Source organism: Clarias gariepinus, chromosome 16 (assembly GCF_024256425.1).
Source record: "Clarias gariepinus isolate MV-2021 ecotype Netherlands chromosome 16, CGAR_prim_01v2, whole genome shotgun sequence".
Lineage (NCBI taxonomy): Eukaryota > Metazoa > Chordata > Actinopteri > Siluriformes > Clariidae > Clarias > Clarias gariepinus.
In genome coordinates, this window is record NC_071115.1 from 21617778 (window position 1) to 21689017 (window position 71240).

The 71240-nt window shown below is 37.6% G+C and overlaps 6 protein-coding genes across 8 annotated transcripts in view; 4 read left to right on the forward strand and 2 right to left on the reverse strand.

Moving 5' to 3' along the window:
* dnaja3a (DnaJ heat shock protein family (Hsp40) member A3a) overlaps positions 1-2514 on the forward strand; it is a 9978-nt gene extending 7464 nt beyond the window's left edge. Inside the window, exons 10-11 of the mRNA XM_053515413.1 lie at positions 36-133; positions 1706-2514. Of these exons, the coding sequence (XP_053371388.1) occupies positions 36-133; positions 1706-1728 (121 nt within the window). The 3' untranslated portion in view covers positions 1729-2514. The remainder of the gene's footprint in view (positions 1-35; positions 134-1705) is intronic.
* Positions 2515-4811: 2297 nt separating this feature from the next.
* hmox2b (heme oxygenase 2b) lies at positions 4812-12598 on the reverse strand. 3 transcript variants are annotated; one of them, XM_053515194.1, is made up of 6 exons: positions 12505-12598; positions 10688-10822; positions 9628-9745; positions 7066-7557; positions 6291-6411; positions 4812-6193 (listed from the first exon to the last, which is right to left on the reverse strand). In XM_053515194.1, the coding sequence occupies exons 2-6, from the start codon at positions 10783-10785 to the stop codon at positions 6066-6068; spliced, it is 957 nt and encodes a 318-aa protein (XP_053371169.1). In that variant the 5' UTR covers positions 10786-10822; positions 12505-12598; the 3' UTR covers positions 4812-6065. The 3 variants fall into 3 exon arrangements, with proteins under 3 accessions (XP_053371169.1, XP_053371170.1, XP_053371168.1); XM_053515195.1 differs by having other exon boundaries at positions 12468-12527; XM_053515193.1 differs by lacking the exon at positions 12505-12598 and adding an exon at positions 11691-12118.
* Positions 12599-15254: 2656 nt separating this feature from the next.
* On the reverse strand, positions 15255-36235 carry cfap70 (cilia and flagella associated protein 70). Its single transcript, XM_053514981.1, has 26 exons — positions 36152-36235; positions 35832-36015; positions 34851-34949; positions 34570-34655; positions 33593-33775; positions 32873-33049; positions 32613-32695; positions 31309-31399; positions 31060-31197; positions 30557-30703; positions 27707-27769; positions 27521-27612; positions 27337-27397; positions 26897-27091; positions 25428-25559; positions 24538-24663; positions 24288-24421; positions 23587-23702; positions 22221-22355; positions 21140-21318; positions 19110-19262; positions 18263-18424; positions 17968-18057; positions 16328-16429; positions 16094-16141; positions 15255-15940 (listed from the first exon to the last, which is right to left on the reverse strand). Exons 1-26 carry the CDS (start codon positions 36209-36211, stop codon positions 15863-15865), a joined length of 3114 nt encoding a protein of 1037 aa, XP_053370956.1. The 5' UTR covers positions 36212-36235; the 3' UTR covers positions 15255-15862.
* A 455-nt stretch (positions 36236-36690) lies between these two features.
* LOC128544165 (uncharacterized) lies at positions 36691-48131 on the forward strand. Its single transcript, XM_053514165.1, has 10 exons — positions 36691-37082; positions 37168-37266; positions 37345-37403; positions 40261-40762; positions 40844-40897; positions 41051-41129; positions 42162-42294; positions 42609-42707; positions 43773-43960; positions 45835-48131. Exons 2-10 carry the CDS (start codon positions 37169-37171, stop codon positions 45988-45990), a joined length of 1368 nt encoding a protein of 455 aa, XP_053370140.1. The 5' UTR covers positions 36691-37082; position 37168; the 3' UTR covers positions 45991-48131.
* Positions 48132-52020: 3889 nt separating this feature from the next.
* LOC128544080 (transmembrane protein 100) lies at positions 52021-55892 on the forward strand. The gene has a single exon (XM_053514036.1). The coding sequence runs from the start codon at positions 52222-52224 to the stop codon at positions 52606-52608; it is 387 nt and encodes a 128-aa protein (XP_053370011.1). The 5' UTR covers positions 52021-52221; the 3' UTR covers positions 52609-55892.
* A 10405-nt stretch (positions 55893-66297) lies between these two features.
* ccnf (cyclin F) overlaps positions 66298-71240 on the forward strand; it is a 12581-nt gene continuing 7638 nt past the window's right edge. Inside the window, exons 1-11 of the mRNA XM_053514356.1 lie at positions 66298-66473; positions 67189-67343; positions 67511-67617; positions 67770-67837; positions 67987-68183; positions 68397-68450; positions 68736-68840; positions 68933-69010; positions 70475-70626; positions 70720-70884; positions 71158-71240. The exon at positions 71158-71240 is cut by the window's right edge and continues 41 nt beyond it. Of these exons, the coding sequence (XP_053370331.1) occupies positions 66461-66473; positions 67189-67343; positions 67511-67617; positions 67770-67837; positions 67987-68183; positions 68397-68450; positions 68736-68840; positions 68933-69010; positions 70475-70626; positions 70720-70884; positions 71158-71240 (1177 nt within the window). The 5' untranslated portion in view covers positions 66298-66460. The remainder of the gene's footprint in view (positions 66474-67188; positions 67344-67510; positions 67618-67769; positions 67838-67986; positions 68184-68396; positions 68451-68735; positions 68841-68932; positions 69011-70474; positions 70627-70719; positions 70885-71157) is intronic.

The following is a 71240-nucleotide window of genomic DNA, read 5'->3' on the forward strand; positions in this document are numbered from 1 at the left end:
CTTTTAATGGAGTAACCCTTTGTGCTGGTGTGTAGGACACTAACTGACAGACAGCGTGCCCACATTATGAGCTATGCAGAAGATGAAGTAGATGTGGACGGAACTGTAAATGGAGTCACCACAACCACTACAGGTGAACACCACAACACCCCACATCCCACACACTACACACGCAGGACAGAAAACTTTTAGTGTTTCCCAGTTATGTGGCAAGCTGCATTTTTTTTTTTAACTTCAAAAGAGAGAACTAATGCCCTTCCAGACATGCACTGATTTTCCATAAACCTTAAGTGCAGTTTAAGCAATTGACTTCATGTCTAAAGCCCTATTCGGACGGGACTAGTTTTCCAAACGACGTTTGAGTTTTTTTTTTCAGACAACATCTGTCATTTCATGTACTGTATGCATTCGGGCGGAAATAACATCTCCGTGTTTATTACGGAAGATGTGAGGAGTGTCTGTGCTTTACATGTGAGCGTCGCACAAGATCACATGTCCACATCCATTATTGGTGTGCAAACTTGAATACCGGCGCGCTAGAGATAGTACGGTAGTTCACGTTGACCAAAACACAAAAGAAATTCGCATTCGGACAGGATTAGATTTCTTAGAGGACCTCCGAGTTTGCTGAAAAACAGGAGCTAATTTGCTCTGGAATTTTTACAGGGATTAAAATCACATAGTAAATTTCTCTAACGACCCCCTGTAAAACTAGTCCTGCCGAATCGGGCTATATTCCATAAAACCTTTAACATTCCAAAAATCATACAAGGTCTTAATCACAGATCAGTTTTATATCTGAACTGTATACATTTAAGTTGGAGAAAAAAGTTTTTTTGCAGCGATTGGTCACCACATTGACCAGAAAAGGATGTTTATAATAAAGTTGACCCGGTCGATCAGCCAGTGACCAGAATTGTCTGGTTTTTAGTTAGTTTCGGCCAATCAGCCTCAGATATAAGTGATTTTGTCGTGAGTGCAAAAGCTTCTGAGTGGTGCAACAGAAGCGCATGTTAAAACACTGCTAACACTAATTAGTCTTAAATCATGTGCATTTAAAGCCCTGCGTGCCTGAGTTTTGTGACTTTGGAGGCATTTGAGAAGGTAAAATGTCACTGTTTCTTTATAACCCTACAGGAGGTACACTGAACTATTTAACCATTTTTTTTAATGAAAATTTTGTATTAATTATTTTGAGTCTGTTCAAAAATAATAATTATGGCTGGTGACAGAGATACGTAAGAAAACTAATGTTATAAGGAATAAGCTACATTTTAATTACTTTAATAACTTTAACACTTTGAAAATGTAACAAAATCAGTGGGAAATGTAATAATGAATTGGGATATTTATAAAATCGTGATACTTGATAAGAAATCTGCATCTAGGTATTGTGATATTATCCTATTGGGAGCTTACTGGTGATTCCCATCCCTAGTCTGCATGAATAAATATGGATAGACACACAAAATTTCCATCCACTGATGATTTGATTTGAATTATGAATTCATTCATTATCAGTTGAACCAATGTCTAAAAAGGGCTAAAGAGGAACAGACAGAATTCTGTTGAGGTAATGTCTATTTAAAACTACTATAAAATAAGTATAGGAGGTTGCAGAGGTTGTGCAACAGGAAATAAAGTGTATAGATCTAAACCCTTGTTTTTATTGCACTGTTCTTTATACTGCTCTTTACTTCCTCAGGTAAAAGATCTACAGGAAACTGAGAGAGCAGAGTCAGTGACGACACAGAGCAGGTGCTATGACAAGACTGCTGGACACAGAAGGAGGAGAAAGAGTGAGAGACCTCACACTTTACAATCAGACAGCTATGGCACAACATGTCTGCATGCACCAGCTCCTTGGAGCCTTATGGAACATGATCATTTCTACAAGGACTCTTCTGATTCACACTGAAGATGATCTCGCTAGTTTTATGTGCAGCGCCATCCAGTCTGGGGAACGAATTCAGAGAGAGCATGAAATGACTTGCTTCAGAATCAATACATTTTATGTTTTGGGTCAACAATTGTGTGCGTTATTCCTAATTCATGTAGAATTACCTCACCGTCCATAAAATGTGCTTATAGAATCCTGTGTGGAAGTTAGTTGTGGGTTTTTCAGACTTCAGGTTCTGATCTCTTTCTTTGCACAGAGAGAGGCGAGTGTCTGGCCATGTTCACTTTAGAACCCTGTAATCTCTGCTCTGCCTCATGAGCTCTTCCTGTTTCATTTTTACCTTTAATTTAATGGACAACGAACATAAAACATCACAATACTTATTTAAACAGTGACATTTCACTGACAGGAACATAGCAGATCAAATGCGTGGATTAAGAGTTTTAGTCTAACAGTTGGTAGCTAATAAGAACACATTTCTGACATACACACTTATCAGCAAAATGTTACTAATCCTAAGATAATTGTACTGTTAAGCTGCTCTGCTGTAGTACAATCCTCATTTAAAGGTATATTATGTAAAAATGCAAAATAAATCAGAATATGGACTCTCATTTTGATACTACACTGTGTATATTACATCTTTACCCATTAACCCATGATTTCAAAAGTTTGGTCCGCCTGGCAGTGGAATCTATTATAATGAGCATCAGCCTTTATGTAGTATTTTTGTGTATTTCTCAAACACCAACTGGACATTGAAAAGCCACAATCTTAAGGGGATGGCAGACATGACCACTGTTACATGTCACTGTTAGTTTGCATACTGTTTAATCTTTGACTTAAACCCAAATTACAACATAGAGCTTTAAATCATATGAAAATTATCATGACCAGCTGTTCCTTGCAATTAAACAAGCTACTGTGCATATATAAATGCAAAATAAAAAAATGTGTTTAAACTTTGACGTTAACATTGATGGTTACATAGAGTCTGAAATAAAACTGCTTTGTACAAATATACTGTTCAACTAAAGCTTGACCCTGATGTTCAATTTAACCTACAGTCGTGTCCAAAAGTTTTGAGAATGACACAAATATTAGTTTTCACAAAGTATGCTGCTAAACTGCTTTTAGATCTTTGTTTCAGTTGTTTCTGTGATGTACTGAAATATAATTAAAAGCACTTCATACGTTTCAAAGGCTTTTATCGACAATTGCATGACATTTATGCAAAGGGTCAGTATTTGCAGTGTTGACCCTTCTTTTTCAGGGCCAAATCCTGACTGATAGCAACTCATTCTTACATAATCACTTCTTGGAGTTTGTCCACCTGCCTCTTGAGGATTGACCACAAGTTCTCAAAGGGATTAAGATCTAGAGAGTTTCCAGGCCATAAATTTCAACGTTTTGGTCCCAGAGCCACTTAGTTATTACTTTTGCCTTATGGCACGGTGCTCCATCGTGTTGGAAAATGCATTGTTCACCAAACTGTTGTTGGATTGTTGGAAGAAGTTGCTGTTGGAGGGTGTTTTGGTACCATTCTTTATTCATGGCTGTGTTTTTGGGCAAAATTGTGAGTGAGCCCACTCCCTTGGATGAGAAGCAACCCCACACATGAATGGTCTCATGATGCAGGACTGATGGTGGTGCTCACCTTTTCTTCTCTGGACAAGCCTTTTTCCAGATGCCCCAAACAATCGGAAAGAGGCTTGATCGGAGAATATGAACTTGCCCCAGTCCTCAGCAGTTCATTCACCATACTTTCTGCAGAAGATCAAACTGTCCCTGATGTTTTTTTGGGAGAGAAGTGGCTTCTTTTCTGCCCTTATTGACTCCAAGAAGTCTTCGCCTCACTGTGCGTGCAGATGCGCTCACACCTGCCTGCTGCCATTCCTGAGCAAGCTCTGCACTGGTGGAACTCCGATCCCGCAGCTGAATCCTCTTTAGGAGACAATCCTGGTGCTTGCTGGACTTTCTTGGACGCCCTGAAGCCTTCTTAACAAGAATTGAACCTCTTTCCTTAAAGTTCTTAATGATCCTATAATTGTTGACTTAGGTGTAATCTTAGTAGCCACAATATCCTTGCCTGTGAAGCCATTTTTATGCAACGCAATGATGGCTGCACACGTTTCTTTGCAGGTCACCATGGTTAACAATAGAAGAACAATGATTTCAAACATCACCCTCCTTTTAACATTTCAAGTCTGCCATTCTAATCCAATCAGCTGACATAATGATCTCCAGCCTTGTGCTCGTCAACATTCTCACCTGAGTTAACAAGACGACTACTGAAATGATCTCAGCAGGTCATTTAATGACAGCAATAAAATGCAGTGGAAAGGTTTTTTGGGATTAAGTTCATTTTCATGGCAAAGAAGGACTATGCAATTCATCTGATCACTCTTCATAACATTCTGGAGTATATGCAAATTGCTATTATAAAAACTTAAGCAGCAACTTTTTCAATTTCCAATATTTATGTAAGTCTCAAAACTTTTGGCCACGACTGTACATAAGATTCCTATGCCTAACACCATCAAAGATCCCAAGTATGTGTCAAATAAAATTTGAATTTAAGATCCAGACTTGCACATTCTCACAAACATTGAAATGAGCTTTTTAGTGTCTTTTACTTAAATTATCCACTACTGAGCATCTGAACAGTATGTCGCATCAACTTTAAAATTAGAGAAAGCCTCAGGTCAAACTTGAAATGCTTAGCACTAATTCTGAATCAGAACATTAAGGGAACTGTAAATGAGTATTACATTTGTATGTATGTAACTTGTGCCATGATTAATCACATCATCAGTTGATAAACACTATAAAACCATCACCCTGTCCGTAACACATTTAAATAGCTATTGCATGGTGTTTTACCCAATACTTGAAAACCAGGACAAATGAGTACTTATAAACACATGATCTGCTGTGATTTATTATTTCAAGAAGAAAAAGCCTTTTGCAAATATACATTTACTTACTCAACAAAGCTCTTATTTTTCTTGTCAAAAGCTATAACCATCATAAAAATGCTTAGAGTATGAGATGTTGAAAAAAATCAGGTAACAATAGCATACATCAAAGTGCTCAAAAAAAAAAAAACGCCTACTGCATCAAGAACTGATTTGGTAGTAAATGCCCCACTATACTTTGGTCACATAAGACACTGTGTGTACACTGAGCAACAAATCATACACTGCAACACCAATCTTGTCATTAAACAGTATGAAATAGTTGCCAATAAGCACATGCTAGTTATCTGCCGTGCATGTATATTATCTGTTTCATGCATAATTTTCTTTTTAGTTAAAAGCAGGTTTGTGTGATGAAGCATGAACTAAGACTCGAACATTAATATTAAAATGTTCAATATTCAGTTTATTCAGCAAAAGAAGGCCCCATCCAAAATGGTGCCCTAATCCCTGTGGTCCCCCTTCAAGTGTACTGTGGTTGTTCAGGGGTGCAAAAAGAAAAATAAATAAAATATATCCTCTGTGATCACGCTGACGAATTCAAATGTGCAAACCCGATTTGGTGAATTGGCTGTCTGCATGCAGGAGCTCTGTATAAAATAATTTTTATGTAGGATTTAGATCAGATCAACAATCTTATCCACCAAAGAGCCATGACTGCGGGATTCAATTTCAACCAAGCAGGAGCCACTGATTTCACTTGTTAAATCAGTTTATCATAGTCTTCATTTGGTTATCATGTGTACCTTAATTTTCCCTGGAATAAAATCCTGGAGGCATTTATGGATAAGACTGGAGACCCTTGCTACAGAACAATCTAAATATATAAATTATATAGGTTATATTATATATTAGAATAGTATTACATTTAACAGTTTTCTATATGCAACATGTTATACAGCACAAATCTGCCATGTGAAAATATTAGTCTTTACTTTCTCTCAAAAAGTGAAAATGTTAGCGGGACACGTTTCTTCCCAGGTAAAAGAATGTAAAGAATACGTGTTTGCCCGTTAGACCCAAACCGTCATCCATCTCTCCAGAGGTTGATGGTGGAAGGCCCTCGTTCATGCTCATCCGCAGACTGCAATTGCATTTCTCTTAAGATTAACATACTGGTATGGGTAAGGTGCTACTACATCAGCATAAACACTGCACTTCTACAATAGTATGGACACATAATTGGATCATATGTGGTACCAGGCAACCAATCCAGCAAGAGCAGCAATCCATGCAGCTAAAATCACTTGGGCAGTGGGGTTTCTGAGGACCGCCGCCGCCATTTGATAAATATATGCTGATCCTCCACTCGCAGCTAGAATGTAATAAGATAAAGAGCACAATGTATTCAGCATGTCATTTAGGGGTTTCTTTTCAAACGTGTTTAAGACTGACTTTTGCCTCAGGCTTACCCATTTTGGCAGCATAGTAAGGACATTTGCTGATGTCTCCTTGCATGTGACCATGGATGGGACCTCCATCCAGAACTTCTTCCTGAATCGTCTTCCCCATTTCCTCCAGCTCTTTGAAAACCTGAATGGACAGGAAATTTTAGATACTAATGGAATAAAACATAATGTTATGACAATTTTAGTTCAGCAATTATATAATCTCATACCTAATAGAGTATGTTGTCAATGTTCATAGGTTTTCATGCAAAATCATGCATTTCAGATTGACATCATGAAAGCCAAAAAAAATTTGATGTGTAGTTCAATTAGTTTTCTAACATTTCTCTGCTAACAATTCTCTGCTAACATTTATTTAAAAAACGATAAATTAGGAAGTCAATATGTCTGGGGGAAAAAAGGAAATCTCTCGAGACACTAAATAGGAGGGGGGAAAAAAATCCTAAAAAGCCTAAAACAAGTCTGCCTGCCATAGACAGACATTTCTTTTTTTCTCAGTTTTTTTTTTTCTTTTTTTTTGTAATGGATACACCACTTACAGATTAACAGAGGCTGGGTTTTGTGAGGGTCAAACACAGGTTTCCCCAAATAGTATTTCTTGCCATTTATCACTTAAATCAATACATATGTCCCAATTTGATATTTATCCATATTCATATAAATTTATCTAAATACATAATCACTAACATAACAAAAACCAGCTGATATTTGGGGGCAAAAACTTAACAGACCTGATTTCTGGCATGTGGTTAAAAAAATCTTCTTTGCTGCATCCTACCTCCATGTTGAACTGAAAAGCCCGCACAGCCTCCTGAACAATCCTGTCCTTGGTACTGGTGTCGAGCTCCAGCTCGTTCATTCGGCTGCGGTACAGCTGCTTAAACCCCTTGTTACTGTGAATGCTGTCAAACTGGTAGAAAAACACTCCCTCTCCTGTAGGGGGCAGCTTGAGGGCACGTTGGGCTACCTTCTTCAACACCTGACCCCCTGAGAGATCACCCATGTAGCGTGTATATGCATGAGCCACCAGTAATGCGGGGTCTTCACGACCGACTTCATGAAGTCGCTCCACGTAGCGCTGAGTAGCTGGAGAGCAGCTGATCTGATCCTGCCAGTCCTCGCCATAGAAGTACTTGAGATCCTGAGCCAAGGCCTCGTGCCGGTGAAGCTCGTTGGGGAAGTAAAGAGGTGCAAATTGCGGGTGATCCTTGTTTCTCTCAATCTCTTCCTCCATTGCTGTATAGGTGTAGTAGAGCGCAACAGCTCCAAGCTACAAGCAAGTAGACATTCAAAACAGAGTTAGTTCTGGTCTAAAGAATGTCTGCTTCAGCAGAAACCGGCACAAATCAAGAGTGAGACAGAGAGATGTGTTTTCTTGATCTTTTTTTCTTCATTGTAAACAAATGCTGAAAGCATCTAAAATATGCAATAATTTAAACAATAACTTAACAGTTGATATTGAGATGTGTCTATTATATCCAGTATTGTTCTAGAATATAGAAAATAAATTCAAACTTTAGACTAGTACTGTGTATGCATCTTGAAAAATTAGATCGTGAAAAAGTTAATTTGCTTTCAGAATTCAATTTTAAAAAGTGAAAAACTCCTATTTTAGATTTATTACATGTAAAAATTGATATTTCTTTTTTTTTTAAATAGTCTTTTTTTATTTCAATGATTACTAGTGATGCTCTGATTGATCACCACCGATCATGATCGGTCTATATTGGCTAAAAATGGCTTAATCGGCGAACCCCAAAAGTGCAGATCAAATAAGCCGATCACTTAAAGGAAATTACTTGCGTTGATCTGATGTGTGTTCGTCTGCCTGACCCCTCTTTGTTTGGAATAATTTTAAGTTACTCTGCCTTATTTGGGAAAGATGGTCTACAGTAGTCTTAAGTTCTCATTTTCTAAAATAAACACTCTGTGGTTCTTTAAGATCTTGGTTGTAGCCTATTTCTACAGGTTTTTTTTCTTCTTTCTTGTGTTTCTGCTGTTCCCTTTCAGGGGTCGCCACAGCGAATCATCTGCCTCCATCTAATTCTATCCTCTGCATCCTCTTCTCTCACACCAACTAACTTCATGTCCACTCTCACTTCTACAGTTTTTTTTTTCCAATATGGTTAATTTAGAGTTGGTTTCATTTCTACAAATGGTGCAAACTCTGCTAGATTATAGATAAAAGATTCCCATTCCCCTGCCATTCTGTGATCGGCAGTGATCAGCAATAGGCAGATCATGATCTTGGTGATCGGTAATCAGCCCAAAAAATGCTGATCAGAGCATCTCTAATGATTACCAGGGGAAGACTGGTAACTCTTCAATAATCATCTTTCAGACAGCTGTCAACATCGACATCCTACACAAGGCCACAGAAGGTAATCACTGAAAGGGCTGGGTGTTCGCAGAGTGCTTGCTGTATTGAAGTATATTCATGCAAAATTGACTGGACGGGAACAGTATGGTAGGAAAAAGTGCACAAGCAAAAGACATGACTTAAATGCTTGAAGTACCGTGTGAAGTTTCCATGGTGATGAGGATTTGGGGTACCATGTTGTCTGCTGGTTTTGGTCCACTTTATTTTATGCCAAAAGTCAATGCAGCCGTCTGTCTGCACACAAGCTTCATGACTACCCAAGATGTTTCATGGAGATGCTGATTTCCTCTTCCAGAAGGATTAAGCACCTTCCCACAATGCCAAAACTACCATTAACTGGCTTCCTGACCAAGACATTACAGTGATTGCTGGGCCAAATCACTGTTTCAAGAAGATGAGAAACACCTGATCCAACAACACAGATGAGATCTCAGCAGTGGCATAGGCAGTGTTCACTAACCTTCTGAAAGAGGCCAGTGGGATTAGGTTACACAGTGGCCATGAAGAGGTGTACAGGTAGCAACAAGGTTTAAGTCGGTGGTACCTGTCAAATCATCATCATCCATTCTCATGCCCGAAGCAATGAAGACCGAAGGTTTTCCAGCATAACATTGCCCATGGCATCACATTACCCCGGCTGACTTGTCTTCTACCCATAATGCACCCTGGTGCCATTGGCACACACAAGTTGATTTATGTTGCAAGCTGTGATGTAGTGTGTTTTAATATTGGGGCTGATTGGTGCAGATTTTTACAGATTTGACTGCTACTAAATATGTCAAATACCAAGAGGTGTTTGGGATGGGAGACATTAGAGCTTTTAAACTGCTTGGTTTTAAGAGTTAGACATGCCAAATCCAGAAACCACAGAGAGACACCCTCTATTAATTCACTGCTAACCTGATATCCAGTGCTATAAAGGCAGTAATTTATATAACTGGATTTTAAATAAGGTCTAACCTTAAAGAGCTCTTTGCGTATGCGTCCAAGAAGGAAATCTTTGACAAACTGTGTGTTTTCAGCTTGCTCATGAACTTCTTTGGTTCCGGCAGCCAGTAGCTCAGAGAGATCATCAGGTCTGTAAGGTAAGGAGCATAAAAAAGCTAATTTGCCTACACATATACAAAAAAAAAAAAAAAAAAAAAAAAAAAAAAAAAAAAAAATCGACATCACATACAATACACATACACTGTACAGCATGCAGGAAAATGCCTGTTATCTCTGACCAGAAAAAGAAAAAAATTATGTACACTAAAATTACAAAAGGAAAAATAGAAATAAGGATAATTGTCTGGGTTCATATGTTCATGTTCATGGGAACTATCCATACTCTCCACTGGATCACTGTTGAAGCTCTTCTCCCACATTATGCTGAATCCACAATCAACTCCTTTGTTTTAATGACATTCAAGAAGAGGTTTCTACTCTGGTACCAGTTTTTTAACTAGGATTTTAATCTCCTCCAGGTAGGCTTTGTCAGTGTTATCAGAGATTAGGCCCAGCACAACAGTGTCATCAATGATCTTGATGATGAAGGAAGAGCTAGTAGTTAAAATGGCATCATAGGTGCGCAGTGAGTATGGCGAAATCCCATGTCCTCTGACTGGATGATGAGCAAAGAAGAAAATCTACTTTTTTTGTAGTACTATGTAAAACATAGTCAATATAGAGCATTTAACGTTGTTATTTTTTTCTGGAGTCCAGGTGGCTTACGGCTGTGTACACATCAGAGAAGGTGGCCCACTAATGCATGGCTTATGTTTTCCTGACTCACTTTATGTTGAGGGCGCAAATATAAACCATCAGGACAGGATATGGACTACAGTTACATAAAGCCTCTCCATACTAATGCATATTATTAGCTCACACTGTTAGGTTAGGTAATTGGACCAGATCATGCTGAGTTACCCCCCACCCCCGATTAATGCCAGATTCCCTTGGTATAGTATAGCATGATCTTTTATGTAAGTTATTGAAGATATTTATTATGGTGCTAACTGTCAAAAGGCCATAACACTACCTGACATTGTCACTGTCCTCTTTATTCTCATATACGGGTCCTGCACCATTCACCACACTCCCTCCATCGGCTGAAGCTTCTGTCTTTACTGCAGACATGTTTCAGTCTCTATCTTTGCTGAAGAGCTGCTTTTCACTACAAGAAAAATGAAAGTGGTTAAGGCACATGCTTTCAGAATACTTTTACAATGTTTGTTATTTAATACTGAGAAACCTGTAAGAGGACAAGTTTTAAATCTGAGGGAAAAAAGGCGCACTGCAGTATTCAACCTCCTGATCTATGATTAATGGCATCAATCTACAGATTATGTGGGGAAAGTCAATCTAGACTTATTTAAGGTGGAAAGCTAATGCAAGGGTAATTAAAGTCATATAAAGAAGTTATTTGTCACATACAGATTACTGAACAGTAAAAATCTTTCATCTTTACATATCCCAGCTTTGTTATGAGGCTAGGTCAAAGAGCAGGGTCAGGCCAACAGGGCTCAATAGCGGCAACTCGGTGGAGCTGGGGCTTGATCCGCCAAACAAGTTTCTGCATGGGTTATCATCTACTTATGTTTGGTCTCGCTCGGCTACCAGCCTACAGTCCCAAAACTTATGATGAAGGATACTATCTCCATTGTGGGATCAATAAAGTATCCGTCTATCTGTTTGTTGATGCTCCCTAAATTTTCAGCAGGGAGAACCAGTGCTACTAATGGAAAATATAAGTCAGGAGCCCTGACCTAGTCTGATAAAGTATTTATTAATTTAAATTAAATATGTAATCATAAAATTAAATATATAATCATAAAAAAATCATTACAAAGACCTAGGACGTATCAAAATAAAAGCAGAGCTCTGGAAATGTAGCGTTCGTTTCATTCCAAAGATTGGAGAGAGAAAGAAGGAAAAAAAAAACTGTTACTCTGCCCAGAGCAGGCCTACCACTGAAAGATGGTGACCAGATACGGAGCTCATTAGACAGAGAAGCAACAAAGAAGCCAAGATTAACACTTAACTGATTCCACCACTATGCTTCCAGGACTGATGCAAGACTGTGCTGTGTTAAACTTCTGCTCATACTCGTGTGTGCGCAATATTTGTATGTCTGCCATCAATACTGTAATAAAATAGCTAGAAAATAAAGATATCAGGGCCAGAGCACAGACGATAACAAATTATTAAGACAAATTAATAGTGCAACAATTTGAACCAGCTAAATTTTAACAAATAACTAGAAAATCCAGGGGAAGCACCATACTGTGTCAGCTGATCAAGAAAGTAAACAACAGCACAGAAGACAAGGTCATGACTGTGTGTTAGAAAGGACTTTCTGGTGTTTACCAACGAGCTCAAAGTGTAGAATGGGGAAAGATACTGATATTTACACATACACATCTGTTTGGTTTTATAAATGTCCATACTGCAGGGTTAGAGTTTAGCAGAAACGCTACGGGTTTAAACCAAGCTTCGGACAGCTAGCAATAACAAACCCGCGTCCGCTGAACTCAACTCAACAGTAATCCTAGCAGTTAAGCACACTTTAAAGCATCTGGGACAAAGCCGGGTGTTTTAGGCTAAAAGCCACATAGTATCTCAATGTTTATCTACAGCTTGACCAGGTTTCTGAATAAGTGTTCAGGTCTGTCAGTGTAATCTCTCAGCTATGTCCAGTCAGTTAGCCTTTATCCTCTAGCTAGCTCAGCTACAAACAGCAGCTACCTTCACTATTGTTTAAAGTTCACAATATTTGTCCTCAAACTCTTCATATAAACCCTTAATCAAAGAACACTAACCTGTGTAAAACACGTCTGATTAGCGAAACGCACTTACCCGTGTATACTCCGTACTTCCGGTCAGAAAAGAGAAGCGCTTATATGGCACGTGCTTGTCAAGCTCCTAGGAAACGAGGGCTCGTGAGACGCGCGTGAACGTCACAGAGTTCGTGTTGCTGATGGTCGCTTTGCTAAAAAAAAAAAAAAAAAAAACGTCATAGAGCATATTTATGCTGATATTTATGTGACGTATTTCTTGTATTAAGTCATGTGTTTAAAACTAACAAGTAAGCTATATCTAAATAACCTCAGCTGACTGCTGAACTGAGAGAACTGATTTGTTAAGATCTGATGTTAGCTTTAGCTTCATTTCCCTAAGAAAATTCAAGTGTGATAGTGCTTAACAAACACCAGCAGAGGACGCTGTAGTTACTTTCTTCTTTGTGTCCACTAACTCACTCATCGCCTACACAGCTTTATCCTTATACAGGGTTATGGAAGGATACACACATACACAAACTACAGGCAATTTGGGAACACCAATTAACCTAATCTGCATGTCTTGGGACTAGTGATGGGAAGTTTGAATCATTTTAGTGACACGATTTTTTGAAATGTCGTTCATCGAAATGAACAAATTTTTAGTCATTTAGGTCATTTCGTTCTTTTGATCAGAAAAAAATGTTGCATTTTCAATAAAAAAAGACCCCCAATACATCTAAATGCACAAATTCTGGCGATAGTTCCAGTAATGAAAAAATTACAATGCAGATATATGAGGATTACAATTACAATGAAGATATATTATGAATGAGTAGCTCACCTCTTATATCTTCCAGTCTGAGTCGTTTGTTCATTTGAATCTATTGCACCGCATAGCGGCTATGGGAGTCACAAAGGAACAAACGACTCTGAGTAGAAGAGGCATTGAGGAAGAATCGCTCAATTCTGTTTCCTGTGTACTGCACTGTACAGCGTCTATGGGAGTCACGTAACAAAAGAACGAACGACTTGGAGTAGAAGAGTCATTGAGAAAGAATCGCTCAATTTTATTTCCTGTACATAACCTACGGAGGTTTTGCAATGATTTGCGCATGCGCAGTAGAAAATGAAAGAATCACTCTCTGAGACTACTCGTTCTTCTAAGTCACATTATTTCATTTAAAAAGAACGAATCATTTATGAATGATCCATAACTATTTGGGACTGTGGGAGGAAGCCCACCAAGCATGGGGAGAACATGCAAACTCCATGCACACAGATCCCAGGTGAGAATCTGATCCAGACCCTTAAAGTGCATTGCAACAGTGCAAACCACTAACCCATCATGTTGCCGAATGCCCACAGGGTGACCTTGTAAGTGGAGATTGTACAAGTCACAAATCACAGCTGGGTCACCTGTTTAGAAGGCTACCATGCTATTCACCGAATCACGCAATTCTTCTTAAATTTAATTTATTCACTGGTTATCAGATATTTCCTCAAACCTTTACTGAATTATTGATTATACAGCATGAAGTAGTTTGCTGTCATTATGCTGGCAGCACAAAATAACTTGTGTGATCAGCATAGAGCCTTGACTTTAATATATTTATCTCATGGTGCATGTCAGGCCCACAACCATGAAATGAATGAATACCAAATTATTTGGTTAATTATGTACAATTTTACAGGTTTCGTTATTTTATGGTGCACAGTCAGAACCAGAAACCATTAAATAAATTAATGCCAAAGTTATTACTAATTAAGTTTACCTATCAGTTAATCTATTTTTAAATATTTACAGTTGGCGGTCTTTTAGCTGCACACGCCAAGGGGTCACCACAACAGACTACCTGATCTACATGTTCTCTTCTTTTCCTCACATTTTATCCGGGTTTTGAACCCCAGCTCTACATTCAGGGACTGGGGTTTGGGCTTTGGCTAGAAATTGAACCCAGGCAGCTGAGAGACCTACCTCTGAGCCACTAATGCCCCCATACTGTCAAATATTTATAGTGTTGGCCAAAATTATTGAGACAAAAGTGAAATTCAATGTTTAAATAACATTCTTAAAATGGACCCGGCTGGTCACAGAGTCAAAAAGACATCTGCAGTACTCTGTTGTCACTTGTTGAATCCATGCCTGCTTGCTTCCTGATGATCGTGTACAGCAATTCACTTGAGAATTCCATAGTTTTAGCCATTTTTGTGCAGAAGTGGACACCTCAGCTTCAGAAAGTTAAAATAATAAAACTGCTCTGCTTTAAGTTTCCGTCTCGTCTGAAAAAGTGTAAATTAATGTTAATAATAGTAGGTGTTTTGCCTGCCATGCGGAAGGCCCGGGTTCGATTCCCATCCATATTGTAACATTACAATCTCCTTCCAGTGCACTGTTTTTGCAAGTCCTATGGAAAAAGGAACCGCTCACTTTTACAATTCACTTTTCCTGATTAAGGAGGCTAGATAGACGGCAAAGAATAAATTTTACTCTTTGCCCCATGACTGGATACTAAAATGACTAAACTATCACCAATTCTTATCCAGTCCCTAACACACATATGAATGGCACACTTAAGGCAGATCAGCATGAATAGTGGCATATTTCAAGGCTTTGGATTCTTAATAAGACATAATTAAACTTTTCTCTCCTCTTCTTTTACAAAATTGTGGGAGATATGGTTGTCTATTTGACTCAGAAAGACAGGAATTTTGGGCAGCCATCAGCCTGATTCTTTAAAAAAGGTAATAGTGGCAAAGGTAATCTACTACTACTACTACTACTACTACTACTAATAATAATAATAATAATAAACACTCAATACTAAGTATGAAATGAATATTCTTTTATTACTTCTTTACAAGTAGACAAAATACAAAAACATATGTGCTTAAAAGGTGTGTATACTGTACGTGTACAGTGTAAAGGTGCTAGGGATGGAAATCACCAGTCACCACCCGAGCTGATATTATCATAATAGCTAGGTGCTGATTTGATATTGCAAACACATGGTGTTTGGAGACTGGTGTAAGCAAGTGTAGTGAGTGGGTTTTGAGACGAATTCACATGCAGAGTTTGGAGAAAAAGGCCAATCGGAAGCTTTTAAGGTTCGCAACTTTTGATAACGTAACAACATAAAAATAAAAATGTTTTTCTTGCACCACTCAGAGGCTTTTGTATTTGGCACAGAATTACTTACGTCCAAGGTTGATCAGTCATGCTTATCAAGCTGAAAACGAGCTAATTCTGGACACTTGATGATCGACTGATGCATCTCTACTTGAAATGTAATAAATCTAAATAATACATTTATTTCTAAATAAATAAATTTAAAAATCGATTTTGAAGTAAATGTTGCAATACATGAATCGGCACTCAAAAGAATCATGATTCATAAACAAATGTTTTTTTTTTTTCCCATTTCTAACAGGACCTATCAAAAGGATGGATTTCCAAATCCAACTTGTATCTGCACATCTGTAATCTCCTGCCTCAATTCTTCTGATATGTTGAACTGTGGAGTAAAAGATCATTAATGGTAACTAACTCATTTACATTTATACAAAATAATTTGTTGTGTTCATACATGGGCCTATGTATTATGTTGCAAAGTATAAAATTTTTGCTCTAATAACCATATGAAAAACTTCCACCAGAGAAGACCAACCTTTATAGCATACTTGTACGACTGCTCTGCTTCTAGTTTTCGTCCCATCTGAAAACGCATTAATTAATGTTAACCAAGTTTAAAAAATAAAACATGGCTCCGCATGCTGTTGCATGAAATAATTAATGGCAGAATAAAAGGCTGGGGGCTGACATGAAGGTGATTATTTTTAGCATTCTCGCAGTATAAACCACTCTATCAGATGTTATTTAAAAGAATGGTTTTATCATTTACCTGTAAACAAATCAGTGACAGGTAGCCCCAGACTTCAGGGTTCCTGTTATTGAGGGCATTAGCTTCAGTCAGAGCATCCTCAGCCTCAGTCAGCTCCCCCTTCTAAATCCACAGAAAAACCATACAAAATAAAAACAGTAAAAAAGAGCAGTGTATTCATCAGGTTTAGAAACATGCAGGAACATAATATAACGAGACATACTATTAAATGAGACACTAGACTTCATCATTGAATTTTCCATCGTCACATTTTACTGCAGAATATAATAAGCGTGTGTGAATATGTGCATCTGGTAAGCATTTTTTTTTCTTTTATTTAAATCCAGCAGACTTTATTTTTTCAGTGCATATATTTGAAACAATTGAAAATGTTGTCTGTGTGGAATCAACAATCATCCTATTCTGAGGTTTTATGTGAACCTTAACTGCAGGATTTGATGCACTACATTGTTGCCTCATGACTGACTGATTGGAGAAATAAATGAATGTGTACTTTTGTAAACTTTGCAAATAAAGTGGAAGTGAATATATGCTATAGCAGTTACAAAAAGTTGTGTGCTATCCAGTTTCTATTTTCTATCCATATTGAAGGTAATAAAAGAAAAGACACCTCATCAGCATACAAAAACCTGAGAAATATGATTTTCCAATGAAAAAATCTGTTTGCCCATTGCCCAAAGTAGAGTTGTGATCTGTTTGTCACAAACAAGTTGATACAACTGACTGACAGACATAAAGACTGACTTCTCTTAGAGACCCAGTTGTACATCTTGGGCGGGGGGAATAGGTAGACCTATACCCTCTTTTTCCCCTATGTGTTTCCATAACAACGAGAGTCTGCAGAGCCCAGTAGCTGTGGCCATGGGACACGCTGTGGTATGCAGGAGTTAAATCATCTATAGAAATTTAATCCTTCTCAGTTAAATAAACTTGACCATAAATATGTCAACTTTTGTGTTGTATAGTTGTAGCATGAGCACCCCATGTTTGGCTTAAATATATATTTAGCAAATTTTAAACCAGCTATTGTTAAAAAATTTAACTTTTGACCATTTTTTCCTTCAGCTCACCTTTTATTTCTACAGTTTATATTGTTACATGAGCAAGGACATATAATTAAAATTATTTTTTGTCAAATTAGTCAAAGTAACTAAAGCCTAGAAGTCAATAAAATATCGCAACTAAAGCGAATTATGTTTATGAATGCAAATCCAGTAGCTTGGTATAACACTGCAGTGGACCAGTGTGCATTTATTGTCACTGGCAACCACTTGTGTGATAGTTATACAATATACAGTAGATGTATCAAATATACCTGAACCAAATAAGCCGTATAAAAACAGGCTCTTTACGTGTCCTGAGAAATGTAATGGAGATAGTTTTCCGGGATAGATACTGTAGTTACACAAAAAATATCAGCTCTGGAAAAATTCAGACAGATGGCAACTCTTTACTCAAGACTTTTAGATTAATGTTAAATATTCTATAAATAATTATGTGAAATAATTCGACAATTGTATTGTTTAAATTTGGTCATTATAGAGTCCAGGATGTTCTGGTCACCAAGCAAGTGTTTATAGTTTTGTTATAAATGTCACGTTGTCTTTCTACACTGGATATATAAGCAATCATGAACTCACCCTGTAGCAGGCAATCCCAAGCCCAAGCCAAGTGAGACAGGATGGAAACCTTCTGCAGGCATTCATGTACGTAGATTTTGCTTCATCATACTGTAGTAAATTGTAATCAAATAGAAAATGTTCTTCAGTCATCCTCATCACTGAATTGTTTAACAGCAGTAAGTAAAGACAACATTATTCTACAAATCCAGTCCCCTTGATTTACTATGCAGTACATCAGATCTAACATAAAAAAAGCCTCATATAATGTGTAATATAGGTTACACTTAATTTTTTGAAGCAGGTGTTATCTTACCTGTTCTTTCTTCAAGTATATGGAGCCCAGACGCAGATAAACAGTATGTGTGTCTGAAGCATCTGTCACAAAGCCCAGTGTTCTCTCATAAGACTCTTGAGCTTGCTTGTAATCCTTCATCATGTAGTAGATGTGACCATAGAGAGCCCACAAATCAGGGTTCTGAACAACAATAACAACAAAAAATAAAGGATCACATTTATCATTTAAAGGGAAAAAGACACTGATTCTTAGTTCACATTACCAGCAGAAAATGCTATAAACAATGCTTCAAGTAGAATTAAATAAGAAATAAATTAAAAACAGATTAGGAATTAGCTGTACAAATGTTTAGCAGTTTTGTTAATATCTTAATTTAAAATTTTGCTGCTCACATTTAGGGTTGAATTCGAAAGTTAAATATGAGGCAATACATTCTGTAATATTAACATGATGATACAACTAGATGTGTTAGTGTTTACAACTTACATTATGGCACCTTCGGTGGTAGATCACCAATTGTTTAGTTGAGCAAAAGTGTTTAAAGAAAATTAACATTTGGATAATATCTCTTTACTTGAGATAAATGCATCAAGCCGGTGAGTTACTGTCATCACCAAACTGGTGCATTCTGTTTTAAGGTTTTAAGGTTTAAGCCAAATATTTGCACTAAGATTAATCTTAAAGTAAATCACTGTAAGAGTATGTGTTTCATGTGAAAGGCCATTTTCAGGCCGGAGACTGTGAATGCATAATGTGCAATCTTGAAGACAATGTTCCAAATTCCTTCACAGATCTCTTTCTACTTGAATAGTAAAAGTGTGTTGTGCAGCTTTAGGTTTAATGATCCAGGAGACCCACCACATACCTGAAAGTTATCACTAAAGGTCTGCTGCAGACTCGCCTCAGCAGCACTGTACTCTCCTCTCAGCAGCTGTAGTTGGGCCAGAGCCATATGGTAAGAGCTGCTTGGCCCACCATCTGGACACAACAACTCCTGAGCCAAAGCCCTCTGAGCCATCTTGATTGCACACACATACACACACAGATATGTCTCTTAATATACAAATATAATTATGCACTCAGCGTATAATTGCATAATACACTATTGTAAGGAATAAATCCTATTGGGGAATACTGTTACAGGAAAAGAATTAACAACATGTGCCTGAGGCAGGTTATTCCTCCTATACCACAACAGTTTGCCAACGAGAACAATTTGCTAAAAAAAAGACACAGCAAATGTGTTTGTTGATTTAGAACATCTGCAAAACAAGGTAGTTTCTCTCAATTACATTACGTTAACTATAAACAGGCCTTCCCTCAACAGCAAGTCGTTATTTTTTCTTTTAAAGGTGAAAAGTCTTCTGTTCTGAAGAGTCTGCCATGGCACAAAGCATACTGAATTTTTTGCAATTTTTAACACTGGAGCACCTTTTCATTAATGTCTGAATAAACATGTCCTTACAGAAAGCTTCATCATATTAAGGGGTATTTTTCTTTTCTATATATAGATATACAGGCAGGCAAAAAAATGTATACACTCACTCACTCACTCATCGTCTATACCACTTTTTCCTGTATTCAGGGCTCAGGGGGCATGGAGCCTATTCCAGGAGGCTTAGGGCACAAGGTGGGTACAGCATGGACAGGGTGCCAATCCTGGATGCTGGAGATGCAAGGCGTCTGTGCTAACCACTACACCACTGGGCCCAAAAATGTATAAATACTTCAGTAAAAGAAATATACAGTTAAACCTTGGATTGCGAGCATAATTCATTCTGGAAGCATGCTTGTATATCAATGCACTTGTAACAAGGAACCTCTCTAATGACATTTTCTTTTCCTCCTTCTGAGGATTTTGCAGAAATGTGAAATGTGCACTGTCGTTAAACAGATTGATTTCCTGCACTGCTACACTCTTTTTAACCTTTTCCTTCCACTGTTGCAGTCCATTTACTAAAGAACACTTGGCCAAAAAAATAAAAAATAATAAATCTTTAAAGCACGCACACGTGGTCACTATACAAGTGACGCACATGCACTGAGACTGAGCATGGGAGACAATTAACCATAACCCCGGAGCGCCAGAGAGAAAAGAACCATTGGCTCTGTTGTGATCATGTGATGCTTGGCAGACAAAGTGCATCTTTACTTCTCGTATGTCAAGAACTGACTTGTTTATCAAGTTAAAATTTAGTAATTTAAAAATTTGGTTGTTTTGCAAAAACGCTTGCAGACCAAATTATCCAAGGTTAATTATAGTAGTATGTTGTGTATTATATTAATATTATAATTATAATACTTGTAAATGAGACGTTATAAATGTATTTATATTTATGTGGGAGGAGTTGTTGCCTCCAGTGGGTGCTCACTGGATTAAAGAGGTCATGTATCTATAAATCTAGAAAGGATTCACTATTCCACAAGGGGATCCAGGAATTTTAAAAATGTCTGGCAACCATTATTGAGCCATGTTGAAAATATAGATGTAGATGAGTTAGATCTGTAATGAAAGATTTCTTATAATTTTTTTTAAATTCTTTTTTATTATTCTCTTGTTTGATTTTTATTTATTTATATATATATATATTCTCCTATTTCTTTTTCTACTGACTAGCTGTTGTTTTTTAATGGGGTTCGGAGACGGGAATGGGTGAAAAAAATAGTGTACCATGATATGTGTCTTGTTTGAATAAAAAAAAAGCACTTTGATAATAATATATATATATATACATATATATATATATATATATATATATATATATATATATATATATATATATTTTTTTTTAATTTATTTATTTTTTTTTTTATTTTAAATAGGCTGCTGAGTAAATATTGAGAGTGGTCCTGGAAACCAGTGTGTTTTTTGCTGCTGATTTTGCTGTTGATCACCTGTAATGCGTAACTCTGGAGAAGAAACTTCACCGACTCCATGTAAATTGTGGTGCCATCTCTAATGGGAGACAGATGGTCTCGTAGGAAGGTTTGTACAGAATCAGCTCTTGCTTTGTCCCCCTGGCTCTTTTCAGCTTTTGTCTGTCTTTCTATCTTACCCTCAGTTTGTACTACATCTGCAAAATTTAAAGTGTTATTTTGAAATCAGCTACAGTATATTCTGTAAGAAGGTCCACACAACCACATTAACAACATTTCTGTCATCATTATCCTGCATATAAATTTTATACAATAAATAAACATGTGGTCTTTATCAAAATCTACTAAAGGTATAAAGTATATGATATGTTAACAATATGTAAAGTATGTGAACACACAACCATTACTTTGCTATGTGGGCCTTCCACACAGTTGAAAGCAAAGAATTATATAGGTTGTCTATATGTGCTGTTTCATTACTTCTCATGCCTGGAACCCAGGCAGGACATCCCCACCCCATACACAAAATCTACAAAGACATAGCGTATCAATATCAGTGTGAAAGAGCTCAAGTGGCCTGTAAAGCCCTGACCTCAACCCCACTAGACATGTTTAGGATGAACTGGAATGCTGACTGCACACTACTGCTCTTGTGGCAAATTCCCAGAGCCACGCTACAAACTCTAGTGGAAAGCCTTTCCAAAAGGTTGGAACTAAGGGAAGGGACTAAATCTGGAATGAAATATTTAACAAGCATGTATGGTTAGGGGTCGTCAAACCTTTGGCCAAATAGTTTATTACCTTTTGGTGTGGGAGGTAAAAAAAAAAAGCTGAAAAACTATGTGCCTTGAGTTTTATTTTCTAAGTGAGGCTGTGGAGCTGACTGTTAAATGGGAATTGATCACAACATAATTAATTACAATGACATTGAATCAAAACCAGACTGTGTGGTCAGATAGAATGGTTGTATAAGGAGTAAAAATCTACAATAAATGGAGAACTGAAATCTAGGACAATATTGATTATGCCAAACCTAGTAGATTAATGTTTTATAAAGCTGAAAATTTACTAACAGATCCAAGATGTAAAGAAAATTTACCTGGTTTGTCCACTGCCTCAGTATCCTCTGAATGAGTGTGAGTGTCAGACACAGGTTTTGCTTTCAGCTGCTTAGTTGCTTCCATGAACGCCATTTCGGCTTTGATGAAGTTTTCCTGGGCCAAGTAAAACAAGCCTGTGCACACACAACACGTCTATTTTGGAGATAAATGTATCTTTTAAGGAAGTACACTACCGTTCAAAAGCTTGGGGTCACTTTCTAACTCCATGATCGTTCCTGATTTTTATTTCTTTCTACATTGTGAAGGAATGCTAAAGGCGTCCAAAAAATGCATTAATCTCCTTTGAACAGTTAATGGTAAGATGTTTCTGCTACTTATGCTCTGTAAAGACTTCATAACGCCTCTAATCTGAGGTGCTGTTATTTGATCATCTTTTAGGCTGATAACTCCAAATGAACTTCTCGTCTGCAGCAGAGGTAGGTTTTGGTCTCGTCCTCCTGGGATGGCCTTCATGAGAGCCAGTTTCATTATGGTGCTTGACGGATTTTACAAATGCATTTGACAATACTATTCTTGCAAGAACTATTAGAGAAAGGCTGACCTCTGTGTCTTAAAATAACAACTTACTGTTGTTTTTCTTGTTGTTATATATTTACCTAAGCCCATATGTGTTATTTTATAGTTTTGAAATCCCCAGTATTGTTGTAGAATGTAGAAAATAAATCATTAAACAAAAACAAAGAAATTTGCAAGTGACTCCAAACTTTTGAATGGTAGTGTATATTTACGCTTACATAAATCCAGGCATGATAGAGAAATATAATTTTGGATAGGTACCCCTAACCTATTTTTATATACTATTTAGGCAAATAAACAATTAGAAATTATTAGTAATACAGTTTGTCTATTTGCAGAAAAAGGAGGACATTTAGGCACAATATCTATATTTTACCATTCATGAGCAATGCTGGCTACTACATGCATAATATAGAGACATTATATCAATATCGTTATAGTAATCCTGCCTTTAAAGTCAAATTTGATACAACAAATGACACAAAGCATTTTTTTTACATAATACTGAAAAAATAAAGTTTTTTTTCATATGGTTTGCCCTACAGTGGGGTGGATTGTGATTCTGTTATAATCCATCAACATTCATGGAGCCAACAGGGCAAACTTGGCCATGCCCTATCTGTCAGTGAAATAGTGTGTGTGGAAAAGCGTTTTCCTTCAAGTGTGTTATGCTACTCTGTGCAGCTCATGAGCAGATTGAAAAGATGTGGTTAGATTTGATGGTTGTTAGCTGATGAAAAGAGCTCATTGGTGGATGGATATTTACAGGTGACCAAACTGCAAAAAGAATATTACAAATCAATTATAAAAATTTCACACTGTTTTTACCAAACAAGGTCCAGGGGATTACAGAGCTTGACTTGATAGATGTGGCCCTCTCGAAAAAGGTCTCTGCTTCCTCACAATGACCATTAATTTCTGACACAATCCCACACATAAGTAAGCTAGTGAAAAAAAACAAGCATTTTAACAACTGTTTTTTACATAGTTATACACTACATAGCCGAAAGTTTGTGGACAACTGACCATAACACACCTACTGTATGTGCTTTTTAAACATTTTATTCCAGATCTAGTCTTCTTTTCTAATAACCTCCATTTATCTGGGAAGGCTTTCCTCTCAACTGTATATCATGACTATGGGTCAGCTACAAGAGCATTAATGAGGTCAGAGACTGATGTTAGGTGAGGAGGCCGGGTGTACAGGTGGTGTTCCAGATCTTTAGTGGAGTTGAGGGCAGGGCTTTGTGCAGGACACGCACATTCTTCCATTTCAATCTTGGTCCACCTTGTCTTTACGGACTTTGTTCTGTATATAAGGGCATTATCATGAGCCCAGTACTTTCAGTGAAGGAGCATTATAATGATACAGGATATAAATGAATCCTATACACATGTGTGTTTTCACCTTTGTGGCAACAGTTACAGTAGGAAGTCAGGTGCCCACATACCTTTGGTCATATCATTTATGTTGAATAATGAAAGCTGCTCCCAGTGTCATTCAGAGCACAGTGTATTCCCCCTCGTACCTGGGTATGTGTTCTTGGTCAACGGACACGGCTAGTTGGAAACACTCCTCAGCCTTTAAATACTCAGCAATGAACATATAAAGCACGCCATATTCAAACCAGTGGGATGGGTTGCCTCGATCTTGGGCCAGCAGCTACAAAGACATAAATGGATTTTAACTAAGAATAGGTTTGATTTTTAGTCTATCCCAAATATACATCTGTTGCTAAGATTTGCTAAGAGTTGCTAAGAGGAACAAGTGAGATGCACCTCTTGGTAATACTGGGCAGCAAGCTGATAATCCTCATTCATCTGGGCCTCTTTGGCAAAGTGCCTGAGCTGACTGCAGTCTAGCAAGGGCTGAGCCTGAAACTCTCGATCTTTGGCTGATAAGGTCTGCAGGACAATCAGGGAAAAAGCTATTTGACATTTTAATTTTAAAATGTCACCCATAATATCAAGTTTGGTATTAAATATATCCACATAGGTTAGTTTTGTGCTATGGCTGATAGTGAGCACAAGATAATATGTCTTTCAATTTTGGCAAAAATTGGTTGATAAACATATTATGTTCCTGTTCCTTAAACTAAAACAAGATTTTAATCCTAAATATTGTTTTAAAGCACTTTAATAAACACTATGCCATACTAACAAAGATATTTTAGAGGTAGCTCAGGAGTTACAGCATTGGACTACTGACTGGAAGATCATAGGTTCAAACCCCAGCACCACTGAGTTGCCACTGTGGGGTCCTTGAGCAAGGCCCTTAACTGCTCAGATGTGTAACGAGATAAAATGTAAGTCGCTGTAGATAATCAATCCAAATGCTGCAAATAAGGCTCTTTCCTACTACACCACAGAATCCCCAAGTAAATATTTTAAAAATAGAATTTCAATGTTTTTTCTGAGGATAACTCATTAAGCTTAAAGTTGAGCTTATTGAGCCAGAAATATTAAAACAGAAAACTGTTTTAAATATCACTTAAAATTATAATTCAAATCACCCAAAATGCAACTTAATACGTACCTGATATGTTGTGATGGGTCACAAATAATCTTTACAAGCTAGTGCTACAAGTGTTTTATGCCACCAAGCTTGCATTACCTGAAATTCGTATGCCATACAATAAACACAGCACAAGAATGTTATATTTCTACACCTTATTAAGTGCAACATGCATCTCGTCCACCAGGAAGATATAGAGTTGACTCAGGAAAGCCTGCAGCTGCTCTGGGCTGGTAAAAGCTTCTGTCCTCAGCATCTTCTCACGCACAATCCGTACTACAGAGTACTTGTCAAAGAAAGAACAAACAAACAAACTGGTCATTCTACGCATACAGTAAAATCTACTAGACAAGTTGATAACAATATTAAACATTATATTATTTTTGAGAAAACATTAACACAGCTTATTGACTTAAAAGATATAGGCTTAATTTTAACGCTAATTGGTGGTTTTGTTTGCTGCTAGAACATTATCATTATGTTGTTTCATAGACATTCAACAATATTAAATATAACTATAAAAGGTTGCTGTCATAAATGTTGGACTGATTTGGCTGCATTTGTGGTTGAAGCAGTTTTTAAAGTTTTTAAACAGCATAAAAAATTATTAAGTAAACAATTAAATCTATCCATCTATCTAGGAACCTCTGAGGTCCAACTAGGGACCATGGAGGCCAATGGTGGCCATTGTATTTATTCCTATTTCTACAACTGTTGTAAGACCTTCGGTTAAGATTCACACACTACGGGCAATTTTGAAACACCAATTAGCCTAATCTGCATTTTTTGGACCATGGAAGACAACCAGAGAACCCAGAGAAAACCCACCAAGCACAGGAAGAACACGCAAACTCCATGCACACCGACCTAAACCCAGGACCTAGGGGTGCAAGGCGACAGTTTAGCCGCTAAGTCACCATGCCACCAAATTAATTGGATTTGATTAAAATTTGAATTAATTAAAATTAGGATTAAGTTGCCCTACAATGCATTGGCACTCCTATCCGTCCAGGGTGTCCCCAGCCTTATGCCCCAAGTCTCCTGGGATAAGCTCCAGGCCACCTGTGATTTTGTGTACAGGATAAAGTGGTATAGACGATAGGTGAGAGTGAGTAAATAATGGAGTCAGACAGACCCAAAATAGTGTACTCATGACTGATAAAATGTCATGCAAACTGCAGTCATCAAAAGCAAACATTTAATGCGCAGCTATAGTTGAGTTCAGGTGTGTGCATAATTAGTACTCATGTGATCGAGCACGTTTGTGATGGGGATTGTAGTTCTAGACAGCTATGTTTGTGGTGGCTGATGAGAAATGGAGTCAGGTGCCATTTTTTTAACTAAATAAAACTAAACTTGTTTGCTTGAGGGGTGCTGTATCATGGCTGATCCCAGCTTTCTAACAAGATGGACTATGCAAAGAAAGAATTTAACAGTGCTGTAAAATACATGTGAAATATAAGGGTTTTTTTTCTATATGATAACAATATTTCTACTTCTACATGTTGCATGACATCATGCCACTCTTTAATTTTAAACTCTTCAATTTCCTGTAATAGCATAGCACATTGTGCTTTATTCCTTAATTTAATGTTATCAATTCACACCAACTCATTAACTCACTTTCATTTGTTCTTTAAAGGCAAAGTATTTCCCAGAGCAGTTCAGCTCTCCGAATAGCTGGGTTTTGCGCTGCTCTTGGGTGACAGGATCCAGAGGCTCAGCACCAGGAACAAATGCAGCTCCAAACATCTGCTCATACTGCTGCAACACCTGTGTCACTACGCTCATTATCTGTGTCTGGTAATCCTGCACGGCCTGCACCAAATAACCACACAGCTTAATCATTTAATTTCCAATTCTAATCATTTCATTGCAAGCGACAGAAACAATAAAACACATTGTTGATTTAAAGAGAGCCAAAGTAATACAAGATACTTATTCAAATGCATTACAGGAAATGGCTTGAAATCAAAATATGAGTGTTGTGAGGAGGTGTGTGTGTGTGTGTGTGTGTGTGTGTGTGTGTGTGTGTGTGCACATGTGCGCTGCTTCTCTCTCACTCTGTCTGCTCCTGCTGAATGCCTGGGTCGTTGAGGCCTGGGAGGAATCAGCTCGCTCACTCTACGGGTTCACAAAACCACTCAGTAAGTGTATAAAATCTCTCTATGCCATTATGACACAAAATATGACATCCGATATACAATGTTGAATATTTTTTAACCAATTTAAGAAATTTCCTGTTACCGTCTGGCTAGTTCCTCTGGCTGTCTTTTTGGAACAAGTGGTTTTTCCAAGGCAATTTCAATAATAATGTAAGATCTTGAATCTGCATACATCTATCAAGGCATTTCCCATTAGCTTCACACAAATGTCAGGAATACCCAAAGATTAAAGATTTATATCGGTTCATTTTTCAGCAAATAGACCAACCTGAGCTTCAGTATTCACTTGCACTTCAATGTCCATCGTGCTTTCTGTCTGAGCTGGTTTTCCCTACAAACACAAGCATTCAATTTCAACCTAGTAAAGTAATCAGGTTTTGCTTTAAATCTAAATTAGAATCAATAAGTGTTGTGTAATGTAAGGTTTATGGTATGATCTGAAAGCTGTACTAATGGTCCATAGCACAGGAGAGAACACAGACAGACGATCTAATACCGGGTAAGCTCACCCCCTAAGCAGCCAGAAAGAGGTCAGACTCAGAAAACATCGGACTAGCCCTGACCTCAACTAGGTAAAAAAAAAGGATCTGTGACCAGGGACTTGACAACATGTGTTTGTAATAACACATACAATAACTAAAGAAATGGGTGTGCTATAGATACAAAGCACAGCTGAAACACACTTGGGAGTAATGGGGGCAACAGGTGGTTAATAATTAGAGAGTGTTCAGTTTGACAGGGTCCAGCCTTGTAACCTAGCACAATTAAGCCCCTTTCAGACAGCCATGCATTCCTGTAAAGAAATCTGTGATCTGTGTTGTCAGATTGAGCAGTTTTTCTGCAATCGAAATGTGCTCTTTTGAATAGTGAATGTTAAAATTATGGATCAGTTAAATGATTGCAAAGAGAAAAAAAGCACAAAACCTGCTCTTTTCTCCAGTGTTTAAGCCTTTGCTATAGGCATTATAATAAAAACAGAAAAAAATCCATCCAGGATGACCAAAGATGATGTTATAGCTTTGTAGGTGGCATGTCACTTATCCTTTATTGCTGTTGACAACATGACATTGACGAGATGATTGCATTTAAAAAACACAAATACATGTCTCAGTTTAATGGTTGCCACCAAGTAATTTTATACTCCAAAATCTTGGTAAACAAATTACAGTCATCCTCTTGATCTGTGGGAGTTAGGCAGAATTTCAGCTGAGCTCAAGGCTTGCATTTATTCACTCTGGAGTTTTCAGCACACCATCAAAAACTCAACAAAATTAAAACAACTGTGTGTGTGTGTGTGTGTGTGTGTGTGTGTGTGTGTTTGAGTTTAGCAAAACAACATACTTGTGAGTGTAATATTGCTAAATTACAAGCTCTAAGTGCATAAAATTAAAATTAAATAACTGACATTTCAGACACAATATCACTAAACGTTTTGTTTAATTTTTGTCTATCAGTGAAAACCCCCCTAAGGAAGCCACACATTGAAGAAACATTGGATGCTGCCATGCAACGCACAGAGTGGATGACAGCCTGGGGGAAATTTCTGGTAGCAATTGTTTTACTGCAACAAAATTTTGACTAGAACTGGAAGTGAAGTGTCTCAATGCAGTTATACTAAATACAATCACCCTTGGAACGCTGCGTATTCAATCAAATTAGTGGATTAGAGCTGACTGTGGTTGTGTAATGTGATTTCTTTAATCTCAATACCATTATGTGGTGTTTTCTCAGAAATTAGATCATCGTTTCCAGAAGAAAGGGGAATGGTTTAATCAATCACAGCCATGGATAAATGCTTCATATTCTTATCCCCAAATTCTCAGAATTTAACCCGAACAAGGAGCAGAGTGCAGTACTGCTTTTAGGTACTGTAAGAAACATGATATTAATAGTGACAAGAAGATTGAAGTATCTGCAGTGAGGTCACCAATCTAATGCTTTTATAACTTATTTGATTTGGACACATTTTCATTTTATTATTATTTTTTTTTTTTACAGTTTTGGATCCAAACAAAATGTTTTCATGTTTTCAGAAAGCTTGCTTAAGAGAAAACAAGGAGCATCTGCATCTCTACACAGCTTAATGAAGCACATTGGTTTCTTATTTATTAAACATTACATTTTCGTTGATTTCAACGCACCCTTGAAAGCAACCAAACCCCTTTACAATTTCTTCCTTTTGCTCAAAGAGAGACTGATCCTGGATACACTATGTCTCCTAGTGTAGTCTTCTCTGGACCCTTAATACACCTGCACCATCGAACCTACTCCCATCCTGACAAACCTGGGACCACTATAAGGATGTTGATTTCTCCAGTGCCTTCAACAACATTAGACCAGCAGTACTGGGGTAGAAACTATGCACAGAAAAAAGCATGCACATAGACACTCCCTTGGTTTTCTTGTATCATAACCTTTTTTCCCTTCCAAGTGTAATATCTGTAAATTCAATCATGACTCATGTGCTGCCCCTTCTTTTAGTGCAATACGGAATTTACGTTTTTTTTTTTTTTTAATCCCATTTGTCTAATTTATTACTCTTTTCTTCTCGGAAATAAATAACGGTAAGCAACTATAGCCAAGACAAAGCAATTTCCCTCTGGGATTAATAAAGTTCTTTGAGTCTTGAAATGATACAGATTCAAAATAGTATTACACTAAAACTTAACTGTGTAACACACCTTCGCTCCAGTTGAAATATATGGTAATAAAACTTAATTTATGTTGTATTAAAAAGGTCACTCATTATTTAATAAAATTTTTAAAGGTCACTATTAGGGCTACCAGTACACACCTTGTTTATGGTAAGCAGCCACCATACTTGGATAGTAAGCTGGGTTGCCTGAAGACACATTTTATTTATCCTACATCTGGTGCATTAACACTCTTAAATCACATGATTAAATAGATATCCATCCCTTTATGAGGGATTCAGCTGTGTTAAACTAGAAATCAAATAAAACATATGGATATTATGAATTTTCTCTGCAACCATAAGCCTTGTGCAACCTAAATGTTTTCTTACAGAAATTTCATAATGTCCATTTAAGGTCTTTTACCTACATCATTTAGGGGTCCCTGCTCTTTACAATTGTAATAAATGTTATACAAAGAATACCTTTTTAATCTCTTCTTTGCTATCTTTGCCTCCCACAGCCTTGCTAGGTGCTGCCTTGGAGGAAGATAAAGAAGACGTTGGACGAGGACGAGCATCTGCTAACAACGCTTTCATGCTCTCGTTCACCACACTCGCATTCCTCTTGGTCTTTAACATAAGAACAGTTAAACCCATAAAATTAGTACAATGGGAGGACGGTAGATCCAATCATTTGGGAAAAGGGAAAAAAGATTTTAGCATAATAGTTTAGATTAGAAATCAATCCAATCCAGTACAAATCCAGTCCTGGAGGGCCAATCTCCATCACAGATTGGTAACTCACCTACAAAACCAACAAATCTGGCAATTGACACATTAGACAAACATTTTTTAAATCTGAAAAATCTCCAGCAATGGATTTGTTGTTTTGGATTTTGTGGCTATTATAATATATTATAGAGTTCAATATAATTAAAGGAACAGTCTTGCTTGGGATGACATTTTTTTGGTTCCACCCACCCTACCTTCGAGAGGAGATCAGAGTCTGAGAACGGGTGGATTCTGTACGCTCCACGGATGTGTCTAACCCCAGGGTACAGCAAACGTGCCAAGTCAACATAGGCCACTCCATGGAAAGAAATCTGAATGTCATCCTCCAGCTGCTGTTCACAAATACAAAGAAATGTTTAATTCATATTGCTATAAAAATAAAATGGACAATATCATACTTATATATATATATATATATAATTTTGTACTTTTTCTTTGCTTACTTTTCCTCCTGCTGCTTTAGAAGGTCCAAACTGAGTACATCTCATAATTTCCACTGGCCACAGCCTGCATTCAACAATTCTGCGGGACAGACTGAGACATAACAGGGAGCAGTGTCACTAGTAAAACAAGCTCAAAATTGTTATAATACAAAGAAAAAGTACTGGATAAACATCAGATAATAAGTTTAGCAAGTACATCCAAACCAGTTCTTGGAAAACCATGCATTGTTGCAGTGTATCCAAGACTTTGGATTAGGACATTTGAAGTGGTCATTTAAAACATTATTCCCACTTGGACATGATCCATATTGTCCAAGTGGGAATAATGTAAATATAGACATTGATAATACATGTTAAATTCAAAAACACTGATAATATCTTTTCATGAACACTTGTTGGAACAACAATTTTACTTTTCATTTGAAATTACAAATGATATTTTTGTCTTTTTGTGTGTGTGTGTGTGTGTGTGTGTGTGTGTGTGTGTGTGTGAATGAGAGGGAGGAACGGTAAGGATACAGGGAGCAGAGATAAAAAAAAAGGTGCAGGACTTTAAGTACTTGGGGTAAATGGTCCAGAGCAACGGAGAGTGTGGAAAGAAGGTGAAGAGGCGGGTACAGGCAGGTTGGAATGGGTGGAGAAAAGTTTCAGGTGTGTTGTGCGATAAAAGAGTATCAGCGAGAATGAAAGGAAAGGTGTACAGAACAGTGGTGAGACCAGCGATGCTCTACGGCTTAGAGACAGTGGCACTGAAGAAAAGACAGGAGGCAGAGTTGGAGGTAGCAGAGCTGAAGATGTTGTGGTTCTCTTTGGGAGTGACAAGGATGGATAGGATCAAGGATGAGTTCATCAGAGGGACAACTCATGTTAGATGTTTTGGAGATAAAGTCAGAGAGGTCAGATTGAGGTGGTTTGGACATGTTCAGAGGAGAGATTGTGAATATATCGGTAGAAGGATGCTGAGGTTTGAACTGCCAGACAGGAGGTCTAGAGGAAGACCAAAGAGGAGATTTATGTATGCAGTGAAAGACGACATGAAGTTAGTTAGGAGGATGAAAAGAGGATGCAGAGGATAGGGTTATAGGGAGGCAGATGATTCGCTGTGGCGACCCCTGAAAGGGAACAGCCGAAAGACAAAGAAGATTATTGTCTTTTTTTCATACACAACACCCTTCAAACTGGGCTGTTTTTTCATTCTGAGCAGCATGGAACCTGATTCAGCAGGAGCATGAGCTCTTTAGGAGTTGGGATGAAAAACAATAACTATAATAGATGATAACGAAGAACAAAAGTAGTCTTCTGACCATGAAGCTCCTCCTGCATCCATAAAACAACGGCGTGCTGTGTCCCAGATCACTCTTTTACTCTCAGCGTCAGCTCTGGATACCTGTTACAGAAACATGTTAACGAACTGTCACTGTATGCACATCTATTTTGTACACTGTAAGGTCTCATTAGATCATATTGCCTCTGGGGCATACAGACATACCTTAATAGTTATGTCTAAAACTATTAAATAAAATAATACTACTATTAAATATAATACTATTAATAAATTATATACCCTAATACGGTCACCATGCTCCAGATTAACAGGATCGTTGACAATAGAGAGACCTGGGATGAACTGGGCGTCCGGGGCGAGGAATGAACCAAAGGGCCATTTTTTGCCTCTGGGCACTGATTCTTTTTCTCCTGCCATTTTTAATGTGCCGTTGGAGAACAACAATATCTGCTCCTTCTGACAAAGAGAATATTAATTATTTGGCTGATGCTTTGAATAGAAGTGATGGTGAATGCAATACTGTACAAGCATACAGCTTGTAATGAAGAGAAAAGTCTGCAAAATTACATCTTTACCAAATGACTAAAATGAATCACTGTAGGAAGAACAAAGAGAGATATAATTAAACATTAGGGTTAGAACAAGCGCTGCTAGGCTGTACAAAACCTAGTCATAATGCTGTCACATTGTTCAATGGAGTCTAAATAACTTAGGGAGCAATTACAGGCTTAATTGCTGTTTTAGAAAAAAATATATAAAATTTTAATCTCAAAAATGTCAATATCTAGAGCCCAATTTTCTAATCATGTTCTTGAAATATGCTCTTTCCTACACATATTATTGTCCTTACTGATACTTACTTGCAGCTACTTAGCTTAATAACAGCAAGTTTGATTTGGAAGTAGATTTATTAGAGAAGAAAACACTAAACTGCGCAAGACTGGTACTATAATTCAAATCCAGTCATGGTACACGTAATACAGTGGTATTGTCTTATACCTTCTGTGATGTAAGGGGGACTTGCAGAGCAGCTACATAACTATGTTGAGGCCCAGGGACAGTGTTCCAAACCTCAGGGATGGAGTAGGCTGTCTCCACTGTGACTGTGATCAGATTAGACTCAGAGAGCTGTGCGTCTGAGAGCAGCGGCTCTGGTACACTGACTGTCACTTCCAGTGTTGGCTGGGGAAAGAGCATTCCATGGTCCATTAAAAAGGTATATACAGAGGAGTACTTTTTCACCATCAGACTCTCAACTGATTACATATTTAATTATCATGGTGGCAACAGATTTAAAAGATTAGCCCAGACACCTCTATTTCTGGCCACAGATTCCAGCTCTTCCTGGGAAATCCTCCAAATATTCCCACGTTAGCAATGAGATATAGTCTATCCAACAACTAATGTCTAAGTCTGGATCCACTGGATCCAGTGGGACATGCCTAATAAAACTTTAGCAAGAGGTGACTGGGTGCTTTGGACAAGCAGAGGCTCTACAACATCAATGTACCTGTAACCACAATCTTATTCCTCCAGTCACTACACATAGCTAATGATCATAAGAGAAAATAGGTTTAATAGAAGATAGATTTACCAGTAAATAGAAATGTTCAAGTTTGCTAAAGTACAGTAACGTCCTTTTGCAAACTATCGTTTTCTATTTTCTTGTTGTTTCTTGTTCCTGTAATCTTGTATTTCCTTGCATGTGCTATTGTAAATGGCAATTAATTATTTTTTTTCTTATATAAACTATAATAATGCTTAGCAAACTCTACCAATCACACATTATACCTTATACTGTATATAAAATATTATATAAAGCTATACTTCTATTTATGTAGTATTAACATGTATCAGTGCAGAATGCACACAGAGAAATAATGAGTAAAAGAGTGTACTATAAGATTATTGTAGGTTTTTCTGCAAATAAACCAACTGTATGCTTTAGGCAATAGCATGTGTTTCTGTGCCCTTACCTTAATTCCTTTGTTTTGTGAGGCAGTCTCAGTTGGCGATCCATGATTAGGGTGAAGCACCACAGTGGATGAAAAGCTACACTGGCCTAAAGTTTAAAAAAGGTCAGAAACTTCATATTGAAAACCCTTTTAAATTGTTTTACCCCAAACAGTGTCAGTGGTTATTATCTTCTGCATTAATTGGCTACATGCTTTAATTTTTAGCCTAAACTTTTGGGCGAAATATTATATTAATGCATACTTCTTATTTGGAATGGAATGAGCAAATGCTGAGGTCTCACCATGCAGCAGAGGGAGCAGGTCCACAACAGTCTGGCCCAAAACAGACGTCTTCTCATCTTTTTGTTTTTGTTCTTTCGGGAAAACCTCAATCAGTGTTACTAATAAGTCACAAAAACAGACAAATGTCAGTTAGCCTTTCCTCCAAGCAGAGTGAATTCAATTATTCCTGCACACACAAACAAAACATGAGACTGTGCTATGTGCAAAAGTATGCAGGCCTATTTCTGGCAACAAATAGGAATTTTCACAATTGAAAGATACAAGATGGTTTTACATGCTATTTTTGTTATTTGACATCAGTCAGGCAACACCAAGAATTTTTGACAAAACTAAAAGAAATCATTTTAAGAATGCCTGTAATTTTTGACTGTAATTTTTTTTTTTTAGCATTATGCTATCAAAAACATCAGGGCATATCACACTGATATGTTAATGTTAGTTACGCTCCATTGACTTCAAGTATCTTATTGATCTTATTTTTCAATTCTTTTATTAACATTTAAAGCTTTACATAATATTGCTCCAGTGTACTTTCTCATCTGCCTCAGCTGCCCTTATATTAGTATCAGACTTTAACTCACTGGGTGCAAGAGCATTCTTTAGGGTGGCACCAAGGCTCTGGAAAGGCTCTGACTTAGTACTAGTGTGGCTTTGTTGATTCAGTGCAATTGGCAGGAATAGCTTTTTATGCCCCTGTGTGAGACTTGATTGATCCATCCCATCCATCACTGGCATTCTGTCCAGGATGAATAGATGCATATTCATTTACTGCAGATGTATGAATAATAAATGTATAAATATAATAACTTTAATAATAGTGGATTGTGATTTCATGCAAGAAACCACAGGCCTCAGTGGCTCCGTGGCTAATGAATAACTGCCTGCATGTTATTGACTGACAGATATAAAAGATGTAAATGATAAAAATTATAAAAGTCAGAAAGCCTTTACTCCTCTCACACACAGATCCATCTACTCACATATGACAGGCTTGTGTGCCAGATCATCCAGGGTGTGTGTCACTTCAGAACAGTGAAAGCCACAGGTGAAATTGTAGTTCACAGCCTCATCCACAGGCACCTGCAGCTTCTGAGAGTCTCCCAATGCCATGCTGTTAAATTCAGCATGCACAAAGCTGAGAAATGCCTGCTTTTTGCTACCTTTCTGAAATCACAGAAAAGCAGCATTGTATCTGGTTTAATATTTATGTGTGCATCGTTATAGAAAATGCATCGTTATAGAAAATGTGCTTGGGATGATTTAGTGAATCATTAGTCGAAATACACAGAATTTAGTTTACCAGGTTTTCTCCTCGTGATACAGTTATCTGCACTGGTACACCGGTCGCTCCTTGGTCCATGTTGAAAGATCAGCTGAAACAAACTCCGAAATGGTCTTATTCCTTACTCTCGAAGCGTCTTAGTGTTGCCATAGTAACGCTATTCGCTCTCGCGAGACCCACTTGCGTTTCCATGGAGAGTCTGTTTGTTGCGTCATATTTAGTCCGCGCTATGACACCAACAATGTCATGAAATGCTCTTACATTTAGGGTTTTTAATAGAAATGTATTAATAATACACCAATTTACGATCATTTCATGACATCGTTTTTAGTGTTATGGTTTAACAGTGTGAGTCTGATTTGGAATCAGTCTGGTTATTCGTTTAATATATATACTCTCTCACTGCATGTCACAGAAAACTGATCCTGGATCTGTGGTAAATGAGCCAATCCACGTCCAGACAGCCGCTGTCGCCTCGTAGCTAGTCAGTGTTGCGCAGAGCAGCCCATAGGTATAATGCAGCATAATAACTAATGCTTAAAATCAGTCGTTTCAATAGTTGAGATCTATTACAGTTAGCTTGGTAGAGAAATGTAACTGTTGCAAACTCGGTTCTGTTTTTTTTTTTTGGTGCAGTTAAACTTTCAATGTACGTAGAGGTTCCGTGAAATATGATCATCCTGGTGTATCTGTACTACCTGGCAACACTGACGCGCACTACCCTCACATACAGACCGCATACTCTGTAGAACTGTAGAGTGTCCACAGTACAGGACTCGTATTGGACAGCTTTTGATAGCTGTAATAAAATATAGATAATTATGAATACAGTGAACAAAGCTTATGTCTTTGTTTTTATAATTATGTAACTTTTTTTTTTTTTTTTTTTTACCGGATACGAGGCCACTTCCACTTCCTGGCGGGTGACTTGACTCTGACATTTTCCAAGGTACAATGGTTATACAGACATGTTGCCTTTACATTATGATACATTGTTTTAAACGTTCATTTTCCGGGATGTTTTTTCCTTGCAGCATGTCTGCGCTTGTGGGTGAAGCGATCAAACAGTGCAGAGCAGAGGAGCTAAAACTCACCGAAACTATCCGGCAGTATGGAGAGATTTTACGCTCCATGTAAGTCATGTTATTTCTGTTTATTAGCATAGTCGTGTTAATGCGTTTGCTTTGGTAATAAGGTGTAACTTTTGGCAGGAAAACGCGTGTGAAACACAGCACTGAAGCGGAACCCACGACCAGCGTGAAGGATCATGGTAAGAAAATCAACATGGATAGAAAAGTCCAATAATTCACACAAAGTAAGATAACAGCCCCTGTAGAGATAAATCTCGCTCAGGAAATGTATATTAGCATTCGGTCATTTACGTCCTCGATGTATTTCGCGCATAACATGTTTAGACTTTGTTTTATGTGTAGCGAAATAAGCCAGTTTTACTACACGATAGTATGGTACTGTTGTATTAAGGTGGGCGGGGCTATTTTTGTAGTGGTTACGTCACATCTACCGAAGTACCGATCAGAAATAAGCTTGTACTTACGTCAGCTTTACCTCAGAAAACCAAACTCAGAGACTAATGTTGCGTTCACATTGCTAGCCTGAATGCTCCATAGACATATGAGTGCGCATACATGACGTTTCCGAGGACAGACGCGTTCACATTGGAGTCACTTAGAATGACATGAAAATACAACATAAAGTGTATGCGTGGTTTTTATGACCATTAAACCTTTGTTTTTGTAAAGGTAAATGCGCATTTTCAGAGTCAGTTTAAAGCATTCTTTATTGCTGTTTTTATTATACAATATACTTCAAAGGAAGATTAAGCAATTCTAATCCCATACACTTTTTGTATAATTCAGCAAATATCTCCTCACAGTCTGCGAGCTCTCTGTTTTGTGTGTGGGCTAAAATCTGGTGTGTACACACAGCTTAGGCTCTGTAAAAGGTAAACAAACAAAGTGGTGCAGACCATGGCACAAAACACTATTCCAGGCAATCAGAAACAGGGAGTGTGTTTGTGCTCATGCAAGGCACAGGGGGAAGGGCAGAGTGAGTAAGAGCAGCAATGGTTCTGGCTGCATTGTCAAGAAGAAGAGATGACAGAAATGCATATACATACAATAGTGATAAGTTGCTATAAAGCCAAACAACATAGACAATAATAGTAGTGCTTCGCTTCGCAAGCACCACTAATTAAAGAAGATTCTGAACGCTGTACTATATCACACAGGCTAAGGCAGGGGATTTGTCTTTTTCACAATAAATAATAACAAGTCGCTAACTGTCAGTCGCCGACTCTGCCAGTCACTGAAGAATATGTGTTGTCAGAGCAAAATAATGGATTACATAAACAAATCGAAATCTTGGATTTGAATGGTTTGTTTAACTGTTGTATACAAGCAATATCACACATAAGGTTGTGCTGGATATCATGACGGCTGTGATTTTTGATATTTGTTTATATTAATTTTGGTCACCTAGTTATACTGTCATTATGTTTCCATTAGTTGGGAATGGAGCTTCTGAAGGGGCAGTAAAGTTAAATAAATCAACAATCTTTTTTCCAGAATTTATCACTCCCCCCTTTAACAGTCCAACAACAGAATGAATTCATAGAGTACAAGTCTACCATTTTCTTGTAAAAGCAATGTCATCATCATTGAGTATCCATAGAAAAATGCATTGGGATTTGTTGATATATAAAGCAATTTTGGGTTGTTTACCAATTTATCTCTGCTGTCTTATACAAAGGACTTAGTTTAGGAGTTACTCACTACGTTCTCAATCAAATTACAATCTTTGTGTGCCTTTTGTTAGGACTGAACTTGGTAAAACTTCTTTTAAATATGCTGCTACTTCAGATTGGAATCTTCTTCAAAAGGAGATAAAGTTACAGAACTTAGTGTCACTTACAAATTTTAAGTCCTTATTGTGTAAAATTTGAAATCAAATTGTGTGTGGTTGTTTTTAATATGTAAACTGTCTTCTTTGTAATGTCTGTTGTTATTTGGCTGCCTATCTTGGCCAGGACACTCCTGGAAAAGAGATGTTAATCTTAGTGAGTTTTCTTCCTGGTTAAATAAAGGTAAATGAATGAAATTAATCACTAAACAGATAAAATAAAATAAAATAAAAATCTGTAAAAGCCTGTGAAAAATCTCACTTTTCCTAATAAGTGTCTTTAACCCCATGTGTTGTCTTTGTCCTACTTAGCTACATTTAGCTAAATGTTTGACAGAAATGCTTGGTATTATTGGATAAGCATCTACTACAGATTGCATACTAGTGCATGTGTAGAAATCTGGAATCCCTGAACTACTGCCTGTTTTGTCATACAGTTAATGTTCTGCTACATTTAATTTAGTTTGGTTTTCTAATATATGCATTAGGACAGGGTTTATAAGGCTTTGTCCCAAATGATGCCCTGCAGCTTGTACTGTAAGTGCAAAAAAATTATGAGGTTTTTTTTTTTTTTATGTTGTGTATGGTTTTTGTCTTAAGTTGTTTTTTAAATATTAGTAACAGACCCAAGGCGGGTAGCTATTGTGTATTGTGTTTGGTCATTCAGCACTGTTCAAAATCTAAAGTATATTAAAAAAGCAGATATTAGGTCACACATTTTTTTACATTTATAATGGAGATGCATTGATCGATCAGCCAGTGAATTGACTGTTTTTCAGCTTGACTGGCCATGACCAGCACACAAGCTTCAAGCACGCAAGCTTCAGAGTGAGCCAACAGAAACCTATTTTTATGATGTTATGTTATGATGATCAAAAGTCACATGCATCAAAAAGCATACGATCAGACAAGTCTCAAAACACTGCTTGTGTTTGAAACTGTGCATGCCCGCACGACTAAAACTGCTCTATATGTGCTCATTGTCAAGTTGATGTTTGAGTCTTTTGAGGCGGCTAAACTGTTCACACATGACGTGTGGTATAAGTGAATTAATTGTTAAGTTTGTTTAGCTGACAAGCACTGAGTAGGACTTAACTTTAGTGTGATCAGGTTTCTCCATGTTGGTGCTTTTAGCCAAACTCTCCTTTATTATATTCCTCTTACCACCAACAACTGTGTCTGACAATCATCTTTTATATATTTTTTAGACATTCCTTTGAAAGAGAGACAAGAAGTTGAGCTCCTAGAACAAGTCCTGGAAAAGGCTTTGAAAGTCCGTAGCAGCTCTGTAGTTGGCTCAAAATACCAAGAAAAGCCCTTTTCAAAAGGCAGCGCTAGTAAAGCTATTGCTGTTAAAGATCGTGATAAAAGAAACCCACAAAAATTGTCCTCTGAGGTTAAAGAAAGTCGTCAGGGCGCAGGACAATTAAAAAACACTGATGGCCATGGGGGTGGTGCTACACGCCGGGTTTCGGGCAAGACAGGACCATCATCTCAGCCCACCGTCAAAGTAAAGCAGTTGGGTACAAATTTGACCCAAAAAACTACTGGAACATATGTTCAAAGAAAGCCCTTCCAGATCAACAGTTGTTCCCTAGAATCAGACAGAGTTATGAAGCACATCGGATTATCTTCTTCAGAAAAGGGGACATCCCATTTGGATCAGGAACGAAAAATCCAATGTGAAGCATCAGCTCCTGAGGAGCAATGGTGAGATTAACCTCTGATGTTTAGCATTAGCCATAGCACTTTTTTGAATTTACTTAACATTACATGTTTTCTGTTTTGTAGGGTACCTTCACCTTTGTTATCGTTATGGCTTGCACAACGGACCAAAAAGAACAAGTTAGTTTTTGTGTGCGAGTGAGTGTGTGTGAGTTTGAGAGTGTGTGATCTGAAACAAGATTATCTTAGTACCTTATCTGGTCTCATAGAGCTCGTCGCAATATTGTACAAGTTATAAAAAAAAAGTTGTAAAAAATGTGTCTCCGTCAACAGATTGTGGACTAAAGTCTTGACCAGACATTCTAAGCCTGTACCGGAGAGAGACCACTTTAAGAAGAGACTTATCAGTACTGTATCCTTTCTGTGTTGGCTAGATTTTCAACACAAATTTTTAAAAGGAAGGTTTTGTCAAGCCAGGCCTAACATTTAGTTCAGTAGCTAACACAGAAGTCCTGTGTGCTTGAACATAAGTTTTAGCCATTTTGTGTAGAGGTAGACACCCCGGCTTACAAAAAAAAAAAGTAAAAGTCCTTATTAGGTACATATTTGTTCTGTCCATTATGTAAACCAGTTTTTTCTAATTAGCACAACTCTTTAGATAGATAGACTTGAATTGATGAGTAACATCACCTGTTTATTTGTGTAATTAGATAATTCTGGGCTTGGTATCTTTTTCTTTTTTCTTTCTTTCTCATCTGTTATATTGTGAATTCTTATCCTCATATTGTATTTTTGTTGTTTGGTTTTGTCCTTTACTGTCAAAACTACTCAACATGCTTTGGCAATACTGACGGTGCCAACCGTATTCTAACTAAACTGAACAGAACCCTAACCCGACCATCAAGTCAGTCTTCCTTAATTTTTCTTCTTTTAATAGCCCAGATGCTAGTTTGGCTTTTATAATCAAAGCATTTCTTGACATATGCACATGTGTCGTCCAGCTTTGCATTTGGCACTTAATTACTTCCCTTCCCTCCCTTTTACACTGAATGCATGTAAAGCTCCGCTCTGTAACTCTCTGTCAGTGACATACCTTGCTGTAAAGCACCTCCACTTCCAGGTAAAAATGTTCAGGGTTAGGCTTACAATTTTCATTCCTAAAGCCCTGAATAATCTGACCTAACGATGCCACTGGGACCTGCACATGAAAAAACAGGGGACTTATAACATTTGCAGTTAAGTTCAGACATAAAATATTAACATAATGAATTGTTGTCTACTTTAAGCATTTCATATTATGCAAATTATTTTGCTAATTAGTTTTTAATGATAAGTGTTATAACACAAATTTCTTTTTACATATTCAGTTCAACCGTGGGTCATGCATGTCACTCTGGTTATTTTAAACTGTACATAATGGCTCCTTGACCTCTAAATGTACCAGTTTCCCACAGAATGGGCTTCTGTCCACATGGCAGCCATGGAAGAACAACTAGGTGTCCTAATGCAACTAGGGGTGGACCTGACTCACTGTTATAATGCTGAGCTCCAACGCCACCAACTGGGATTTAGTCCAGGTAGGAGATTATTAAAGGAACAGATTTGAAGAGAGCGCACGAGAGAGAGCGCTCTTCAGGGAGTCTGCAGGAGATTGTAGCAGAAGGGTGTAGGAGGAGAGACTGAGAGATGAGCCATAAGATCAGAGGGAGTAATGTGGAATTAGAGTTTTTCAGGCAGCTCACTCAGGAGAGAATTGATCTAATGCTCCCATTTACTTAAACATCAAGTCAAGTGTTGTCTCAGTGGAAACTGTGGAAACGGCGCTGCCCCAGTCAAGCTGTGTGTAAAAATATCTTGTACTCTTTGTGTGTGTGTGTGTGTGTGTGTACAGAACCATCGACAAAGAAGGACTATGAATCGCTGCTTATGTTGGCAGGCCTGGAAAAAATGATGGTTCAGGTCATTAATGAAGCTGGTCATCTCAAAAAAGGTACTTTATAAAGCCTGTCTTATGAGGGACACAAACAGAACGTAGAGCTTTTCTGCTGGCATGGATCAGTAACTAAACCAATCTGCATGTGTGCTCAATTCATAAGCTTTGAATGAAATTAAAAGGTATATAACATGAAGATTATTTTAATGAAATCAAATTGTATACATGAAGCATAGAAACACTTACTGTGGTCAGAGTTAATTCATTTAGATTTGAAAAAAAAATCTTTGGATGTAAACATTGCATATAGTTATACACAAGTTTTATTCTGTAACTTTATATCTATAAGCTAGGTGTGACAATAAGTCTCCAAAGTAATCCATTTCATAGATGGTTCAATATTTAAAGAGACTCATGGTCTATTCAAAAACAGTATTAATATGAAATGTGTTTATGGAAGGTTTAACTGATGCAGTGATAAATGAGGTACACTATAAATAAACTGGATTAAACCGACAACATATTGTAATAAAAAAAAATAATAATAATAATAAATAAAAAAAATATATATTTTTTTTCCTAATTTAGTCCTGGCCCACATTAAGGCTACTACCTCCACTCAGTCGGGAGGGCCGAAGATATCACGTGTTTCCTCCGAACCACGTGACGCTAGCCGACTGCATTTTTTCGAACTGCTCGCTCACACACCGTTAGGCGCGGCGTAACAGACTCAACATAACAGGAGGATAACGCTATCCACTCCTTCCACTTGCGTTAGCTCACAGACGCACCTGATTGGCTGTAGAGCCGTGATTAATGTGGGAGCACTACCACCCTCATCCCTCCCCTGTGAAAGAGCTCGACCAATCAGCTCTCTCTAGACCTCCGGTTGCAAGAGGTTACAGCATCACCCGTGGATCGAGCAGGCGATCTCCGGATGATAGGGCGAGCACCGTGCCACTGCGCCACTCGGAGGCCTTACATATTGTAATTTTAATCTCACAATCAAATTAAAAACTGGAACTGGTGAAGTAAAAAATAAGCTGTGAGAAAAGGCTCGGCTGCTAGAATGGTATTATCATTTTTAACTTTGCTTTTTTTTGTTTATAATTGTTTCCTCAGATTGGGAGAAGAAGATGGCACAGTGGCGTGGGTCACTGTGTCCGTTGCGCAGCAGGATTGATTGGCATTGCTCGGAGCAACCCTTCCTGCCCCCCACAATAGCCTACAGCAGCAGTGGCGAGCTAGAAGACCTTTACAGTCTGAGACTACAAGTAGCTCAGCTGAAGCTGGAGATCCACATGCACCAGGTCGGTTTCTCTCACCTGAACCACAGCTTTCTAAACCTGCTTACTTGTCTATTGATTAGGTGATCTTTAAGGTAAGCAAATTAATGGACATTAATGGAGTTATTGGTACATTACTTAAAAGTATTATGTCTTTTGAATACATAAATGTTTCACCTTAGAAAGTTGAAACAGTTTATGCAAATTTCTTTAAGCTACAGGGGTCGCAGTAGTATTAGTATGGTGTATAGCCTCCTTTTGCAGCCAATACAGCATCAATTCGTCTTGGAAATGGCAGATACAAGTTCTGCACAGTGGCCCGAGGGATTTCGAGTCATTCTTCTTGGAGAATAGTGGCCAGGTCACTTTGTGATGCTGGTGGAGAAAAATATTCACTTTCATGTTCACTTTCATGTTCATCAATCCACTCTGTCACCAGTCTTGCTGTATGTATTGGTGCATTATCATCCTGATACAGGGCACCATCTTTAGGAAACAATGTTTGAACCATAGGGTGCACATGGTCCCCCAGAATGGTTCGGTAGTCCTTGGCAGTGACGCGCCAATCTGTCCGAAGTATTGGGCCTAGGAAATGCCATGATATTGCAGCTTAAAACATCACTGATCCACCCCCATGCTTCACTCTGGGCATGCAACAGTCTGGGTGGTACGCTTCTTTGAGGCTTCTCCACAGCGTGACTCATCAGAGAACAATACATGTTTTACATTGTCCACAGCCCAAGATTTTCGCTGCTGGCACCATTGAAACCTCCAACATTAAATTGGCCTGTTTTTCAGTTTTATTGTCCAAACTCTGTATATAATACATAGGAATAAGAGTATAATGAGAAAATAGAGAAAAAATTATATAGAACATGTAATTTTATAATTATTTTATCTATTACTCTATACAGAACATTTAGGTCATGTTTTTATATATCAGTGCTGACCTGTCTATTGGTAATTTTGTTAAAAATTTGTTTTTAATGAAGGGCAAAAGACCAACAGTAATATAATTATACTCTGATCAGCCATAATATTACGACACAAATCACTGTGTTCATATTGTGTAGATTCCTCTTGTGCCATCTAGGCAGCTCTGTCCCCTCTGGTATTGAGTCCACACGACCTCTGTGCTGTTGTATCTGGCAGTAAGACATTGGCAGCAGATCCTTTGAGTGCTGTGGGACGCGGGTGGGTCACACATCCCATGGGTGCTTGATCACATAGGGATGTGTGGAGTTTAAAGCCTGGGTCATCGAGCTTGGGCCCTTTGTCTGCTGGCCCCTGTGCACAGTGTACTACTGCATGCACAATATGCTGGTGCACAATATTAGAGGTGTTGCACTGAAGATATTTTTAAGTAAATTTGTTGTGGAAATGTTTCTTTTAAATAATTATTTGGATAATTAAGGATGTTTTTTAAAAACCTCTAATGCAAAGATGGCGAGATGTAAATATCATTTTTATCCTTGTCCAATAAACCTTTGTCTTTTGCTTGTCCTTGTGCAAACGACAAAGTTTTATTGGACAAGGATGAAATTAACAATGATGAAGAACTTTATCCACGAAGTCCCTCAGACTCCTCACAGTAACTGCTGATGAAACAATCCAGGCCACTTCTGGAAGAAGTACAGCTAGCTCTGTGCAGTTAGTATTTGTATATTCAGCACTTGTAATAGCAGGTAGGCAAATGTTAGTGGGTTTGTACCATTAGTGTTTTCTTCATTGTGTTTTTAATGCCATACCTGATAGGTTGCATGCACACAAGCCATAAAGCCTCTGTGGTTCTTGTTCACCTTTTTACATTTATTCACTTTATGTCTATGCTTCTCCCTGTGTTTAATTCCATTACTCTAAGCCTTACAGCTGTTTGCATTTTTTTTTTTTTACCACAGTGCATGTGTGATATACTCTCAGATCTGATCTCCTGTGAGTCCTCCTCATCTGGACGGCCCAGTGCTACTCTACTACGTGGTGTGTATTCACTCCTGGGTGAGGGAGGTACTCAATTTCCCAGCCTGGTTTTGGACATTGATTTAACTCAAACATGAAGAACAATGAAACCGGACTGATTTAGACTGGGAATCTGTTCAAATCCTGTCCTCCTAAAGTGGATATGAACTTTTTTTTTTGGTTGTATTTGATTGACAGAAGTTAGCTCAAAAGCCTCCTATCAACTGGGTTAAATATTGGCAGGAAAGATGCTGCAGCTGCTCGGATGTTTCGAGAATAAAGCTGCCAGCTGCTGTTAACAGCTGCCTTTCTTCTAGTTCCCACCATTTTAAATCGCTGCACTGCAAGTGTTAATATGGAGATTCATCAGCATCTTTTACATTTCAAACATTTATACTACAAAGATTGGTTGTCAAGAGTCAAGTTTTGCTAAGTTTTACCAGTAGAGAGCACCATGTTATTAGATTGAGTATTGGCTTAAGCCATGCCTGTACTCTTGATTTGCCCCTTTTCCCATGACATAGCTTATACAAACAAATGAGTAAATAGCAGAGAAGTTGTGTGCATTGAGAACAGCAAAGCTGCAAACATGACTCAACAGTAGCGTGAACACCTGGATTGGGGTCTAATGCATCAAATGGTTGTGTCTGTTTAGGTAAGTTTGTGTCTATGGTTGTTAGTCTCGTAATTAATTGGTTTTATTTGACTTAAGCATTTTAAATTGGTAAAGGACAGTCATTTTACTTTAATCTATTGTAGAAACACACTTAGGTGATATACCCCTTTTTTACAATTTGCCTAAAAATAATTTCATTTAAGTCTCAAATATGACAGCAATGTTTCTACTGTAGTCTTAAGGCTTGATTTATAGGGTACTTACAGTATTAATCAAATGTCCTTTTTGGTAATTTTGAGACATTTAGATGGGTCTCCATCGTGTGTGCATTTAAAGAAAAGTCAAAAAAAAAAAGAACTTTGCCTGTTTTTTGTCCTAGCAAACCCCTAGCTTGTTGCTTAGCTCTGCCCAGAGGTGCAAGCAGGGAGCAAGGCTGGCCCATGTAGTCCCATCCGATAAGAGAACTACTGTATCTCAAGTTGATAAAAAAGTTAATGCTGGGCTGTTTTGGTGGCAAAAGTAGGAGCTACTCAATATTAGACAGGTGGTCAAAATGTTATGGCTGATTGTATATACAAGTGTGTAGCTAGCTAACAAAGTAAAATATTTTTGTTTTGTGGGAGTCCCAGCAGTTGAGTCACTCTTAAAGATCACTCTTAAAAAGAAGTGAAGGGTTTTTTATTTTTTTTGCTAATTTAATCCTGCATTTAGACTGCCACAGAGGGTCTGTGTTCAAATGAATCACGTATGTGTAGGCTACACTGGCCCAAACCTTTCTTTAGTTACAAAGGAAATGTGATTGACACATTATTTTTATGCACTGTTTTATGTCTACTACATAGGTTTTATGCACAGAGTAGTTTTAACATGCTGCCCTCTCAACCATGTGATTCATCCCACACTTTTCAATACAATAAAAGTCTGATTTGTCATCATTGTCAAGAATACGCAGTGCGATCAGTGCTGTCCACTGCTTATAAGAGGACTTTGAGTGCAAGTCTTTATTTATGCCAAGACTCCTGTAGGTGAAAGTGAGATCCTGGCCATGTAGGCTGATCCAGACGGGGGGACAGGTGGTGCTGGTGGGTGCCTCCTCCAACCCCCCACACACTCCAACTTTCACAGTGACTCAGCACGAAGAGGGGAAACCAAAAACAGAGCAACATGAACTGGATATAAAAGCCAAAACACCCACCCCACAGGCATAAGCTCACTCAATTTTAAACCACCATGCCCATCTATATCATTTAGCCATCGATCTGATTTAAAATCAAGGACACACAGGATAGGTATCTTGCCTGTGTTGCCTGTAATGCAATCATGAAACAAGATGTTGGTGATCGTGTTTAGCGATGAAATTTCAAGGGAAATTCTATAACGCCCCCAGCCAAGATCTGTAATGTGTCTCAAAGGCATAAACGTGTGTTTGTCTGACACATAGTGTTCTCACGGATAGTGATGGTTGTTTCTTGGCACATATAGTCTGGAACAACAGATTTCCCTACCATTTATATTTGTCACTGTAATTCTTTTTATTTATTTCCCATACATTGCTATAGAATATGGTACATTGTTTCATTTCCTTTGTAAATTTATGTGAAGATCATTGATTTTTTTTTTTTTTTAATAAATACATAAAAAAACTGGTCAATTAAATTATTTGCTCATTATCCTTTGTAAATTTATGTGAAGATCATTGATTTTTACAAAAAAAATTGTAAAAATTTACAAAAATAGGTATATTTTTTGCTTTCACCTGTGTGTATACACATGTACTCTAAAGAATCCCCATATGAAACACTTTTGTACATACTCCTTCAAATTTTTAAACCTTTAAAAAAAAAAGTCACCTTTAGCTTTGATTACAGCACAAACTGTGACAGTTCATGTGTTAAAATGATTCTCCTTAAGCTATTATGCCTATGCCATCAGTGGGAAAAAATCCATTGATACTATAGCCTGGTCTTTCAGTACAATCAGGTCATAAGCTGACTTCATTCTATTGCCGCATAACATTGCTGAGTCTATACCTGAACAACACTGCATTATCACAGATTAGAACACTGCCTCCAGAGGCTTGTGCAGTGAGCACTATGCATGAATAGGGCATGACCTCTGGAATAGGGTCGATTTGAATTCATCAGACCACATGGTCTTTTTCCATTGCCCTAAAGTCTAATCTTTACACTGTTTAGCAAATTTAAGCCTTTTTCTGATTTTTCTTACTAACGTTATGGCCCCACAGCTGTTTAGTATGAGACCTGTGAGTTCTTATTAAGTTGTGTGTGTGTATGGTGTAATGCTCTTACTTTTACTATTAAACATAACTACTTTTTTACTGCTGATTTTTTTACTATGCAACTTCACATATTTAAATGACCTCCATTCAGGTCTGATTTTTTTCAAAGCCAAATTTATTCCACAAATTTGACGGCACCAGATCTCAACTCCCTCTAACTTCTTACATTCAACCTAATTCTGTATAAATAGTTTTTTTTGTTAAGATTTAACTTAGGGGATCTATGCACTTGGGTTATAAGGGCTTTTTTATTTTTATTTTTTAAGGGCTTGCTCTAGCAGATCAGGTAAACATTGCTATTGCTTATCCTTAGTAGTGTAATCATGTGATAAATCATGGTGAATAGACAGAGGAAGTTCCCTCTTTGGAAGGAAGCACAATAGGAATCTTTTATAAATAAACCAGAACTTTGAAAGACTTGGGGGCAGGATAACATGGTGGAAGTCGATGATATGAAACTTTGAAAGCTTTAGTGCAAAAAGATCCCCAATACTGCAGCACCTTGGAGGGATGAGCTATAGGTGCTCCTGGACAACATGCAAGGGACAGGATGGAAAGAATGTCCTCCAAAATGGCCCATGTCCTTTTTTCCTTTCCTGCCACCAGTAATGGCTGCTCTGAACTGTTTCTTGAGTTGCTTAGAATATCCTTTGTGATGGTGCTTCCCAGCAGAGCACAGCATGACGAGGAGGACTGTGAGGACTTTACTTTGGCTTTTTCCTCTCAAATCTGAATTGTCTGCCCTGTCCAATGTGTTGTTTAGGATGACTCCCTCTAATCTGATGCACTGCATTATCACAGCCGGACAGCGATTAGTTTAAAACTGTTTTCCAACAGGGTGAATGTCCACCACCGTCTTATTTATCTTTTTATTAAGTTGCAGGTTTAATTGTTTCCCTGCATTATATGATGATGTCACTCTTAAAATCCTGTGCTGTGTCCATCTTTGTTTTAAAAGCACACTACAAAGATAAAGTCATCAGACTTTAGAACTGGTGTTCTACTTTCGCGTGGAAAGCAAAAAGAAATAGGGACAGTATTGTTCCCTGGGAACTGATTCCCACCACCTTTGACCCAGACACAGAAACTGCTACTGCTTGTTGGACAGCGCATAAGAAGAAATGCAGGAAAAAGAAAGAAGGAACCCCCTTTACCAATGAACAGTGTCCCCTGTGAGAAGAGACCAGATGGATGACGACGTTTTTAATTGACAGGAAGTTGCCACCTTGCCTTTTGTTTAGCATTTCTTTCTGCAAACTTTGTTGATGTGTTCACTCAGGTAGCAACAGCGTGAACATGCAAATAGGACAATATGTTCAGGACACCCCCAGAGAGCAATGGAACCAACTAGAAAAATATGAGGGTTCACATTCATGGTTTACTGCCACTGAGCAAGTGTCTAGTGTCAAAACAACTCCAGAGCCACATGCACATTTAAGACACTTTACGCTTGGGCAGTAACACCAAGCCACTGCTGAAGTCCGTGCTGCCGTCAACACAGCTGTCAGTCCCCTGCATTCCTGTCCTTGGGGGCGAATGGTTCCCTAAGGCTAGCGAAGAAATGATCCAGAAACTTAAGGAATCAAAGAACAGGACAGGTTGTCTGTAAGCCTTGTGGAACAAAGCATCTCCAGAGATCTGTGTAACTGGGAGGGCAAATGTACTGGGCTTTATGGTTAAGGATTTTGAGACTGTTTAAGGACCAGCCTTTTAAACGTATCCATAATGTGACACATGCTGTCACAGGGTACATGGGGCACTAGGTGGGGTACTCCCTGGACATGGTGCCAATCTGCTGCAGGGCTCACAAGCACACACTCCTCACAGACTCATTCACACAATGGGCAATTTGGAAATATCAATTGGCCTAACCTGCATGTCTTAGGACTGTGGGAGGAAACCCATGAAGCACAGGGCAAACATGCTAACTCCATACGCAGACCTGAGGCCAGAATCAAACCCTGACCCTGGAGGTGTAAGGCCACAGTGCTAACCACTACGTCACTGTGCTGGATAGGCTTACCATCATATTTAATTTCCTGAAATTAAAAACACCACTTCTTGGTCTCATTTTTGTTCTGACTGTGGTGTTTACATGGTGCATTTTCATTCTAGCCTACGTTTTAAGGGACTATTTTTATTCCATGTGAATACGTCTGTATAACAATGGACAGAGCTTGGTCCCCGTCATTTATGGAGAATATTTTAAATGTTTGAGTCATTTGGGTGTGTTTAAATTTAGTTATGACACCTTTTGTGTCTGCTGATGCGTAGCAGTTCATTGTGGATTTTTTTGTTTAAGTAGATGTCAATAAACTTTCCATTTCTAACCTTCAGTTACCGTAGTCCAAAGTCTAGATGCATTAAATAAACACATTTCAATAGGATGTGCTGTGAAATAATATGCCATTTGCATGATTGTTTGTTTTTTTGTCGATGTCAAATTGTCACAGTCATTTTACTGCTAGTCTTAAGACTTTTGAATAAAACCTCAAATAAAGAGAGTTATAATTGCCTGACATTGCAAGCTTCACGACTTCTCTCTCATGCTCTAATCCATTTACTGCGCTTTGTGGATCTGAATCGATTTTCGTCTTCTCTGCGGTCAAAAACCCCTTACCATCCAGATCAGGGAGAAAACTCCTCTTGTATGCCTATACAAAGCCGTTTTTTTGAAGCATTTGGCAACCTGCCTTTGTGTGCTGCTGCGTGGGTGGGTGAGGTTGTGTGGGCACGCACAGGCATGCGTGTGTGTGCGTGTGTGTGATGGGTTTAATCAGCCACGGAGGGAGTATGCATAGCTCAGCTGTGCTCTTAAATGGAATTCCCTCTGTTTGCTCACAGAGATAAAAATGTGTTTGGGATTGTAGAACTTGACAAAATGTTCTTTTGTCTTTAAAGCCGTCACATGCTCATATGATCTGTTCCATTGAGATATATTTGTTATTTCATTTCCGAAAGGAAGAACGGCTGCAGAGAGTCCTGAGTAAGACATGGCTTTTGAATGGTTAACTCCCACCCTCCCTTCCCCTTTCCAGCTCTTCTTTTGATCCCCATTCCTCTGCTGTTGTATACAACGTCACGCTGTGGCTTCAGCCAATCACTTCTGCTACTCACTCCCTTCACTGCATCTTTACTCCACCCCCTGCCTTTGGCACATTATATACCCACACGCAGCCCAGCTGGGAGAGTGTTCAACATGCTGCTGCTGATTCACAGTGCAGACTCTTACAACACAGCAGAGAAAGAGAGGAGGACTGCGCAAGGACTTCAGACTTTTTTTTTGCTGGTCGTATTCATCTTATTCAGAATTTTACATCAGACAGTTTTGATCTCTTTTCAGACCATTACTACATTTGGAGTACACTAGAAGAAGTCTTCATTGGGCCTCCAAACAGCTTTCGAAGTTTTAAGATGGGCTGTACCACAGGGCAGCTAGCATGCCAGCCCCAGCCGTCTTCAAACACCAACCAGGAGGGACAGTCTCAGGAGGCAGCGGCCAAAGTCCCAGATGCCCTGTCTTCTTTGGAGAGGCTTTCTCAGGCCACAGGGGGCATGGAGAAATCCTGGTACCGCTGCATCTTCCCCTTTGGAATCATATCACTGGTGATTGGTATAGCTGGGACAGGTGTGACCTACACCTATAATGACCTCCCTCAAACAAAGGTAGTGTCTGTGATCTTGCTGATTGTTGGGCTGGTCCTGGTAGTAATGGCTACTGCTTGTTGGACAGCGCATAAGAAGAAACGCAGGAAAAAGAAAGAAGGAACCCCCTTTACCAATGAACAGTGTCCCCTGTGAGAAGAGACCAGATGGATGACGACGTTTTTAATTGACAGGAAGTTGCCACCTTGCCTTTTGTTTAGCATTTCTTTCTGCAAACTTTGTTGATGTGTTCACTCAGGTAGCAACAGTGTGAACATGCAAATAGGAAAATGTGTTCAGGACACCCCCAGAGAGCAATGGAACCAACTAGAAAAATATGAGGGTTCACATTCATGGTTTACTGCCACTGAGCAAGTGTCTAGTGTCAAAACAACTCCAGAGCCACATGCACATTTAAGACACTTTACGCTTGGGCAGTAACACCAAGCCACTGCTGAAGTTCGTGCTGCCGTCAACACAGCTGTCAGTCCCCTGCATTCCTGTCCTTGGGGGCGAATGGTTCCCTAAGGCTAGCAAAGAAATGATCCAGAGAGAGCAACCGGACACCGCGACGAAAAGCAGAAGTGTAACCCCGTAATCGTCACACGTCATTCTCTTGTCCTGTGACACTACAGCAATGTGTGAGCTTTATTTACGCAATGGGAGAGTGGAACCTGAGCTGAGTTTCAGCTAGTTCTTACTGGTGAGAGAGAGAGAGGCAGAATTGTGTGTATGTGTATGCGTGTGTGTAGCCAGGAAACTGAAGAACATCAAGCATGGTGCACGCTCTTCCACTTTCTCAGTCCGATGTCAGGCTGGGTGCAGTGATTTGCGTGCAGATCAGTAACCATGTTCCTGGAAGCCTACCTTTTTACTGAATTCAGTTCCTGTATCAGACTGACTACCCGTAGCATGTATTTTTGGTTTTTTATTTTCTTCAGGGTTTTTAGCATTCTCACATCCGTTTATTTAAACCTCCTTTTTGTGAAGTGCGTGCATCTTATCATTCTCAGACCCTTGCTAAGCAAAGCAGCCTTCGAGGAACATGTACATGGAAAAGGTTTGAATATCAAACGAAAACCATTTTTGGGATGGGATTTGTTGGTGAAAAGCAAGTAGTGTCTTCACAGATTTCATTTCCCATTCTCACAGAGAGTGATATTACTGAAGGAGTAAAAAAACAAGAGAGTACCAGATGTCAGCACTCACATTCAGAGTTTACTTCACTCCTGTGCCTTGAGCAAGTGGGAATCAAGCGGTATACAGTACCTTTTCAGCACAGTTGTCTTTGTCCTTTGCTCTTCACAAACTCATCTGCCAACAAGCTAATCCTGATTCTTGTGCCATTGCTGGCTTAAGGAGTTACCTTCCATCAGCTCCCCCTACCCTTCTCTTTAACTCTCAGCTCATAAATCCCATTGCTCCAGTTCCATAAACTGCCATCGATCCAGCATTTCACATCCATCCCCATGGCGGAAATACCAATCATTACACCATGTCTGGATTTGTCTCAATTTAAAGAAAGACCTTCACCCAGGTTGGTAAACAAATATCTGGTTAATGGACTGGACTATGTTGGCTTTCCAACAGTAGCAATCATTATTTATTGTATGTATTTCTTACAGATAAATGAGTAGGTTTGTGAAATATTGAGAGTGTCATTCATCCGTTCAGCTCTAGTTGTATCCTGAGAAATAATTTGTCTATTAATTATGAATGGTAGATCTATTCAAGGGAAGAATGTTTTTCCCTTGTACTATAAAACTGTTCGAAAAATTTAATCATTAATATTCAGGATAAAAATGATTCCATAGTATTAAGTAGTACTAAGTTTACTTGAAGATCAGAACTTTCCTGTCCATTCAGTAAAAAAAATTATTCCAAGGAGAACTAATAATAGCATCAATGAAAAGGAAAGGAACGTAGGCAGGATACACTTAGGAAGACAGTTAATGAACAAGATCATCTTCATCAGTCTACAATCAATTGGTCAGAGCTTTTGTACAGTGGAAATTCTAATAATAATAATGGGAGATTGTAGTCTTAAACCTATTTTAACACCATCATTTGCAACCCTTTTTTAAAATCATTTTTTAAATCATGTATTTAAAAGAACATTTCAAATTTTCTCACAGAATTGTCTCTCTGTGAACTCTAACTGGTAAACTATTCCTGCCTTTGTATTTAAAAAGGAAAGGTGTGCCTTGTAAACGGCATTGGGGAAAACAATATGCATTGGTGTTTTTAACAATACCGAACACTGCTACTGCATGATATACGTAGTGCATTTAACTTTAAGTTCAATTCTGACACTGCTTATATTGAAATAATTGTAGGGACCAGGTGTAGTAGAGTCATGTATCACTGAGCTAACCAGTTCCCAGAGATATAAAAGCAATTATATAGACTGGTAAAACACAGGGAAGTGTTTGCAAAAAAAAATAATAAATAAATAAACAGCTGTGGTATGAAATTGTGAGTAAAGGATATTAAGCAGCCATTTAAAGAACATCTGAGTAATCATTACCTGATCATTATCTTAAAACCTAGCTCAGTGGCTGCTAAACTGTGACTGGAAGGTTGAGGATCCTCTAAGCAGTAGTAATAGTAATATTAGTCTAACAATCTCTTATATCTGTGCCATGGGAGATGGTGTAGAGTAGCTGCTAGACAGTAAACATGACACGGTGATCTTTTCCTATGTGCTAAGGGTTCTGTTAAGTGTGGAATTATCAGCTGTGGTGAATGGCTATTCCATTCGGGTCATGACTTGGCCTACATTCTTTACATGCAGACAAGGTGAGATTAAAAAAAACCCAGGGAAATACAAAGCTGCAAAGAGCTGAGCAATTTCATTGAGGAAAAAACAGTGTGGAAGGAATCTGTCGCCTGCTTGCAATGCAGAAAGATTAGTAGTCAGGCATCTATATGTATCTCTCTCCTCTCTCTCTCTCTCGATATGCTGCCACCCTCTCATGCCCATCACACCCCAGCCATTATTCATTCATTCAGCCATGGCTTTGCAAATGCACTCTTGAGCTGTATATTCAAACTGTAGCCGATAATACAATGTTATAAATGACGATGTTGTTTTCAAATCATGTTTTGTACAATAAGGAATGTGAGTGTTGTCTATAACTTGTTTATTCTGCTGCTTGGAAAGGAAAATTGTAAAATCTACCTCTTTTTCTCTGGGGGTATACTTTATTAGATTGGCCTTTAGTGTGCCTATACACTGCAGAATATTGACCGTTACTAGCTGGAGCTGATTATATGCCAATCTGTAATCTGTAATGTATTTTGCTTTGTAAATATCAACTTATATAGATATTTATATATTTATACTCATATTTAAACACATTTTGAAACTGTATTAAAGAAATGTGAACAGAGATTGACCTTTTGTGATTTTTAGGATGTTATGATTAAAAAAATAAATAAATGTGGTTTATGCATACCTCAGGTTGTTAACACAGTGGCACTCATTTTCAACACCAATTGATATACAATCACCAATCACCAATGATGGTGTCAAGACATTGGATTTAATCATATCATATACAATGCTGTACAAATCACAGATGTGGTTTGATTATATGAAACACATTGTGAGCTGTACATAATTATTACATATATGTTTTATACATTCTTCATTATCAAACAATGCACATCATTTATTATACTTTGGATTCTGGAATTGATTACTGGTAATTGGTAAACAAAAAAGTGTATTAAGGAAACTAAAGGGTCTAAAATAGTTTTAAAGGTGGATTATAAATCTTTTTTGAAACCAGCCTAGGAATGGTTATTGTATCAGTATAATACTCTCTCACCTTTTTGCTTTATGGATCTAAGGTAAAAATTACTGTTCAGGTAGAGAGAAAAGAATAAAACTGAGAAACCTGGGTTTGTTTGAGAATTGTTGTTGTTATACTAATTAATAATAGGTATTTATTTTTTTATTTTTTATTTTGACACATTATATTTTTTAAATAAAAAAATTAAATTTAATGTAAATTTAATTATTGTAAGCGTAAGTATTTTGCCTTAGACATGCTTTTCCTTTAGCAATGTGCTTTAGTATATTTAAGCAATATCACATGAGAAGGAGTGCTATTGTACTAAATATCAGCAAAGCTGTGATGTGATCATAAACGCAGAGCTGCAGCCTGAGTGCTGAAGACATCACAGCCATGTTGAGTTATGTGATATTGAGTACAACAGTATGACCATGAGTCTGATACGGTTTTTATACAACAGTTCGACAAACACAAGTTATTATCAACAGGTTATGATTTGCTTGTTTATTTAACCAGTAATTTTTCTCCGCCAACTCATATCCTTACATGTCTGGAGAAACAATGAATGTTAGCGACCAAATGTTATTGTTTTTAACATAGGTCTAAGTAGTTTTGAATTCTTACCAGTACTATTTAGCCAAAATGTGTGGAAAATAAACCATGGAGGTGGTGGACAGTCTGGCGAAATTTTACTTTATATTTTGGCTTATTTAGAAAATGATCTAACTTCCTGGTTCCAGGGTTAAATCCCAAATATTGTTAAATTAAATTTAGTGCAGTATGTAGCATGTACAATTCCTTGGTCCACACACTAAGAAGTGCTCTTGATCAGGGGTTAGAGTGTTTGTGTTAGAAGCTGGTTATCTTTGTAGCTCATGTGAACAGAACAATATGGATGGTTCAGAGGCAATTCAGAACAACCTTAAAGTAATTATTAAGTTGACAACTTGTTTAAGATTACATAACATTATCAAATGTGTTTTCTTGCTGAAAGTGCTTCAGTGACTGGTTTTGAATGTGGGTTTTGGCGGGCAGCTGCTCTCCCCTCAATGTAATGGACTCTAACAACTTAATTTCACCCATGTTCCACCAAATTGTGACCATCAGTCTGTTAGAACACCTGTGATGTTGAGTGTTGTTATGATCTATTTCGCCATTTGTGCAATGTCTCTTATCCAATCAGGTCACTCAGTCTGAGCTAACTGATGTATAAACCTAATTATAGTGTACAGTGTGCACTAAATACATTATATGGTGTTCATTTCCTCTTTCTCAAGTGACCGCAGTCTGTCAACTTCTCATCTATAAACCCCATCCTGTTTTCCATCAGGATCATGTAAATAAGTAAGATCATATTATCCCTATCTAATATCCCTACTTTGCTTGCTCTATTTTATATAAACATGGCCTTCAATGAAGATTCACAGGTAACTGCATACTGTCTCCCAACACGTCTTTACAGAGAAATGACAAATGAAGCCCTGTGACTGGGTAGCGTGTGAGCATTTGGACAGGAAGCAGGTTGATTCAGGGAAAAGGGGAAAGGGCGAGCGCAGGGCAGTGGAGGAAGCTCTGGGTTTGGGAGGGTCAGTGCAGATTACAGGAATTCTGGCCCACCGACCTTTTCCTAGCTCTCCACCCAGTCTTGGCTTGGCAAGCATTACACCTTTTCCTGACTCACATGTTCAGTGGTCATTCAAGAACACTGCAACAAATACGTTATCATAGTGGATTTACATGAAAACAGTGGACTCCACCACCAAACAACTGCAGTGCAATTAGTTGGATTGTGGGAAAAAATCTGAGACAAACTACTCTAAACATTCAATCATAGCAACTTATCGTATACTCATTGCCATATAGTTACATATCTACATGTAATAGCTCAAATGAAAAAACTTAAATTGTCATACATTATGATTATTAACATTTTAAATAAGAATAAGCCAAAAAATAGTGTATTTATTTCTGGATTCCTTACACATCCCTTTAGTTCCCCTGCAGCTTAATCTAATCGTAAAAAAAAAAAAAAAAAAAAAAACACATTACAAACTCCTAAAAGAGTGTGTGCAGCTAACTAATTTACCGGTTTTTAGGGGTGAAAAGTATCAGGATAATTAGCCTGCCCGAAAGCAATCAGTAAATAAATGGGGAAACAAAAACTGTCAGTGTTAATTGACTGTTAAGAGTGCAGGGTGAACTCTGCCAGATGTTCTTGGGCACTTATCCGGCAATTGAGCACTGCAAGTTTCCTGGAAAACTGCACCCTTTGATATTTTCCTTCCCATCAGCAAAATCAAACCACACAGGGAGATGGCACAGAATGAGTTATTAAAACTGCACTCCATAACAACACTGCTGCTTTCACTAACCGTTAAGTATGAAAAAAAGCAAAACTGGTGTATGTTTTACAAGATGCTACATCCAAGCGTGTTTTTCTATGTTTGTCAAACTGTTCTGGTCGAATCTGTTTTTGTATGGTGATATTGGTATTGTGGGAAAGCGTGTATATCAAAAGACTTTTAATAAAAAAATATTGCTAAGTCAAAGAGAAACTGTTATTTCGTTGACAATGCGTATTCGTTAAGTTAAATGTGGAACATTACTGCAAAACATGCTTTTTTAATTCATTTATTAAAAAAAGCAGTTATCAGTAGACCCTACAGATAACCTTGTAAATGTTTTTATTCTTCTTCTTATTATTATTATTATTATTATTATTATTATTGTGTTATATCTAAGTTTGAATGCTTTTTTATTATTTATAATGAAGTCACAATGAGTAAGTAAATGGGAGGAAAAAATCTTTATGTTGCTCTGAGGCAAGCTAGTGGGCTAACACATGGAAAGCAAAGGAAGCATTAAACAAACCTTTTTGTTGTTACATTTATTAAAATTTGAAATTTTATTCGGAGTGAACATTTAAAAAGCATAAAGAATAAGACTAATCTGAATGCTATACAATTCTCTTTTGTGTTTCTAGCACCTGTGGAAAAAAAGTACAATTTTCCCAGTATATTTTCAGTGCACTATAGGAATAGACAGAGTGTCTCTGTTACTCAGAGCATGCCTTACTTGTCAGAAAAATGAGGCAAAGCAGATGCAAGTGCAGACGTTTTATTCATTATAAAACACAAACACTCAACACGTAGCATGAACACGATGACAGGAACTGTTACAAGACAGGGAGTACTACAGTATGACTATGAGCAATATCAAGGGTGAAGAGAAACATGCACAACAACAAATGCTACACAAAGACACACTGCTGGATGGGACTACAATTATGTTGCTTAACAAAACACGGAGACACAGAGGTGAAAGTGATCATGGATATGTGACTTGCATTTGTATTGCATGTACTTGACTCATGAATACTGTAGCCCAAAGCCTCTTCAGCACTTTTCTGGCTTCACTGAGTAGTCTAGTTCTTCTAAAGGGTTTACTGAGTAAATAAAAAAGTAATAAAAAATAATAGATAAGAACATGCATAAAAGATCTTTATAGTCTATGTCTTTTTTTTTTGTGCTTATGAATGTATTTCTTTTTTTTTTCTTTGTCTGTGTGTTCTGGAAGTGATTTATTTCTGCATTTATTGTGCATTATACTTTTGTATTGTGTTCATTTTTGTTCTATTGTTTTGTTTTTAGGGATTTTTGTGCTTCTATTTTGTTGTGCTCCTTTTTAGTTTTTACTACATATAATAAACTTGTATACTTGTAATAAAAAAAGAAAATGTGTGATTTTAAATGTATTATTCTGGTCAGTATTCTGTCATACAACTCAAAGTGTGTAAAGATGGCATATATGTTATAATTACTTTAACAAGAAATCTTCTGAAATATGATTTAAATAATATAACATTCAACTTATCTTTAAAAACAAACTAAGGTAAAGTTCAGGTCAGCTGTAAAAAATGTTTCCTAACTGTTATAATAAATTCAGTCAATGAAACAAACATCTTCAAAATGTTTATAGAAAATATGGGAACATACAATAGACAGATAAAATGGCACTAATCCTGTATACTGATGATACCATATTATAGCACTAATTATAGCATTATTTCTTTTTTGTTTGTTTGCTTTTTTTTTTATCAGTGATACAGTATAATAATAATAATAAGAAGAAGAGTCCTAAGTAGACATTTGGAGCTTTGTGCTTTAAATAGGTTTATATGCCTAATTTCCGGGCCGTTATACTGTGACATTACTGGAAATATGTGCAAATTTTTCTAATGACTGGTTTTCCAAACAAAACACGCACAACTGGGGAGAATTTCCAGTCTTAATCAAACTCAGGTAACACCCTAAATGTATGAGCCCTCCCACTGGTAAGTTACCAACTTACTGACCTTGTGGAATTTATTTTTGTAGCAATTATCAAGTAATTAATTATGAGTGATTAATAACTGTTTTAAGGTTTCCCATTAGAGGTCATACTCATTCACATCTAAGGACAATCAAGAGAAGTGAATCCACTTAAACAGCATGTTATTTGAAGACAGGAAAGCACAGGAAATGCACTTGGACACTTGGCCCAGAAGCTGTAAGATGGCAACATTACTTGCGGCACTGCTATAACGCTGCACTAAACATTTCTGTAGTCTACATAATAATAATTCATGTGGTCACAGAATGTGGCTACGAACTAAATGCTGGGTTTGATATCAGATGTTAACATTGTTTTATGCCACTCTTTTCAAGCCTCTTTAAGACAGTTTACTCGAATGTATTGTGCCATAAACTGCCTAAATAAACTGCTCTGTGTATTTAATCCAAAATTCTGGTGTTTTGGATTAACAATTGCAACTGTTTTAATGTTTACATTAGACTCCAAATTATGCCCTTTAAACACAACTTTTTGCACTGAATGCCCTTACTCAATTTATTTCTAATGACATGAAATCTAGTAACCAGTAAATGTATGTCGCTCTGGATAAGAGCGTCTGCCAAATGCCTAAATGTAAATGTAACCATAAACGTATTTTAAAAATAAGTAATAAAAAAGCACACAAGTTTTATTTTATTCCCCTGTGCTGTTGAGTTGTTTCTATAACAATGGTGTTGCTCGGCTGACGCCCAACCCTCTTCCTTTTTCATCCAGGCTTTGGATGAGGTTGCAATGATTGATTGGTGAATTGATTTTAAATGGGATGTAGGATTATGGGTCTTGCCCAAGGGCACAATAGGGGCTACATGGTGGAGGTGTGACTTGAACTTGTGAACCTCTGATCAGTAACCCCTGTAACCACCACACCCCTGTAAGATATATAAGCTAGGATAAATAGATGAAACACAGAACTGAATTTATTCATTTTATTAAAATTTCTAACCACAATGGAGTATTAATGGTTGTAGGTGAAAGCTGCAATTATGAAAGAACCTTTTAAAGGTATACAGTAGTTAGGAACTTAAGGATAAATCCATCACTCCAGTTAATAGTTATGTAACACGACTTGACTTTTTAATTAGAATTTTTAATTACTGTATGTGACTTGCTTTAGAATATATTGATTTGGTAGAAAAACAGCAAAAGGGTTGAATTTTTTCTGCATCAGATATTCTCCACTTTAAAACAGCATCGTTAATTGTTTCAAGTTGCCATGGACGCAGTCCTCATTTAGCACACAATTATGGGTCATTTGGGTTGAACACATCTGCAGGTTCTAATGCATAGAGACAAACTCATTTACTGCGCTTCCTCTTATTACATGCTAACCTTGAGAACCTTCCAAGTGCACAATTAAAGGAAATTACTTCAATCACATTCCTCCCCAAACTGCTTTATTTTGTAAAATTCCTTCTTATTTAAATGATTAAAAAATTAATAACTCGATATCAGGGATTACCCCTCATGCCAAGAGTTGCATGTCATGGCTCTTGGAGTGCACATCAGCTCACAGTGTTTTGTGTTTTTATGTGTCTGGATTTCCTTGTGTCGGATGGTAGCAATATCTACTTATTTTTTTGTGTCTAGTGACTGTTAATAGGCCTGAATTATAGTCCCCAGTTCCTCCTTTATATTTTACCTTTGTTCATTTAGTGTGTGTCACAATGAATAAAGAAAACTTGCACTTGCATTCACTTCATCTCCTGCTTCCTGACAGACTGCTAGACTTCCAAATGCATGCCTGAACCCAGTCACCTGACCATGAGCATGTGCCAGAGACCCATGTTCAGTTCAAGATGGCAGCCAATGGGGTGTCCTCTCTAGCCAAGTTCCCTGTGGCTTGAGATATTGTCATAGTTGTCACATGGTCTTCCTGTCCTGCCAAAGCCTTTGTAGCATAGTTACAGAATTTGGCTAGATTTTGAAGATGGACCACATTGTGCTTCTGCAAACGTTCAAAACTTTGGAACTGGTTTTGTGCCAGTTACTAGACTCCAGTTACTAGTTATGTAACACGACTTGACTTTAGTGCAGTGGACTATAGAGATTATCTTGGCTTTTTTACCCTTTATTTTTTTACTTAATGTGCATTGCATATTATGTTCCCTTTAAAATTATGTCCAGTCAATTAAATTTGCCACCGGTAGACTTTAGAAGTTCAAAAGACATATCAAGATAATCAAAGCAAGTCAGATGCACCTGTGCTCAATTTTTGTGCCTTAGCCAAGAGTCTATATCTTTGTCTAAATGAGATAGTTCAGGTTTTAATTTATGATAAAATAAATACATAAACAAATACATTTAAAAAATGCTTAGTCATTATGCATTTTTGTTAAAAATGATACTATTTTCCAATACTGATACAAATATCGAAGCATGGTGACGTGGAAGACCACCCTTCCTCTTCCTCGTCACATTATCTGTGACAATGACAATTCACAATTCACAACATCTGTCTGAACAGTTTCAGGTTTTTGCCTCCACAAGCCATCCGGTTACTGGGCTGATGCACACGCACACACACACACTTCTTTTTCACTCTATTTTTTATATTTTTAGTTTTGTAAATTTTTCTGTTAAGATGACTGCTAAGCACTTAAAACTGCATTTCATTAGTACCAAATGTTGTATGGACCTGGAATATGGCAGCACGTAATGTTTATACTTACTGGATTAGTAGTACATTAAAATATCTCTTTTTTCTTTGCACTTTAATTCACCCTATACTGGTCAGCACAGCAATGCTTGCACTTGCTTTATGCCGTCTTGTTTTTATATTAAAAACAAGTTGTCCACATTATAGTTTTCCAGTCCAGCACCCTGGTCCTAAGGACTGTTGTTTCATTTCACTTTGTATGGTACTTCTTTACTTTATATATTTAAAATGACAATAAACATAAAAAAAAATAACATGACAATCACTTGCCTGGACCTAACTTAAGTGTCAGCTCAAAGTCATTATATTTTTTCTTAGAAAATTTTCAAAATGTATTAATTTATTAGTTGATTCATATTATTTGTTGGTTTATTTTGTTTGTTTATTAACTGACACACTTAAAGAATGCAGGACAAAATAAATAGGTAAGGACATGACACCCCTAAAGCTACAGGTTTCACACAAAATTCATTTAAAATACAGTACAGAACAAAAGTTTGGACACACCTTCTCATCTATCTGTCAATGTGTTTTCTTCATTTTCATGACCATTTACATTGGTAGATTCTCACTGAAGGCATCAAAACTATGAATGAACACATGTGGAGTTATGTACTTAACAAAAAAAGGTCTCCACAGTCACCGGACCTGAACCCAATCGAGATGGTTTGGGGTGACCTGGATCGCAGAGTGAAGGCAAAAGGGCCAACAAGTGCTAAACACCTCTGGGAACTCCTTCAAGACTGTTGGAAACCATTTCAGGTGACTACCTCTTGAAGCTCATCGAGAGAATGCCAAGAGTGTGCAAAGCAGTAATCAGAGCAAAGGGATATAGTTAGAATATAAAACATGTTTTCAGTTATTTCACCTTTTTTTTGTTAAGTACATAACTCCACATGTGTTCATTCATAGTTTTGATGCCTTCAGTGAGAATCTACCAATGTAAATGGTCATGAAAATAAAGAAAACACATTGAATGAGTGAAGGTGTGTCCAAACTTTTAGCCTGTACTGTATATAATAGTGTGAAGGTTAAAAAGCTATAATTAATTCTACAATAAACACAGTCACAAAATGTGATTTGATCACAGACTTTCAAAAATGGAAACTTGTTTTAAAATGTTTTTGTACCTGGAAATGGTTACAGGTTTCATTTCTAAATCAAATTAGAATATTTTCTATTTAATTTAGGGTGCACAATTTTATTCTGCTATTATTCCCTAATGATCCTGAGTAACAAAACTGACACAATCTAATCAATCTATCTAATTATTGTGTGTAGATTAATGTTCAGAACATCCAGTTAAAATTAAATATACACTCAATGGCCACTTTATTAGATACTGTTTTAGTTATTGTTAAAACAATTATCCACTCAGTCAATCATATGGCATGAACTTATACCATTTAGGCATGTAGTCAAGTAGTTTTAGCTAACTAAGTAGGTCAAGATGGAGAAGAAAGAAAATATAAGTGACTCAAATAATATTTCATTACAACCAAGGTATGCCAAAGAGCATCTCTGATTGCACAACATGTGAAACCTTGAAGCAGATGGGCTACGGCAACAGCCAATGTCGATAGCCACTCCTGTCAGCTAAGTACAGGAAACTGAGGGCACAATTCACATGGGTCCACCAAAACAAAAATGTTGCAGAGTCTGATAAGTCTTGATTTCTGCTACAACATTCGGATAGTAGGATCAGAATTATGTGTAAACAACAACAAATCATGGATCCACCCTGCCTTATACCAACAGTTCAGGATAGTGGCTGTGGTGTAATGGTGTGTGGGATAATTTCTTTGCACATTAATACCAGTTGAGCCTACCCGAGTATTGCTGCTGACCATGCGTATCTCTTTATGTCAAGATAACAAGCCATGTCACAAAGCTAAAATTGTCTCATACTGGTTTTGTGAATATGACAATGAATTCATTGTACGCACATAACCTCCACACTCACCAGATCACAATCCAGGAGAGCACCTTTGGCATATGTTAGAATGTGAGATTTGCATCATGGATGTGCAGTCAACAAATCTGCACCAGCTGGCACCTTGGTTAATCTTTGCCATGAAAAATTAAGGCAGTTCTGAAGCCAACTAAAAGGCAAATAAATGAAGGGGTCTGAATACCCTACGATTTCTCAAATATCCTGCTGTACCAGTTTAGTCCTAGGCTTTAGTAAATTACTGAATTTAACCTGTCAAAAATAGACATCCTAACTGATTCTCTAGCTGCAGCTGGTACCAATGAAAAGCAGTTGAGATTTGGAGACTGGTTTACTGTCATACTCAAGGCTATAAAATTTTCTTACAGAGAACAGAAGATAGAGAAACTTTGCATGAACTTACGACAAATACAAGTAAGTAAAAAACATTCTCTAATGCCCATCCTTCAACCAACCTGTTTTTTTCTTCTTCTTTCTTAATTTGTGTATATTTTGAATCTGTTTAATAGCAATATTTGCCAGTTGCCAATATTTGTTAGTTAACCAGTTGCCCAAACTGGTGTCTTATAATATTTACTCTAGTCTATGCCAATCATCGAAGTGCTTAGTCACAGTTAGTTAACTACATCTGTAGAAATGAAAGTTTGTAATAAGAACATGTACATATTTTATTCATATTTTGAATAGTAGCTCTTAGCTCTATATTTTGATTACCCTGAATTTTTAGCATTCCTTCCTGATTAACGTATAATACATTTAAATTCTACATAACTCCTAAGAAGAGTTTAGATATTTATTCAACTGTAGGCCTAAAGGTGGGAATGGATGATCACAATTCGAAATAGCATCATTCTGCCCAATCAGCGAAGTGATTTTAATTATTCGTAAAATAAACCAATTGCATGCTGAGTTTTAGGGACTAACCAATCAGCGCGAGGCAGATCTGTGAGTGGGCGTAGTTGGGTTTCGACCAATGAGCTAACAAAGTTGATGTTTAAACTTATGCGCGCGGGCGGTGCTAATCGGTTTAGGGGAGGATCCACAACTCGAGCTGTGTGAATGAAATTAAACAGTCTAACACTTAACTCTGCTGTTAGTGCTCAGCCTCCAATAACTAGCTAAAAACTAGTTAAATAACTCTAATTTTTTTTTACAGTTGCTTTCTATCCTCCCCTTTGGAAAGTGGCAGCGAATTAATCTTCTCTTGAAATGAAAGCGGGCGGTGAGTAAGTTATATTTCTTCAGCGGTTAGCCGACTAGCTAGCTTTATGTTAACCTACCTGGTGTGTTACCTGTTTTCGAAAGTTAATAAAGCTGTTCTACACATATATAGGTAAATGTTATAGTTAAACATTTTAGCTGCCATTGTATTTTTATTTAAACCGTACAGTCGTGCCAAAAAACTTGCAGTGTCGCTTACATTAATGTATCTTGCCTTACACAGATAAGATGCTAAACTGATATTTGCTTTTTTAAACTAGTATAACGTTAACCCAACGATATTTAGAAGCACATGAAGGTTTGCATGCGAAATAATGATACAGTTTAGCTTGCTCACTGGTTAGTGTAATGTCTGTGCTCACGGAGTTATTTGGGCTTCATTAGTGTAAATCAGATGTAAGCAGTTAGCTTCTGTCGAGGTAAAGCCAAGGAGGGAAAATTAGGCGCTGATCTTAGTAACGTTCCTAAAATGCTGTTAGGGTCCTGACTTAGTCAGTTAAAAAAAAAAAAAAAACTAATTTTAACCAGTTCTGTTATTAGTTTGATCCAGTTGTCGAGGTAGAATGCTGGATGGATTAATGCAAAACCACAGCTGCTTTAAACTGACTAGAAAGAAGAATAAGAAGATGAAGAAGCGTGTAGGCTAATAGCGTTACATATTTCCATCATCATCAACATGCTTACTAAAGAGTTTTACTTTGTCTGTCTCTTTCTAGTGCTACACTGTCAATGCCATAAATGTTCCTCTGTGCCTGCGAGGAAGAGGGTCCGAAAGCATGTCTCCACTCTGGGCCTCCTGTCTTTACCTGAAGAGGTGCTGCTTTGTGTCCTCCAGTGTCTTTCTGCTGAAGACCTCCTTGTCGTCAGAGCTGTGGGTTTCTTCTTATCATTCACCTTTATTTACTGTGTTCCCTGTCTGACAGTGTCCTCACTTTTTTGTATATAGAACTGCTTATTTATTAACTATATACCACTTGTAATGAGTCGAGCAAACATACCATGATGCAACTTGCATCCATACTGTCTACTTTTACATAGGTGCATTCTCATCTCCGTAATATCATCGACAACAACTCAAGTGTTTGGGCACGGGTCAGCTTCAAGGACCGCTGGCCAGCTCCTGACACTGTGTGGCTCTTTGAGAGGTAATTGTTAATAACACACCCTAACAACCTGTTTAGTAAGTCTATGCTTCTATGTTGAGAAGCTTTGTTGTCTAATACTGCAAATATTAGGAACTGGGAAGGAAACTGAACTTAAATTAATTTAGCTTTGTTGTCTTTGGTTTTATTACCAGGGCTGCAGAGAAAGGAAATTTTGAAGCTGCAGTAAAGCTAGGAATTGCGTATTTGTACAACGAAGGACGTAAGTATATTAACTCGTGCGCGTAAATTTGTCAGTAGATTGATCAGTGGTTAATTATGTTTGTTTCATTGATTTGATTAACGAGCGTTCATGCATGAGTGTTATCTGAAGCTGATCAAAGTGAGCTGACTGTTCTTGTTCCTTTCCAGCTTCACTCAGTGATGAGGGCAGGGCGGATCTTTGTGGCAGGATGGCTGCAAGGTACTTCACCATGGCTGAGCGTGTGCGCTCACCACTGGCTGATCCCTTCATTTGGCTTTTTATCCGTCCACCATGGTCACCCTCAGGGAGCTGCTGCAAGGCTGTGGTGTACGAGCATCTCAAAGCAGAGAGTGAAAGCAAAGTGGTTAGGAATTTACTATCTGTAATCTTTTCATTTGTATGTGCACATTATTCACCTACAATGGGTATACTTAATACTAAAGCAAAGTAAGCAGTAAAAAAGTTGATCTACTGTAAATTCTACCGGATTATCCGTTAGTGCCAAAAAAGGTTTTTCTTACAGAAATAAAATTATTTCCTCCTAGTGTAATGCATTATCACTCCTTTTTTTCTTTAGGAGAGGAGAGGAGCGCTACTACATTGCCTGGCCAGAGTCCTTGAGCTGTCTGACGTAAGTGATGGATTCATTGCAGCCTGTATTTGTTACATGGAATTAATATGTTTTTCCCAGTCAACATCAGCGCTTTTAATTACGGGCAGATTGTAAAGCAAAAAAAAAATTTTTTTTTGTCCAATAGCCACCTTCAATTCCTTTTTTTATTAATCTTTAAAATTCATCACAACTAAATCATCATCAGTATTTTTAGTACCAGCATGCAAGAGAACATCTTGTTTATTTTGTAACTGCTTTTCATGCACCTTGTGGAACTTGTAATTTTGTGTTTGCATGTTTTAGGATGAGGAGATGCGATTGAAAGCTCTTGCCATGTTGGACGAGTCTTCATGCTGTGGCAGCGTGCAGAGCTCATACCTTCTCTGGGAAAAAAATCGCCACACGGCTGTAAGATGTTTCTTCAAGTTCACTAATGAATTTGTGTTCAATGGCCATTGATTAACCCTTACTGACACATTCTACCTCCCACCCCCCAACAGATTTCTGACCCCGGCAGGTATCTGCAGTGTGTGCGCACTCTCCGGGATTACGCAGCAAAGGGATGCTGGGAAGCTCAGGTTTGTGTGTGAAAGAGATTATTTTTACCCCCTTCGTTTATTTCATAGTTTACAGTTTCAGTTTTCAATTTGGAATCAATTCACACTTTTAATTACAAAATTTTTAGGTGAATTGTTAAATAATTAAAAATGACAATTTCCTTGCAACAATCGCAACTTTTGCATAAAATGTATACAGATTTCATATTCTGTAAAGAACTTGCAACATTTTTGCACTTCTGTAAAAAAAAATAGGATGCAAAATCTTTTTTTAAATTTTTTTTTATTGCTGCTTTTGCTTCCTCTTCTGGCATTACTGCCACCTGCTGGATTGCAGTGTGGAGCAGAAGGTCTTTAGGGAAAAAGATTATCGCTTTGTCAAGACGTGGTGTTTAAGCTATCAGCAATTTTAATTACACTGCTTTTTAATGTTTATTACTTTGATATATTTTTAGTAGTTTTTATTACCTTAAAATCTGTAAGACCTTTATGAATTGAATTTAACTGAAATTAACTGAAAATTGCAAAACCCCAACAGTCTATCTATGATTCATGGGTCTAGTGAGTCACCTGTTTATGTTCCTGTTAACTTCTAGGGCAGTTTCACCTGCACTCACGGCCATTTAAGTGCTCCCTCTATTCATGAGTGAAAGGACAGTCGAGCTGCTCTGAACTTGTGCTATTTGATCCTTGTTTACAGAAAAGCCTGGATCTCCTGAAATATATATTAATTATTCAAATTAGGCATTACCTAAATGTAGATGCATGCAATTGAGTTATGCTTTAAATTTTCAGATATTGTAAGTTTGTCTGTCCAGGCTAGGCATGTAATAGCTGCCAATCACTAAAGAATTTAACAACATAATGTAAATTGGTAGTAATTAAATCCAGCAAATCACCATCATGATGGGCAGATTTTATTTTGATGTTGCAAGAAAGTTATATTTTTGGTGTCAGAACCCATAACATTTTTTGAAGTTTCTATGATGAAACACCGAAACATGCCTAACCTGAGCAGTATCTGAAATTTAAAAGTATAACCTTACTTCATTTCAGCAGAAGATATGTTTTAATTAAATTTAATATTATATATTTATCTGTAAATAGCTAACTGACATATTGAGTTTTATAAAAACATCTCTCCTGCAAAAATAACAGCATCACCAGCAGCTACTGTTTATTTTTTATTTATTTTACAAATATTATCTATTTACAAGTTGACAACTATTCGTTTTAATAGGCTGTTGGTCATCTATTTCGGCACCCTAAATAGATGACAAACAGCCTATTTGTCATTTCCTGTTATCTGCATCATTGCTAACTTTTTATGCTAAATAGTTCTGTGTGAATAAATATAATTTGGACAGAGTAATTAATTTACTTCTGTTATTTTCTGCATTGTTTTAGTTTATTTATTTAGTTAAGTTTGTCAGCAACGTTGATTTCAGTTGAGCTTGATTGTTTTCTTTGGATCTTATTTTTCAGTTGTCTTTAGCAAAGTCATGTGCCAGCGGTAATCCTTTGGGTTTGGAACCTCGAGTCTGCGCTGACCTAGTGGCTCAACTCTTTCTTTCCTGTCCATCACCTCCAAAGCGTACTGACAGCCCACACAAAGAGGGCATCAATGACACAATGCGGTACCTCTTATATATCATCATTTCATCTTTTCAGTTTGTTACATTTATAGGCTGTTTATAGTGAGCTTACTTAGGCATGTCATACTCTAAAAGGTACATCCTGGTGGATTGGTTAGTGGAGGTGGCCACAATGAAGGATTTCTCCAGCCTAGCGCTGCATATAACTGTGAGCTGCGTGGATCGCTACCTGGCCCGACACTCTGTGCCCAAGGCTAGGTTACAGCTTCTGGGTATTGCCTGCATGGTCATCTGCACACGGTAAGGACCTGGATTTAGCTCATTATACATATTTGTTGTTTTGTTTTCCCCCTCTCTTCCATGTGTGGAGAAAGAAAAACTTATTTTTAAAATGTAATTTAAGGTTTTAGAATTTAAGGTCTTTGCATTCTTTAGGTGGAAATATAACCAGCTTGGCTGAAAAATACAATACACTTAAACTCACTCCATTTTTATTTTAGCTTCTTTCCGTATTTTTCTGCTGCTAACTTCATTTTTTACCTCACAGTGGCTTGTGGCTTTTTTTTCTTCCAGGTACATTAGTAAAGAAATTCTGACTATTCGAGAGGCTGTGTGGCTAACTGACAACACATACCAGTACGAGGACCTGGTCAGGA

Bases quoted from the DNA above. Each gene is read 5' to 3' on its own strand.
- LOC128544165 (XM_053514165.1), top strand. From the start codon at position 37,169: ATGTCTGCGCTTGTGGGTGAAGCGATCAAACAGTGCAGAGCAGAGGAG. The intron at 40,898-41,050 runs GTTAGTTTTTGT...CTCCGTCAACAG, and splicing joins CAACGGACCAAAAAGAACAA to ATTGTGGACTAAAGTCTTGA. The intron at 41,130-42,161 runs GTATCCTTTCTG...TAAATGTACCAG, and splicing joins AGAAGAGACTTATCAGTACT to TTTCCCACAGAATGGGCTTC.
- LOC128544080 (XM_053514036.1), top strand. From the start codon at position 52,222: ATGGGCTGTACCACAGGGCAGCTAGCATGCCAGCCCCAGCCGTCTTCA.
- cfap70 (XM_053514981.1), bottom strand. From the start codon at position 36,211: ATGGACCAAGGAGCGACCGGTGTACCAGTGCAGATAACTGTATCACGA. The intron at 33,776-34,569 runs GTAAGGGCACAG...CTCTTTCCCCAG, and splicing joins CACAAAACAAAGGAATTAAG to CCAACACTGGAAGTGACAGT. The intron at 16,430-17,967 runs GTGAGTTCATGA...CTGTGGATTTAG, and splicing joins TTGGGATTGCCTGCTACAGG to AAGGGGGAGCTGACTGAGGC.
- hmox2b (XM_053515194.1), bottom strand. From the start codon at position 10,785: ATGTCTGCAGTAAAGACAGAAGCTTCAGCCGATGGAGGGAGTGTGGTG. The intron at 7,558-9,627 runs GTTAGACCTTAT...ACTTGCTTGTAG, and splicing joins TACGCAAAGAGCTCTTTAAG to CTTGGAGCTGTTGCGCTCTA. The intron at 6,194-6,290 runs GTAAGCCTGAGG...ATTACATTCTAG, and splicing joins TTACTATGCTGCCAAAATGG to CTGCGAGTGGAGGATCAGCA.